At 41.7% G+C, this 51,364-nt stretch overlaps 1 protein-coding gene across 1 annotated transcript; it reads right to left on the bottom strand.

Moving 5' to 3' along the window:
* Positions 1–3,727: 3,727 nt before the first annotated feature.
* Tdrd5 (tudor domain containing 5) lies at positions 3,728–51,001 on the bottom strand. The gene is made up of 18 exons (XM_057770343.1): positions 50,939–51,001; positions 50,110–50,345; positions 49,140–49,532; positions 45,890–46,086; positions 41,794–41,877; positions 40,421–40,477; positions 38,301–38,454; positions 35,406–35,614; positions 34,198–34,418; positions 29,981–30,193; positions 29,230–29,296; positions 21,455–21,655; positions 20,871–20,984; positions 17,078–17,218; positions 11,780–11,947; positions 11,265–11,408; positions 7,847–8,015; positions 3,728–4,189 (listed from the first exon to the last, which is right to left on the bottom strand). The coding sequence occupies exons 2-18, from the start codon at positions 50,339–50,341 to the stop codon at positions 3,912–3,914; spliced, it is 3,042 nt and encodes a 1,013-aa protein (XP_057626326.1). The 5' UTR covers positions 50,342–50,345; positions 50,939–51,001; the 3' UTR covers positions 3,728–3,911.
* Between the last annotated feature and the right edge of the window lie 363 nt (positions 51,002–51,364).

Here is a 51,364-nt window from a genome sequence, read left to right as displayed (position 1 = left end):
CTTATGAGTTTAAAACCCAAATATGTTGTCTTCTGGGTCTGGGTTACCTTACTCAATATGATGTTTTCTAGCTCCATCCATTTGCCTGCAAATTTCAAGATGTCCATTTTTTCTGCTGTGTAGTACTCCATTGTGTAAAAATGTACCACATCTTCATTCTTCAGTCGAGGGGCATTTAGGTTGTTTCCAGGTCCTGGCTATGACAAACAATGCTGCTATGAACATAGTTGAGCACATGTCCTTGTGGTATGATTGAACATCCTTTGGGTATATACCCAAAAGTGATATTACTGGTCTTGAGGAGGGTTGTTTCCTAATTTTCTGAGAAATCGTCACACTGATATCCAAAGGGGCTGTACCAGCTTGCATTCACACCAGCAATGCAGAAGTGTTCCCTTTTCCCCACAACCTCTCCAGCATAACTTGTCATCAGTGTTTTTGATTTTGGACATTCTTACAGGTGTAAGATGAAATCTCAGAGTTGTTTTTGACTTGCATTTCTCTGATGATTAAGGATGTTGAACATTTTCTTGAGTGTCTTTCAGCCATTTAGATTCCTCTGTTGAGAGTTCTGTTTGTTTATACCTCATTTTTTATTTGTTCTTTTGATGGTCAATTTCTTGAGTTCTTTGTATATTTTGGAGATCAGCCCTCTGTCTGATGTGGGGTTGGTGAAGATATTTTCCCATTCTGTGGGCTGTAATTTTGTTTTGTTGACCATGTCCTTTGCTTTATAGAAGCTTCACAGTTTCAGGTGGTCCCATTTATTAATTGCTTCTCTCAGTGTCTATGCTACTGGGGTTATATTTAGAAAGTGGTCTCCTGTGCCAATGTATTCAAGTGTATTTCCACTTTCTCTTCTATGAGGTTCAGTGTGGCTGGCTTTATGTTGAGGTCTTCGATACATTTGGACTTGAGTTTTATGCATGGTGATAGATACGGGTCTATTTTCATTTTTCTACATGTTGATATCCAGTTATGCCAGCATCATTTGTTGAATATGCACATACTACAGAAGTCCTTAATGGAACAGTTAATGCTTTCTGTGTACTTGGTAAAAATGGCAGTGTTTTGAGAATTTCAGATAGGTAAATTGGTGCGTCAACGAGACAAATGCCACCTGCGAGAGACGGTCCTGAAGTCCAAGTACCCGGACAGATTTTCTGAGACAGCTATACATATCTGAGAAATGTAAGGGCCTGATGGAGACACAGGAAATGAACTATGTTCAGTGTGTTAGGGATGGTGCCTACTATGAGTAAGACAGCCAATACCACACATGGCACTAGATTTGAGGTTAATTCTAAAACAATACAAAATGTGAGAAAATACAAATGTATATAAATGCTAACAGACAGTTCTAGAACGATTTCTCTGTGAGAGGTTGGTTTCTCATTCATTGATCTATTTTTCAGATAGCTTGGCTATTGTTAGATTGGCTCATTGTTAGATTATCCATGCTCAAGAATGTGAGGCCTTTGTAAACTGGTTCCTGTTGCCTATCAATTTCAAATATTTTCTTCAGCTATCAAAAGCACACTCCATTGGACTCATCTACTGTATCTGTATTATCTGTATCTTCCGGCACAGATCACTTAGAGTACACAAAAGGGACCTGCAAGTTTTTTTTGCCACAGAAAGGCACTGAACTGGAAGCTACATGATACAGGTATTTAAGCTATGATTTTAGAAAAGACAAGCTCTAGATTTCCTCACCCAAGGTTCTTCCTGTACCAACATGTTCTAATTCTACATCTCTAGGCTAGACGAAGTGAAATACAAGCAGAAATCTCTACCACTGCCATGCCTTAGGGAGGGCAATGGACATCTCAGATGTGTGATGCTTAGAGAGAGGTGACTAAAGCTAGGGCTGACATAGCCCATCTTAGAACCCCGGGGTGCATCTTTACATGGCAGAAGGGAAGCACTAAAACCTCATGTTCTTACTGGGTTCCTTTTCATACATCTCAGTGTCTACTTCCTAGTCAACTGCTCTTTAAGATCACAAATGTTCACCATATACATGCCTGCCCATTTGTTGACGATCAGATGAAGTTTAATGTAAATCGTAGAGCACCCCTTACTCTCGCCTTTCTCCGCTCTACTTGTTCAGAGACAGGGTCTTGCTATGGATGGCGGCCACATCAAGCTTCTTTATATTTTCTTAGTTGTTCCTGGCCATACACAGAAACCTATTTGTTCTTTTTCAAATGATCTACCAAGTTTGCTTCTCTATTTAGCTACCTAAAGCCCATGTCTGGGGACAAGGTAGGAGAGAGACATGTGGCTGTTCTAGTCAACGCCGAGTAGTCCAGAGGCACAAGCCTGTTAAAGCTCCGTTCTTCACTCTAAGTCATATAATGACTAATTTCTCCATGGGATTCTTTCAAAGTGTGCGTCTATGTGTTGCTTTTATTGGTTAATGAATAAAGAAACTGCCTTGGCCTGTTGATAAGGCAGAACTTAGGTAGGCAGGGAAGACTGTACTGAATACTGGGAGAAGGAAAGCGTCAAGGAGAAGCCATAGATCCGCTGCCAGAGATAGATGTGCTGAGACTTTGCTTCAGTAGGCCACGACCTCATGGTGGTAAGCAAATTAATGGAGATGGGTTAAATTAATATGTAAGAGTTAGTCAATAAGAAGCTAGAGCTAATGGGCCAAGCAGCGATTTAATACAGTTTCTGTGTGATTACTTCAGGTCTAAGCAGGGTGGTCGGAACAAACAAGCAGCCCCTCTTTACAACTGGTGCCCGATGTGGGGCTAAATCCATGTAAAAACCTGAGAAATTTAAAAAAGGAATCCTAGACACAAAAGAACAGAGTTGAGCATGGTTTGGTAGCGGCATTTTCTTGGGTGGGCTGTTGGACAGAGACGGGCAGAGGCATGGCTCCTTTGGGAGAGGATTTCCTGGCTCTGTGCACAGGCCATGGCCAAGGCAGGACATATGCCAAGGAGCGCTTTGAGCCCGGTGGCATGCAGTCAGAGCAGGGGGTTCTAAAACCAAATAGTTGGGTGCCAGATGATGGTGGAAGTCACAAAAATTCAGAATTATGAATAATAATAAAGGGTTACTTATTTAGGGAAACCAGACAGCAGTCCTATTGCTTCCAGCTGCTAGACTCTGTTCCTGTTCCCCATCTGCGTAGAGGACTAACTGCCTGAGGCTGAATTGAAGAGTTTTGATTATTGTTGTTGGCAGAGATTTGAAGGCAGCCTAGTGTCGACTGTGTGCTGTGATTCTATTAGTGATCTCCCTTATGAAGATATATGGTGAAAAGGAGCAAGAGGGCCAAAGAAATAAATGTACACTTCAAGCAGAAAAAGCACCAGGAAATGCGATGCAGAAATCCAGTGTACAGGAGATAAAGTGTTTCAAGAAAAGCCTGATGCTACACGGAATAAAGGGAGTACTGATCTCTTGGGCAAGCCCCACCCAGCTACCCCTGCTACTTGTGATATGAGAAGGCTCTAGGGACTTCAAGCTTGTCCAGCAACTGAGAGTTCATGCAAGTGTAACAAGCAGGAGAAAGTAGCTTCAGCCACACTGGTCTGGATTTAGAGTCAGGATGTTGCTGCAGGTTTACGGCAGGAGAATCCCTGCCTGGACAGCTGGCTATTGTGTGATAGGGATGTGAAGATACTGTTGTCTAGTTAAATATAGGCCACAAAAGATTAGTTTTTCAATTTTCATTTATCAGTCATGATATATACAAGAAAAACTCAGAAACATCTACACAAACTCCTGTAAATTACTTCATTAAAACAAAGGTGAACCAAACCATTAGAAATGAAGTAAAACCATGAACAAAAATAAAATTAACACAAAGTATCAATATGACCAATTAGCAAAAAAAAAAAAAAAAGCCTATGGTCACACAGAAAGACCCAGCAATCCCTACCCAAATTCTACTACACTTCATCTTTCTCCGCCTCTTGTCCCTCCGGCTTCCATCCTTTCACACTGGGGTACCAGTGCAGGAGGCTCCGGGACGTGGCTAACCGCGCAGCAGCTCCCAAGACAGCCGTGGCTGTAGTTCGAGGGAGGTAGAGCTTCTGAGAAATCTGGTGCCGGGGGGACAAAATGAAAGGGAGCTGGTCCATGGCTCCTTGACTCTTGTCCTTGGCCGCCGTGTCAGCATGGCTACTAGAAGTATCTTCATTCTTTAGGCTCCCTGGAGAGCTTTCCACTAAAAGAGAAAAAACAAAAGAATCCTTTCAAGAAGTTCTCCAACTCACTGCCTGCATCTCCCAGCGCAGTTCTTCACCAACGGTGTTGCAGCCTTTCCCGACTGACAGCAGTCACCAGTCAGAAACAACCGAGGACAGGAAGGAAAGCCTGCATTAGATAAAATAAACACCAGGCTGAGGGCAAGAGAGGAAGGGACATGAGTAAGGAAAGGAAGACTTCCTTTCAGGAATGTCAGAAAATGAACTGGATGAAGCTCAAATCCCTGGGAGAAGCCCAGAGCTCCCTTATTTTTTTTCCCTGCACAAAACAGAACGATACTCTACAGGCATTCTCTGGGCCAAACAGAGATTCCAAGTCTATGCCAGAGTCGGAGCAAAGCTGCAAATGGCAACTTAGTAACAAGCACCTTTTGTCATTAGAATAACCTTTACCGCTCCACCCAGGGTGTCCGATAACCTAGGATGGAGATGCTACACATCTTAAATGGACCCGCTAGACCGTGCTAGCTCTTTTCCACTGGAGACCTCCTTTTGCCTGAGAGTTTTACAGGGCCCTACTACATAAAATAGGCATATAAATCAAATGTTTACTGATAATAAGTTGATTTGTAAAATATCTTTGGTATACACATAATTTTACTGATTATTAAAGACAAAATTAAATATGAATGTCAATATGATGGATGTACTTACCTTTTACACAAAGGGTTGAGTATTTGATACTCAAGGACATACATCTTCAATGTATTACAAAATGACAGGAATGTTTTAGACCATTTCAGAAATTGTTGGAAATCCCTACCCTTACCCTAATCCTAAAGGCAAAATTCATTTGACTTTTTAAAAATAAAACTTGTTAAACATTCTAATGCAATCCAATCCAAAGAACACACTAATTTTATACTTAGGAGTAACAATGGGAACAGAGTAAAATCCTTTATTTTCTATAATTAAACCATTATGTTGTATTTGCTTTTTTGTTTGGATACAGGTTATCACATCATACCTTCTAGCCTCCAGAACTCACTCTGGAGAACTGATCCTCCTGCCCTTGTCTCCCGTGTGCTGAGATTATGGGTTGGTGCAGTTTTCTGGAGTGCCTGAGCTTGAACCCAGGGCTTTGTGCACGCTAGGCAAGCGCACTATTAACTGAGCTACAACCAACTCCTAGCCCTCACTTTTTTTGGTAAACCATTATGTTTCTGTAAGAGCAGAAAACTCGACACAATAAAAACACTGCAATTCCTAACAACCTTATCTCAATTCTGCGTCAAGGTGTTTCAGTAAAGTTTGTTGGCCAGGTCCTATCGCACGGTGCGTTGGCGTGCAGTGTCATGCACAGGAATGAGGGCTGCAGTGAAGCGGTGTGCAGCAGCATGTGGGAGTGTACCGCACGCACCTGGATTCATTCAGGTGGATTGAGAGGCTGGAGGACTGGCTGCTCTTCCAGAGGACCTAAGGTCAGTTATTAACTCCCACATGGCAGCTCATACAACCATGGTCCCATGAGATCCAATCTCCTTTTAGGGTGTGCTTATATACATGCAGACAGTTCACCCACATACAGTAAATAAATCTTAATGTTTGAATTGAATTTTGATTGTTGCGTGTTCATAGCCTTTGGCTACTGTACATTTTTTACCCCCTCACAACCTTAAGAAGCTAAACCAGTGCTACCCACAGTGGCATCTGACTGTGAGAGAAGAACTGTTTGGGGCAGAGAACCAACCTGGCTTTAGTCCACAAACTTCTGCTTTTATGGGGGCATGCTGGGCACATACCTGTAATCTCCGCACTAGGGAGAATAAGGAGGTTAGTAAATTCCAGACCGGTCTGAATTACGTGGCAATCAGTTCAGCATGGGCCACAGAGCAAGGAAGACTGTCTTTAAAACCTTGCTTAAAAAATTCAGGAGTCTGTTCAGCAATGAAGTCAGTTTGACATCCTGCGCAAGCTGCTGTTATGCTTTCTGCAAGCACTTGAAAGACTAGCACTGCTCTCTCCAAACACAATTCAGTAGCCTCAGAGAAAGGCAAGCACAATCCAGCCCTCCATCACTATGTGCTGAGCACATAAACAATACATCATCCCTGGTACTTGTGTGTTTTGTCAATGCCCACTAGAGAGAAAAAGACAAACATATGAAAGGAAGGACACGTGATTCCAGAGAGCTGCAATGTTGAGTGGGAAGCAGGAAACTAGACAAACATGGAACAGCGGCTTCTGCTGTGGGACCAAGGTTGAGAAGCCACCACCACCCCAGTTCCTAACACAGACAAAAGGAAGGAATCCAGACAAGACCCAAAGAAGCAAATTCTGACTTGGAATCAGGAGAAAACAGATACTAACAGGACACAGGTGATAAGCTTCAGAAAGAATCACAAGATAAATGTATTAAAACAGATTCTGGGACACTCAATATAGTTAAGAAAGAAAAATGTAAGCATGATGGGAAATAACTGGAAAATAAAGACTCCAAACAAAAATGAGATGAAAAACAGTATCTGAGATCAAATTCACATTGGGACAGTTGGGGCACAGGACAGATGCTACCCACAGAGAGCAAAAGTGAGAATAACGAACCATCAACGAGCTACAGAACGAGTGACCTCGCCATGTGCGACCGAGTCTGTAAGGACTCCCGGGAAACTACCCTCAGCATTTGAACGCTGCCAGCTCTGGTTACAGGCCATTTAACTCTTGTCTACAACTGTTTTTGTACTATCCGCAGCAACGAAATGTGTATATTCGGGGTACCAGGGACAAGAGCCTTGTGAATGGCATAGAAACTACTACTCAGCCACTGTAGAACCCTCATTTAACCCTTGAAATACAGGGCACCAGAAAAGATGAATATGTCAGTAAATAAAGTGCTTTCTTATTTTTTTAAAAAAACTATATAAAAAGAAGAAAGAATTGATTATGGGTACATAATATGAAAGGCAAAATATATAACAGGATAGGATGAGAAATGCATACTATACTGAGATTTTATTAGTGTAAATATATCCATTTAAAGATATAACATATAAGCACAGAAAAGATGGCTAGTATGGGAAGCAGAATGATCCGAATTGGTTACAACAGCCTTATGCACTTCACTAGCTTGGCAAACTTAAAAATTCAATAGCATCTGGGGCTAGAATGTGCAATTGCGAATTCCATAGCTCGCTGGGAGGCATGTGAATGATACGTGCACTTTGGAACACATTTTGGTAGTTTAAAAAGCTATGCATGCAGTGAACAGAGGCCCTAGAAAAATCGCTTCCAAATAAATAGCCAACAGAAGCAAAACTCTGTAGTAAAGGGAAGAAGCCAGTTATGCAAACTACATACTGTCTAGTTCTAGAGATGGCATAGTGACGGGCATTGCTGAGGTAGGGACTGGCTAAAGGAAATAGGACTGAACATATTTGCCAAAACTCAAAGAACCATGTCCTTGAAACTTTACAATTATATAAAGTCCCTCCAAAAAGTGTAAGCAAGGAAGAAAGCGGCAAAGTGAAAGAGAACTGAGCTCCAAACTAAGATGAGAACTTGGAGTAAATGCTGGTACTAGTCATCTTTCAAGGTACGTTCTCAAAGAGACAGAGGTTTTAGCAGCACGGCAAAGTTTCTACTTGACAGTTGACCATGCGCAGGATATGCAAACCTACCAGAGCCAGAGTGGGTTCCTGGAGAGTCGAGCCCCGCAGGAGCTGAGCTGGGCACTGTGGAGGACAGCAGACTCCCTTCTACCGACTGCTGTGACTTGATAAGAGAGATGTAGAACTCTTCCAGTTTGGGCAGTGTGGAAGAGTCCAAAGGGCCCTGTGAATCTGCTTGCTGCAAAACAAGCAAATGCATGAAAAGTGACTGTCAGTACAAGAAGCAAACCCTTTGTTTTATTTAGATCACAGTTAAAAAGTAAAACTCTGGAAAAAGCAAGCTCTTCTATATTTTTAATGAATATCGAAACTAAATTTAAGAAACTTTTACTGATCTTTCTATGAACAAATTGGTACTGAGTGCCACCACACAGTGGAGTCAGGCCCTCCTTCCCACCCTGTGTCCAGTATTGAAGTGCATACAGTGTATGATAAGTCAAGACCATTATCTTCTGTGATGCTGAAGACATCAACATGGCTAATGTGAACACAGGCAAACTAAAGCACTCAAATTGCTGGTAAAAATGCAGAAAGGTGCAGCCACTATGGAAAACAGCCTGCGGTTTCTCAAACGTCAAACAGAGTTACTACATATTTATCAGATTATCCACCCAGGAGACATGAAAATGATGTCCAGCCTAGAAATTATGCTAGATTATCAGGAGGAAAAAGGAGGATATCACAAATTTCAAAGAATAATCATGACTCAAAGGAATAGGCCAATAATGATCAACTGTAGCTGAAACCAGGTAAAATAATGTGCACCAAATTCAGCAGCTAAGCCTATGAAAGGAATGTGGGCCTGTCTATTTGATAACAAGGAAGCACACCTGGATACTTTCTTGTGTACAGTTTGGACCTTTTTCCAGAACCTGCAACGTGCATGCCCCAGAGCAGGAAGTTGCAGGGTTCCAGGCAGGTGGACTTCCATGCCTCTGATTCAACCTGCACTGGCAGTTTTAGAAAAGAACATGTTTTGACTTCACCCTGAATTTACTGTTTTCTGAAACCCTGGGTCAACTGTGTATGAGCTGTGGTTCCTTCTATTAGAGTAGCTTTTCTATCAGTGTACCGAGTGTAGGACCTCCCTCCATTAACAAACTAGAGGACAATACACTAAATTGTAGTGTAATATATAATGTATAATATGTGTATATTTGTATATCATGTATATATTACACCTACAATGTGAGAGTAGTGTTCCCAGTGACCTAATTACACCATACTAAGCCCCAACATCTTAACACTGCCATACCAGGGACCACACCCTTGACGCGTACTTTGAAGGAAACCAACACATGCACCTCACAGAAGCAGAGCACTGCTCCTTCTCGTGCAAGCAGCCTTAAGTTTCTCACAAGAGTGACTGCACATTCTCCTAACACATTACTGACATTTATTCTCAGTGAATACCCTCCAATGTTAGAGACTACAGTCCTGATTTTCCTTGTCAAGTTTTGTAAATGGCCTCTCTAGGAAGTCTAAGTTACAGGTCTGAGTTATCTCCTACTTCAGAAACACTTCAGAGCTGCCTATCTTTAATGCAAATTTTTACAATTTCTTAAAAACAAATTAAAATTAAGACCTTTCCCAGATATAGTTCACAGCCCATATTAGGTTTATTAATAACATTGCCATTGCTACTGTAATCGTTACTATTTTATAAAATTAATGAATGTGTGCTTGCTATATGCCAAACACAACCTTGTAGAATATCTTCACTACTGTGGTGGCTCGAATAAGGCAGGCCCAGAGGCTTGCGCAGACAGACAGACAGACACACACACTTGGTCCCCAGCTGATGAGCTGTCAGGGAAGAATTAGTAGGTGTGGGCTTACTGGATGAGCTGTGTCACTGGGATTGAACTCTCAAGTTTCAAAAGCCCATGCCAGACCTAGTGTGTGTGTCTCTGCCTGCAAATGAGGATGTGACCCTCTCTGCCACTTTTCCTGTGCCTACTGTGTGCTGCTCTGCTCCCTGCTTTGATGATAGTGTACCAATCCTCTGAAACTGTAAGCAAGCCCCCAGTTAAATGCTTTCTTATAAGAGTTACCTTAGCCATGGTATTTCATGGACTAAGACAGCTACTTAGTATAAACCTTAGGCAACTTAATCTATGTCTCTATTTCCTCATTTAAAATGGTGATAACAGTACTTCTTAAGAAAAATTAAATGACCAGGGAGGTGCATAAAATGCTCATAACAGCAGCCATACATAGTAAGCTCTTAGACCCTGCGAGCAGTGTTATCTTTACTAGTGAGAAGGATCACAGAGTTAAGAGCCAAACCCAGACATTAGACTCTAGGACAGAACTCTGAATTACTATGAAGTTCACAACTCCTTACAGATGGGGAAATTAACTGTCATAATTGAAATGGCCCAGAGTATGGTTACTAAAAGTCCCAGGAGATTCAGATATAGCTGGTTTACAAATCCTGATTTCTTGGTGTGACGGTATAAACTACAAACATGTTAGTGAGACTTCCAGCTCTAATCATGGTGGCTTCAATCTCACTGCATTGTGAACACTGGACAAATTAGATTTTATAATATTTCAAAGTCCTAGGGAACAAGCAGTCAGGGGAACTGTCAGAAAATGAAGTGGATTCTGTAGGCACCACAACCTTTTTAACTAAGGAATGGGGTTGCAGTCCAAACAGAAGTTGCTGTCTTAAGAACAAGAGCCTGAGTCTGACAAGGCATCCAGACCTTGGTAGACACATCCCAGAGAAAGGGATGGGAGAACAATCGAACATTCTGCTCACAACTCTCAATCTGCCAAGCCCACAAAGTTGCAAATCATCGAGCAAGAGTCGATGTAAACCCGCAGAGATGCGCAGCTGGCAGGCTAGAAGACAGAATGGAGTCCGAGCCTCACCCAGGTGGACAGCAAACTGACCAGACTTTCAGCTGGCGTTGCCAAAGGTCTCAGGTGTAAAAGCCAAAGGGGAACGTGGAGCAAGAATGAATGTGAGCTCACACTGTCCCGGTCAGCTTTGTCAACTGACACAGCCTGGAGCAGTGGTTCTCAATCTGTGGGTCAAGACCCCTATGGGGGTCAAAAGACCCGTTCACAGGGGTTGCCTAAGACCATCGGAAAACAGATATTCACATTATGATTCATAGCTGGAGCAAAATTACATTTATAAAACAGCAATGAAATAATTTCATGGCTGGGGCCACCACACCATGAGAACTGTATTAAAGGGCTGCGAGCGTTGGGAGACTGAGAACCACTGCTCTATCACATCCAAGAGGAAAGCCTCGCCCGAAGACCTGTTTCACCAGACGGGCTATGGGTATGTCTGTGGGTGACCATCTTTATTAACTGATGCGGAAGGCACAAAGACATGCATTAGCCACAGTTCCATAAGAATGAACGTGATTAATTACGCACTGGTCACAGTAATGCTAGTCAGATTTACCTTTTGAAATCTGGTTGGGCCAGTACTTTTGTCTTGAGCAATGGGGCCTTCTGGTGTTTGCGTTCCTCCTTTCGTGTCATTTGCAAGACCTCCGGACTGCCACGAGTCACCCCATTTATCTTTAGATGCAGAAAAATGCCAGTCCTATAAAGAAGAAAATGCAACAATAAATCAAGATACAGTGGAACAAGACCTCAAGGTGACAGCAAGGAAGTGACATGTTTTAAATGACAAAAAATGTGCGGTTGAAATCTGTCAGTGTGACTTCTTCCCTTGATGTTAGTACTAAATCTTCAACATGGGTTTCATGAATTACATACAACCCTGTGGACATTAGCACCATTCTCACTAGGTTTCCTGAGCACCTACTGTTACCTACTTCAAAACAACCCACGTGTTCTTTTGAGCCAAATCCTTCTGAATCCCTGCATGTGAGACTTTCTAGAAGCCTGTGTACTGGATTTAAATTTCCTTTGTCAACAGTGATTTGCTGTTCCCCCCACCCCAAATCTAACCTTTTGTGACATTTCTCCATGTGACTGATACTGTTTCTTCCCAAGACTTGAAGTGAAGAGATGGGAGGCAGGACCCATCTTAGCCTGTAGAGGGAGCCAGTTCTCATCCCAAATGTCGTCACCTATGGTTACTGACTCCAGGCATGGCATTCCAGTAGGAATCTCATCCTGGAATTATCAGAAGACAAAGAAATACTATTTTTTATATCTCCCCACGTAAACACATTTTAACACTTAAGCGCATATTTTTTCCTGGCTCCCAGTTAAGACAGAAGTTTAAATACACAAGACATTTAAGAACATGCACATGGAAGCCGGGCGATGGTGGCGCACGCCTTTAATCCCAGCACTCGGGAGGCAGAGGCAGGCGGATCTCTGTGAGTTCGAGACCAGCCTGGTCTACAGAGCTAGTTCCAAGACAGGCTCCAAAGCCACAGAGAAACCCTGTCTCGAAAAAACAAATAAATAATAAAAAAAGAACATGTACATGGTAAAGAGGCAAGAAGAGAAGACCCACCTACATTCTGGGTGTAGGAAAGCAGACTTCACAACTGATTACGGGATTCTAAATGATCACAGACTTTTGAGTGTATAGTGGGAAAAACAGACACAACCAAATATTTAAACATAACGGTTCAGGAGTTTTAAAGACTAAAACTTCAGGGTGAGAGGAAAAGGGGATAAAAATGTGTGCTGGAGACCAGAGCATCTTCTGAAAGGATTTTTGAAAAGTGTAACTCAACATGGATTAAAATGGAGAAATGAAAGCTTTTATATGTGTCAGCTTTCCTTCACCCAGAGAAAACTGCCAAGAAAAACAATTCAAAAGAAAAGTTTATTCTGACCCATGGTTTCAGAGTTTTGGTCCATGGTCACCATGGTCACCATGGTCACCAGGTCATCTGCCTCTATAGATGTGGACCAAGGAAAGCAGATGCTCACAGCAGCGAGTGCATGTGACAGAGGGGGCTGTTCACTCATGGTGGAAGGAAACAGAAGAGAAGGAAAGCAAAGAGCTCACCTCCTGAGGTTTCTACTACCTCACCACACCACCATACATGAGCTACCAAACCTTTAGCTCATGGCCTTTGGGGGACATTTCAGATCCAAATTCCCTAAGTTTTATTTCTATACTGTGCAAAAACACATCTTGTCTACATTCAATGGCCTTCAAAGCCTTAACCGTTCTAGTGTTGCTCAAAAGTCTCCTCAAAAAAATCAAGGCAAGCTGGGCGGTGGTGGTGCACGCCTTTAATCCCAGCACTCAGGAGGCAGAGGCAGGCGGATCTCTGTGAGTTCGAGGCCAGCCTGGTCTACAAGAGCTAGTTCCAGGACAGGAACCAAAAGGTACGGAGAAACCCTGTCTCGAAAAAAAAAAAAAATCAAGGCAAACTCTTAGCTGTGAACCCTGTTAACTTTTTTAAGTTAGGGGATCAGAAGCAGCAGGTGGATTTCAGTGAGTCTCGGGCAAGCCAGAGGGATGCAGTGAGATCCTGTCTCAAAATCAAAAACCAAACAAAACAATTATACACTTTATAAAGAAGTACTACTCCAAATAAGGAATAGGAAAATACCAAGAAAGAACTATACCAAAACCCAGCGGGGAAAACAGTGACTTCGGTAGCTCCATGTCTAGTGTGCAGGGTACAAGGTGGTGGGAACAGGCTTTGATAACCAAATCCCACTCCCTGACTAGCTGCAACCCATGTGGTAGCTCGTTGGCACATTGATTGGTGCCTATAGTTTTTCTCTGCTGATATTCCATGTTCCTGCCACCTCTAACTTCCTAAGGGTTCCGCTGTGACCTTGGCCACACTCAGATTAATGCACTGCATTTTGGGGAGCTTCCCACAGGGACTCTGCCACACTGCCCACTTTCCTTTGACATCAGTGAAAGTCCCCATGACTCTGTGACTCTTACATTTTGTATACCATGTGAATGATGTTAGAATCTGATGTCCAAATCTCAACAGTGGAGCAGTGGCCAGAGCCATTGAATACCTGGATGGCTAAACACTGGGAACCCCAAACTCAGGAGTTGGGTCTTTTTTCAAAGTGAAGCCTTCCAGACGCCCTCAAAGCATCTCCTGATGCAAAGTACTCAACTACTTAAAAAGGTTATGCTTAGAAGTGTTTTTGCCTGCATGTACATATGTGTGTCCAGAGCCCAGAAGAGGGCATTGAACACCCTGGAACTGGTGTTGTGGCTGGTTGTGAGATACCATGTGGGTGCTGGGAAACAAGGAAATTTCAGCTCCTCTAAAAGAACAACCAGCATTCTTACCTACTGAGCATCTCCCCAGACCCAAACTATATTTTTTAATATCTAAATTTTTATTTACTCCACCATACACAATATTTATTCCACTACGCACACAATATGGTATCACAGCAAATATAAATGAGAACATTAAAACACCACCCGGGGTCTAACTGGCATCCACAGTGATCAATACACTGATAATAAGACACAGTGCTGCAGATGAGCTGACCAGCACCGCCAGCGGTCTAACTGGCATCCACAGAACTTTCCACCCCAAACAGGAAAATATACATTCTTTTCAAATTAGCCCCAGTAGAGACTCAACCTGTGTTGACAAAACGAATCTTAACAAACGTCAAGACCTGAAATTATACAAAGTACGCTCTCAGATCATGATACATTACACAGAAAATAACAAGAAAATCTCAAAATGCCTATAAACTAAACAATTCTAAATAATCCCATAGATCAAGTATTATATTTCAAAAAGAAATTTAAAAATATACTAACTGAAAATAACATTCAAATTTGTGTGGCATGGCTAAACTGTACACTGACAGCACACACTTATCTTAGGGCAAAGGTCTCAAATCAATAGCTAAACCTCCACCAGAACAACCAGAAAACCAAATGGAGAAGGCAAAATAATTACAAAATAAACTTGAACACAGAATGACAATAGACAAGATTAAGACACAGATAAACTGATTCTAAAGTTTAAAAGAATATTAATACTTAAAAAATGATAAAATATGAGGATTCATACTCCCCAATTCTCTTACCCAGCATGTGAGAGCAGCCTACATGCACATATGTGCACCACACTCATGCCTGTGAAGGTCAGGGAGGCTGTCAGATCCCTGGCACCAGAGTTCCCGAATGCTGTGCGCCACCAGATGCTGGGAATTGAGCCTGGGTCCTCTGCAAGAGCAAGTGCTCTTAACGGTTGAGCTACCGCCCAGGACCCACACTAGATTTAAAGAGGTTCTACAAACTCAAGCAAGGTAACCAAGAGAGTGTGATATTGAGAGGAACAGATCACTGGTGCAGAACACGGGGGCGTCACTGACTCACACAAACCAACGACTGACTATTAGTAAAAGGCAATTCAGTAGAAATAGGGTGGCTTTCTCAACATGATGCTCAAACAACTGTGCCCAGGGATAACAAAAGGTTTCTCATCCTCACACCTGTGCTAATTAACTCAAAATTAATAGAAAAAGTTGCCATATTGGACTTCTAAAAATTAAAACTTTTGTCATATGAAACACTGTTACAAGAATGAAAAAGACAAGCTACAAATGAGAGATCTATGTGAAAATCACACATCTGACAAAGGTCGAGCACCTAGAAGACATAAAAAATAAAGTCTCCCCAAACGGTAAGAAAGCAAACGATGGAGCAAAGAAATGGGCAAAAGATTAACAGACATGTTACCAAGCACACACATGACAATACTGTTCGTCAGTAGGGAAATAAAAATTAAAAGCATTCTGTGATATTACTATATGCTTATCAGAATAGCTAAAACAAAAATCACTGGCAAGGGCTTGGAACAACCAGAACGCATACACTGCTGCGGGGAAAGGAAATGATACGGCCTCTCTGGAGAGCAGTTTGCCGGACGCTGCCACAAAACCCACCAGTCCTGCTTCTGGACATGTTCTTTGTTAAATAAAACTTAGGTTCACAAAACTTGCTTTGAATGTTTGTAGTAGTTCTACTCAATTACTTGGAACTGAAACAATTCAGATGAACCTTGGTCGGGGTGGATATACAGAGTGGAGAACAGTCAATATAGGAGAGCAGCACCCGCCACTCACAGGCTCTCAACTGTCAACTTGGATGCACGTAAAGTACTCAAAGGTAGTACACTAAATGAAAGGTGTCACCTTTAAGAAACTATTAAATGCTAGTTCTCAAAGGACCAATTAAGAGTAACAAAACAAAGGCAGTTGCTACGGTCAGGACCGTGAGAAGACGGAGGAAGCAGAAGCGCAGGTGCTGGAGCTATTATGAATTCTGACAGACAGGAAAGCACACTGGAATAAAGTCTGTTACTGCAGGTAATTTAAAAAGAATGAAATATCAAAATACAAAACAGCATGCATAAGACTCACACACATTCAAACCAGACAAAAACCCATCACAAGGGAGGGAAAGTGGGCACAAAGTCCCACCCGTACCCAAGAAGCTAGCCTCAAGTGACAGCTGATGGCAAGGGAAAGTCAGATTTCTTCACTGAAACAGCAACACATCCCAGGCAACACAAACTGAACTCTGTTTTCTTTTAGGAGCAAAAAAGAGCATGAAGTTACCTGGGTAGGGAGGCGGGGGAGGATCTGGGAGGAGTTAGGGGAGAAGAAAGAATACACAAAAATATTATTTAAAAGTATATAGGCCATGTCCTAGCATACTCTTTGGCTCAGCAGAAATAGCATTTCCATTCATAAACACTGGGAGGTCAACACCAATTTGATATACTGGACTAAGACAGATGGTGGGGAAGGGAATGAAGACTAAGTGTGTACGTGGTGGGTGAAGGGATGAAAAACGATTCAACCCCCATCTTTCATGCCAAGAAATCTAAAGACACTTAAAGCTGGAAAATCAGGAAATAAGACTATTTAATAAAATTAAAGGTAAATCTCAAAACAGCTCAAAGAAATGAAAATTAATACTTTAAAAATAGAAAAATGTATGTGTCATGAAGGACTCCAGGCTATGTGCATATAAACACTTGGTTAAAAACTGTGTTCTCCCAAAACCAGACATATTCCATGAAGAGCTTTCCTAATATTACTTCTTAAGATTTCAAACTGCCATGCTTGACTAGATCGTGGGCAATAACCTATCGCCCAGCCCAGCCCGAGCTTTCCTCTGCCCTGACTGGGTCACGTCCCATACTGTGGTCTTGGTGACTAAGGGGATCACATGTAATCCAGTGTCATGGAGTGGTCCTTACAGGCGGACTCATTTCCAGCTGTCGTCATTTATGAATTAATTAGTGAGTTTAAAAGCCATCCTCATCTTACCTCATCTTCTTCCTTTGCGGTCGTGGGCTGCAGCATGGACCACTGTGGGTCTTCTTCACAGCTCTTACGTGTTTTCAATGAACTGAGTCTAGAATCCTCAGATTTAAGGTGACTTAGAGACTTTTCATCATTAATATCTTGCTAGTAGAATAAAAGAGATCACGTTCTACATTAATGCTGTTTCCAAAAGTCTGCATTTCTTTAAATTTTGGTGGAAATTTTACATTATAGTTCATAGATGCACATAAGTGTTCCTCTATTATTTTTTTAATTTTACCCATTTCCCTCAGCCTTCCCATTCTGTTCAACTACCAGGAAACTACACTGGAAGGCATAGGTGGTCAAGTGTCTATGCGACAGGCTGTATTACAAAAAACCCAAAGTCCCAGACCTAAAGAACTAAAACTGTGGGGAAACACACAATCATGTAATCACCATGCACTCCTCCTGTGCAGCCATCATAGAGATGTGTCACACACATTACAGGAGATTCCGAGAAGACGCGATGAAGATGAACTGTTGGGACACCTAAAACCACTAGGGATAAGCAAGAGTCTGAGTGTGCAGTGGGTGTGCATGTGTAGTGATACTTTGTGATCAGAGTGCAGAGCTAGCCACTAGCTAGCCATACAAGCCAGGCATTGCTGGCATACACCTTTAATTCCAGCACTCAGGAGACAGAGGCAGAGGATCTCTGTAAGCTCAAGGCCACCCTGGGCTACAATGAGATTGAAGATCTGTCTAAAAGAGAAACAGAGCTCACACAAAGGTGATCCAGCACTAGGGAGGTGGAGACAGGAGAGATATGGCTGGGTAGAGAGAGGAATATAAGGCGGGAGGATTCAGTCTGAGGTCTTGAAGAGACAGCAGCAGCCTGAGGCAGCATAGAGACAGGGTCATCCTTTTGGTCTGAGTTAAGAACTCTCTAGTGGATGGTTGCTTTCTCTGATATTTCAGCATTAATCCCTGTATCTGACTCCGGGATTTTATTATTAAGACCAATTAGAATTCGTGCTACATGGGTGTGCAGTGGGTCTGCAGTGAATGTGCATGCAGGTGTGCAGTGGGTGTGTATGTAGGTGTGATGTAGGTGTGCTGTGGGTGTGCAGTGTGCATGTGGGTGTGCATGTGGGTGTGCATGTGGGTGTGCAGTGGGTTGCAGTGTGCATGTGGGTATGCATGTAGGTGTGACATAGGTGTGCAGTGGGTGTGCAGTGTGCATGTAGGTGTGCAGTGGGTATGCATGTGGGTGTGACACAGGTGTGCAGTAGGTAGTCCACAGAAGCTTTGCTGCATCAAAACAAACTAAATCAGCAGAGTTTACATTTTCTCTTTTGTACAAAAGATGGTGTTTCATTTCTAGAACCAAACTATAAGTATCTGAAGATACCAACAGATACATATTCTAAAAAATGTTAAGCAATTAATTAAATTCATTATTCAAGAATAACAAACTATAATTCTTCCAATGCAATAATAATGATTAAGAAATATTCAGGGTTGTTATAGGCCAAACAAAGCAAATTTATTAAAAACAATTTCCAGGAGCTGGAGAGATGGATCAGTGGTTGGAAGCACTTGCTGTTCTTGCAGAGGACCCAAGTTTGATTCCCAACATCTACATGGTGGCTCCAGTTCCAGGGACTCCAATGCTCTCTTTTTGATCTCCATGGGCACTGCATGCACCACTTACATGTAGGCAAAACATTCATTAGGTAAGTGTGTCATTTTAAAAAATGTAACGATTTTTATTTTATGTGTATGAATGTTTTTTTAAATATTTATTTATTTATTATGTATACAATATTCTGTCTGTGTGTATGCCTGCATGCCAGAAGAGGGCACCAGACCTCATTACAGATGGTTGTGAGCCACCATGTGGTTGCTGGGAATTGAACTCAGGACCTTTGGAAGAGCAGGCAATGCTCTTAACCTCTGAGCCATCTCTCCAGCCCCTGTGTATGAATGTTTTGACTGTGCATGTAACACATTTGTGCTGTACCTTTCACCTGCGGAGCCAGAAGAGGGAATTGGCTCTCTGGACCTAAAGTCACAGGCAGTTCTGAGCTCTCATGTGGGAGCTGGAAACCAAACCCAGGTCCTCTGCAAGAACCATAGTAGTCTTAACCAGTGAGCCGTCTCTCCAGCCCCAGGACAAACAATTCTAACATTAACTAGAAAGCTAATTTTTTGCTACTTCTTTTGAAATGCAGCAGGAGAGAGTCACTTTTTTTTTCTTGGTTTTTCGAGACAGGGTTTCTCTGTAGCTTTGGAGCCTGTCCTGGAACTAGCTCTTGTAGACCAGGCTGGCCTCGGACTCATAGAGATCCACCTGCCTCTGCCTCCCAAGTGCTGGGATCAAAGGCGTGTGCCACCACTGCCCAGCTGGAGTGACATTTTTGTTGCTTGTTAAGACAAAGTCTTGTTATGTTGCCTAGGCAGTCTCAAAACTGTGGCCTCCTTGCTTCAGGCTCCTGAGTGTGGCATTATAGTTCTTATGTATTTTTTGTGACAAGCTAAAATCATAGTCATCAAGGTGGCCTTGCCTTTGAACCTTTTCAATAATCAATAAATACTTAAAAAGAGACTTTGCCATCTCTAAAATACATAAATATACCCATTAAAGAAGGATATTTTTTATTTAATTTCACACAAAGACCTTGTGAGAGCAAGGTGTGAGACCCTTAAAAACATCAAATATTCTTAGCCCAGTATCCACTGTCACAGAATGTCAGACTCAAGGGACATGTCTGTGACTTTGTTCAAGCATTAAATTCTTGCTACGGGCTTCAGCCCACTCCACCCTCAATGGATCACAGCACCAACTGAGACTGTTCTGGTGATTAAGCCACCTCCAGGGTCCTTACAATGGTGTCTGTGATACACTGCTACTTCAAGAACTGTTTCCATTCTTATTTGGGCTGGAGTAACATATTAATGGAAAAGATAAAATGTTGTCTTTACTGTGGTGGGGAGTGCTGGTGGTTTTTATAGAGTATGAAATAAGAAGACTCAGAATACCCTGAGTAGTGCAGGAGCAGTAAGACAGGCATTAGTGTCTGCAAGATGCACAGGGGGTAAAAGCACTTGTTACCAAGCCTGGGCTGTGAACCACATGGTAGAAAGAAAGAACCAACTCCCACAAGTTTTCTTCTGACTTCCAGTGTGCATCGAGGCACAGATGGCCTACACACATACACACAATAAATAAATGCAATAAAAATATTTTTAGGAGCTGGGAAGTGGTGGTGCTCGACTTTAATCCCAGCACTCAGGAGGCAGAGGCAGGCAGATCTGTGAGTTCAAGGCCAGTCTGGTCTACAGAGTGAGTTCCAGGACAGACACTGCTGTTAAGGCCAGTCTGGTCTACACAGTGAGTTCCAGGACAGACACAGCTGTTATACAGAGAAACCCTGTCTCGAAAAACCAATTTATATATATATATATATATATATATATATATATATATATATATATATAATTAGAGAATATATTATATGTAAGAATATGTAAGAAATATATAATAGTTTTGGCATCAGTGTAGGGGAACCACAGCTACACAAAGGGAGCAAGAGAATTTGGTGCATAAGAGGAACTGTTGAAGAGGAAACAGAACTAATGCAAATTGTTAAACTGGGAAAGAGACAAGGTCAGTCACTATCATTGTGCAAGATTCCCAGATCTTCTGTCTGGGAAACATCATCGCATTCATGTACAAAATGAGAACATGACTATAGTTTCTGGGAATCATATTTGCAAAAGTTTTTATGTGGTGGCTGGGCAGCACACTCACCTTGGATTGCTCCCTGTCTTCATGAGAAGGACACCCCAGCTCTGCTGGGACCACGTCACCAGCCACTCCACTGGAGTTAGTGTAGAGTGCTAACGGGTTTAAGTCTCGGAAGCCCTAGGACAAAGCATTAATTGTATAGTGAGCTACACACAGGGAACAGGCCGCGTGCCCCATGGCAGGGAAGCACACTTTCTAACACACGGTGACAATCTCCGACGGCCACTCCTCTAGTCACAAAAGCAGCAGAATAAGAGATTCTGTGACAGAACTGCAGCTAATTTCAAAATAAGAATGTTGTTCTTCTCCGGGAAAACATTAAATACTCCAGATTGGGGGAGTAAATAGTTTATTCTAAATAAAAATAGTTTTCACTGGGGGATTAAAGAACAATTAGAAAAATACAAGTTATTTCTTGGTGGTGACAGCCTGGTGTCAACAGTCACCTGAAAATGAGGAGGGCGTCCTATATTAAGAAGTCAGGAATCTAAAGGACATCTCTAAGACTGAAGAGTTAATCAGTAACCTGCCCATAATACACTGTCTTATATCCTAAAGTGTGGCATTTAAACAAACATGTACTCTACCTTGGATGGGGCATTTTCTCGGCATACAATAGCATAGCCCTCTGTTCTCAAGACATGATGAAAGTAGATATCTTCATTTGAGGATGTATCACAAAGAAAAATGTTAAGGATTCCGTCTATATATTCATCTACCACCCCTACTAATGGCTTCAAACCACACAGCTTCTGGAAGTGCAAAATAGCTCTGGATGTCCAGTGTTCCTAAAATACAACAGAGATATATTTATGTGGTAGATTTACATGAGTTACAGCAGTCATAAACAAAAATGAATTGCTAATGAACTAGAGTTTTAAGTGAAAAAAACAAAATCTTACAAAAATAGAACACATAAAATAGGTATAATTTTAGGGTAAGAGAAATTAAAAGGAAAAATAGTTAAATAAACATAACTACAAAAAATCATCTGGTGAAGAACTCTCATTTTCAGAACTATTTATCACAAATAAAAAGACCAACCATCAAGGAAATGCAAATCAAAACCGCACAGAGATTCCACCTCACCTCAATCAACACAGCTACCACCAGAAAACCGCAGTAAATGCTGGAGAAGGCACAGAAAAAAGGGGGCCCTTGTAACTGCTGCTGGGGGTGTTGCTAGTCCAGTCACCATGGAAACCAGTACGGAGACTCCTCAGAAGGTAAAAAGAACAATTCCGTATGACCCAACCTCACTGCTCCTAGGTGCACACCCAGAATCCGTGTCTGTTTACTGCACACTCGTGTGCACCGTGGGCCGCTACAGCAGGGCCTGCTGATGGAGGAAGGTGAAGGGGTAAAGCAACGCGCTGTATGTGCGCAATAGTTTTATTCAGAATCAAGAGGGATTCAATTATTTAGTTTGCAGGGAAATGGGTGGACGCAGAAGTCATCATACTAAGTGAATTAGGATAACCTCACAAAACATTCCATGTTTCTCTAGGGTATGGAATTCAGGAATGGGTGTAGGAATAAAAGGGATTTTAGAGCTACAGAAGATAAAATGGAGAAGGACATAAATACATTAGATAAATACAAGAAAATCTCAATAGAAACAAAGTAATGGACAAATATGATCAAAATACATTATATGTGTCCATTAGAATGTCATAATGAAAAACATTTTATATACCACATGCTAATTTAAAAAGAAAATAGTGAAAAGGTTTGGAAAAATTTAAATAATTATCCACTGAGCATCTCTCATTTTTTTAAAAAAAAGTCAGTTAAAGATTATTGGGCTAACCCTCCCAGAGGAAAAAAATTTACATTCCAGGTAAAATATTATTTTAGTAATCACAAAAGACCAAAGATCTTATAAGATAGCAACAAATTATCATGCCAAAATGGAAGGGAAAGTGAGATCTACTTCTGCCTTCAGAGCACCTGCTCATCTGAGCAAACCTGAACTACAGTTTTGATGGTCGAAGGGGACAGGGATCAAAGCCAGGGTCTACAATGGCTGTGAGTCTAGAGAACTTCCCTCCTTAAGCTAACATCTGTGGGATACACTCCCCGGCACGGGGAAACAAAGCAAATACTAAGCTTCCCGTGGTTTTGTGACTCCATTTTCACACCCCCAGCATAGTCTAGCAATCTTCAAGTTGTTAATATTTCCGTCAGCACAGCACAGAGTAGCAGGCATTCTGGGCACTTGGAGGATGCAAATAATAAACCTCTCTGGAGAGAGGCACCACCCAACCCTCCTCAGACACAATTCCCAAGACAACAGCGGTACACAGGCAAAGATACAAACACAGTGACAATGTCTGCGATGGCGCCACAAGCCTGACGACCCCGAGGTTGATTCCCCAGGACACACAGCTGTCCTCTAACATCAGTGTATGGCAGGCATACACACAGACACCTACACACACTCAAATGAAAATGTAAAAATGTTATCTAAAATAAAGCCTAAACAAACAAACTATATATGCAAACAAGTAGAAACCACACAAAAGCTAGCAAAACCTTAAAACATTTTTATTCCTAAAATAAAACTAACCTTATGCTTAAAGCAGTATTAACAAAATTACTCAACTTAGTTTGACACTTTTGTAGAGATCAGCAAACCACAAAGACTGGTACAGGTCAGCCAGCAAGCTGTCTCCACGGGTAGAGGCACATGCATGGACCTGACCACCTTAGGTGACTGGGGAACTGTCTTGCCCTCACCCCTGCTTCTACACACAAACATCTACATACAAACACACAGACACACACTTTTTAAAAACTCTATACAATTGAACCAATTTCAAAAAGTAAAAATTAACAAAACCTAAAACCTTCGTGGTTTAACTCAGCAGCAGATGAGACAGGGGTAAGAAAGAGTAAATAGTGCAGTGAAGATAACAGAAACAAACGCCTACTGCGGAAAGACATGGACATAAAAACAGAGAAGACAGCTAAAAGGTCTGGAAGAAAGACTTACCTTTAACACTTTCAATTTTTGTTCCAGAAAGAGAGAGAGACAGAGAATAAAATTATGAATATGGGGCACAGGCAATAATCAAAGAACAACTTCAGATTCACAGGGTCTAATGAAAACCAATAAGCCATAGACTTGTAAAGTGTCAGTGAGCAAAGCAGCATAAATAAATTCACACACAAGAGTAAATGTATTGCTCTCTATCCAAACATACCCTGAAGCTAGAGTAAGGGCAAATGGAAAATCTTTAAAACAGCTAAAGACAAAGAGGACAAAACAATGATTAAGGATTTCCACAGGAAAAGCCACCAGACCGACAAGGGACTTCTCCAAAGCTAAGAAGACAGAAGCTAGCGACAGCCTCTTCAGTGACGCCAACCTGGAGCAGAGCCGGGTGGAGGTGGGGATGGGACAGGCGGTACAGCCTGTGCTTAGCAAACGTGAGGCCCGCATTCCATCTCCAGAGCCTGCACCAAAAGCAGGACAAAATAATGATGGGTTCTGTTGACATTACTGAATCTGCCACTACATGACCCTCAGCAGAGAAAATCCAAGCAGTGCAGCTCAGGTGGAAGAAAGTCGTTCTCAGGCAGATTGGGACTAGATGAGTTAAACACGTAACAGAGCCAAACAGACATTGTTAGAATCTTTTAACCAATTTTTAAATTATTTTTTAAATAAAAACAATTTTTCTGAAAACAATAAAAATTCTAACAAGACAAACATCTTTGAATTAATTAATTTCAGTGTTTAATTTTTCTTGCATTCCTTCAAGAAAACTATGTATTGTAACTGCATATCATACATCAGACAATTTACAGAGTCTGGATTCCGAGTATCCCTTTTATCACTGTGCTAATTTCCATTAAACTATATAGCACAAAAATATATTTTTGTGTAAGAGATCATATTGGAACAAGGCACTTACACAAAATACTTTAACATATACTATGAATGTTAGACATTATAAAGTTACTATATTCATAAAATTGTTAATAAAAGCTTGATATATGAGGGCATGTTAAAAATAGAAGATTTACAGATACTACAATGGTGGAATGTGTTCTTTATGCTGTGTTCCATTAAATATAAAGGTCATTTGAGGTAATGTCAGAGAAATGAGTATCTTAGCAGCTCCCAAATGTAATTCTTCACTATGTACATTTTAGTCAGTTTGGAGAGATCTAACAAAATACCAGGAAAAAAATGTGAAAATTAGTTTGTCATTAATCTACAGGCTAAGATTCTAAACTCAAGGTTTGAAAAGGTATTTCCTGGCTAGTAGACAGCCTCCTTGCTATGGCTCCCACATGGAGTGAGAGAAAGGAGGGGGAGGGAGGGAGAAAGGAGGAGGGCATGTAAATGGTTTGACTCTTTATCAAGGAAAGGAAGCAAGGATCTACAAGATAAGGGCACAGGCACAGAATTGGGGCTCCATCCCAACGATGCTCATTTTTATTTACTTCTTTATTATTTTTTATTTCAAAAATATAATAATTCAAGAGTTTGTATATATTTTGATTAATACAATAAATACATTAATGCGCAATGCCTTGCCAGGGCACACAGACATACATAGGCACACACAGATGAAGCTGTCAGTCATGAACTATGCGGTAACCTAAGCTAGCCCAATGAGGACAAAGATGAATTGATTTCTGGCTTTGTTTTAAAAAGTTCTAGTAGTTTATCACAGTGAAAATTAATTTTCTAAGCAATAACTTTAGCATAATAATACAGGCTCACACTATTATCAAGACGTAATATCACAAGAACAAACTACTTCATCTATAGTAAGATACTAATGCAGGGGCTAGAGAGATGGTTCAGTGGTTGACAGCATTTGCTGCTCCTGCAGAGGACCCTGGTTCATGTCCCAGCACCCACGTGGAGGTTCAAACCATCTGGAACTCCAGTTCTGGGGATTCTGTCGCCTCCTTCTGGTCTCTGTGTGAACTGTATGTATTTATTGTGCATATATACATACAAGCAAAACATCCATAAGCATGGAATTTAAAAAGAAAGATTATAATTCATAGCGTCTATGACAACGTTAACACTATCAATGGTAATAGAACTCTAAGGTTGTTCCATCAGCCAGGAAAGTGAACTCCAAGAGGAAGCACACCTTATGCCTGTCTTAAAAGTTTATTCTAATTAGCATATAGTACATTAGAAAGTTAATTTTAAATTCTTATTTATGGCAATTTATTCCCACTTTGAATTTCCTCTAATAACACCCTTTAGAGTCATCTTTTATCACAGATACTTCATTTTTCTTATAAGATCCATCCAACATGGGAAGTGAAACTATCATGTCTAGTATAAAGGTCAAGTTTCACATAACTACGTCCAAATATGATTATTAACTAAACAAGAAAAAAGAAAGCCACTTCAATTATCGCTTATTCCCATGGTGTTCAGTTCCACCACAATGAGGTATCCATACTGTAAAAACATCTGAGGGATGGTCATAGAGACACATTCCCTACTCCCACTCCAGGACTCTGTCATACGTGAGACACGTCCCCTACTCCCACTCCAGGACTTTTTTCATGTACTCATGTTGGATTTTGTCAAAGGCCTTGTCTGTATCTATTGAGATGATCATGTGATTTTTGTCTTTAAGTTTATTTATAGGATTGATTATATTTATAAACATAACATTTTTAAATGTTATAGTGATTTTTTAAAGTAATACAAAGTAAAATTACTTTTTAATCTTCACAACTGGTAATGCTAAATTAAAAAAAGAACAGGCAAGCTATAAAGTAAACACAATAATGAAGTTTGAACTTAGATACTGTCATAATAAATATAATTAGCCAGGCAGTGGTGGTGCACGCCTTTTATCCCAGCACTCAGGAGGCAGTGGCAGGTGGATCTCTGTAAGTTCGAGGCCAGCCTAGTTTACAAGAGCTAGTTTCAGGACAGGCTCCAAAGCTACAGAGAAACCCTGTCTCAAAAGACCAAAAAAATAAAATAAAAATAAATAAATATAATTAATATCGATTAATTATATTATTAAATTAATTAAAGGTCCAGCTAAAAAGGTGAACACATTACCCTGGATTTAAAAAAAAAACGCAACTATATGTAATTCATGAAAAACATACCTAAAATAGAATGCTCAGAAGAAAAATAATGGCTACATCAGAAAAAAAACTAAGTAAAAAATACTAAGTAATGGAAAGTCACAGAGCTACAAGAATATCGCACAAAAAGGACTTGAAGTGAAAGTGTGTTCACAGAAGAGGTTAATTTCATAATCATATTCGATTCCCAGGCATTTAACACTCTAATGTGGACTTAGCAGTGAGTAAATGACAGAACAAAGCAAGCGCATCAGTGCTAGAGACAGGCTTCCTTTCCATGGCAGTTTTCAAAAGCACAACCAAGGGACTAAAGCGCAACTATGGACCTATTCCAAGCTACAGTCTACACATTCAAGGACGCATCTAACCCTGCTCTGGCTCATAAAGACTATTCCACAGCTACAGTCTACACATTCAAGGATGCATCTGACCCTGCTCTGGCTCATAAAGACTATTCCACAGCTACAGTCTACACATTCAAGGATGCATCTGACCCTGCTCTGGCTCATAAAGAAAACTACTCATTTTTCAAAGGGCTGGTGTTACCACATGATCATATCTGATCAGCTGTTTAGACTGGAAATTAGTAACAAGAAAAATCAGATAAACAGTATTTATAAACAAATCTCTAAATAATCCATGACTCAAACATAGAAGCAAAATATAAGTTATAAAATACTTTAATGAGCAATAAAACCAATGCCTCAAAACTTACAGATTTATCTAAAGAAAGGCTAGATATTAACTTAAGGTCCTATACCAAAAGAATAACTCAAAGTTGAGAAAACAATGAAGATAAGACAAAAATAAACAAAATAGAAACATGTTCTTAACAGAGAATCAAAAAGGCAAAAGTTGGTTCTTTGAAACAAACTAAGCACAGTGGACACTACCTTATCATTTAGATGATGACAGAATGAGAAAATATACAATAAATAACATTCATAATTTAACATTTACACCACTACAAATGTTGACATAAAAAAGACAAGAGGAATCCAAGAATGGTGGTATATCCCTGCCCTCAGGAAACAACGGGGACTGGGACTCATTAAACAGAAGAAAAGCAAACAAAACACCAAGAGGCTATTATGAACTATTCACACCAATAAAATCAAAATTTTAAATGAACACATTCCAAATTGGGGAGGTGGGACAGTACAAAAGAAGGGGGAAGAGGGGTAAGTAACACTGAGGATGTTTGAAATAATGACAGGGAATCATTTTATACTTACCTGAAACTATATATAATACACACACACCTCTAGATAGTTTAAATGAACTCATGCCACTTGGGATGATACAGTCTTCTGTAAGAGCCATAGACTACCTAATAAAAATGCCAGTATGAGGCATGAGAAACCTCTTTTGAGTTGCTGGTCAGGGAGTCCAAGAGATTCCAAGAAATATAGACTTTGCTGCTGTCCTTGACTGCTTCTGAAGCTGAAAACACCACACACTTTGATCAGGACTCGGAGGGTCACAGCTGGATCTGACCCGAAAGTCTCCTCCCTGGCTGAGGACACTTTTCATCTACACCTCAAGGTGCTATGCAAGCTGCCAATGGAGGAAGGCCATCAATAACTCTACCCAGCTGTGACGTTGATGGACCACAGTGACCAGCACAGGAAGACCCTAAAACAGTTACCCACAGATAAACGCAGCTCTCACCACTCATCAAAAAAAGCTTCTTTTTGTAGCAGATCAAAAATTCCTACTGCTCAGTAAACACTGTTGTGTGATGGCACCATAGCACAACACAGTACTCACTTGTGGGGCGCTGGTGTAAATAAACCTGCGCTGCAGGTCAGATTAAAGTGCACCAAGTGCATTGTGCACAGTGCACAGCATCTGGTAGTTAACGACTGCTCCTTGTTCACAGATAACTCAGGCACCCAGCAAGAGCTCCAGAGTTGGGGATAATGCTTGCGCTACTCTCCCTCTGCCTGCAATGTCTCCTCTTTTCACTCATTGACTAGTTGGAACAAAATGGGTTCACTTCCGTTTGCTCTCTTCCACCACAGCAAATGACAGCAAATATAACATGGCTGCTGCCCACACGTCTATCGCTCATACAACACACAATCATCCCTCATACAGCACACAATCATCCCTCATACAGCACACAATCATCCCTCATACAACACACAATCATCCCTCATACAACACACAATCACTTCACATGCTATTTTTGTGTCCTGAGAACTCAGAATTGTTACTGGCACAGAGTAAGAACTTAAATCTTTGCTGATCAATGAGAAACAAGTGAACGTACCTCTGCAGGTCTCACCCAAGCCAAAGAGCAAGGAATTGCCTGAGCAGGCAGCTTCGTGTAGCAGCATCTGCAGAAAGTCAAACGTACGACTATCACGTATGTATCATGTAATCGTGTATGTACAAAGCTTTTAATGAGTCTCTGATCCACTTGTCTTGTTATTCATACCATTCCAATTAATTCACGACACTTTAATGCCTCATACTTTAGAAGTTAATTTTGAAACAAATCACAAAACAGTGCTTTTTAAGAGAACCATGTAAATAAAAGCACCCAGTAGGACTGCCCAATCCCTTGGCATGTAAGTATGCCTCTTAGCATGACCCTAAATTACTGTCTTACTACGAGACCAAAATTTATTCTCACGGTTCAAATTCATAATCAAGTGAAAGAAGAGTATATTTCATCCATAAAATAAGTAATCAGTGGCTCAGTGATTAACAATGTGTGCTCCTTCTGCAGAGGATCCCAGCTCCCATATCAGGCAGCTCACAACTAACTACCTGTTACTCCAGCACCACAGAATCCTATTGCTTTGGCCCCTGTGGGCACACGATCATACATATACACACAGTTAAAAATAATAAAGATAAATCTTTTAAAAATGTATTAATTGATCATTTGCCAAGTATGTTCTACAATAAGATGTAAAGAATGGATGGAAGATGGCAAGAGAAAGAAAAAATCCCAGCTTCAAAGTTCCATGATTCATAATTTCATTTTTCCAGCATTCTTTCTGAACTCAACTCACTTGAGGAACCGCAGAGCGGACTTCTGAACAGTTCCAATATTTCCAAAGTCTGGGTAGAACACTTCAACTTCCTTTTTCCCAATGATTCGGTGGATAATAACCCGGTACCACCACTTGTCCTCAGAAATCCTTACACAACAGAGATGTCCCGGTTGGATAAAATATTCCGGCATGATGTACCGATCAGAAACCAGCTGATTAGAGTAACAGCGCCTGGGGAATTCATAATACAGAAAAACTATGGAGTGAAAGAAAAAATTTTTACTGGTGTATGAAGAACAAGAAAGTCTTAGCAAAAAGCAAAGCAAAAAAATTAATTTTCTGATTCGTTAATGCCTATTAATATCAATTCCTTTATCAAAATCCTTTCAACAAACTCAATTAAGTATGAAAATTACACACTTATCTTGTTACCTTACATTCTCTAAATAGAATGTAATCCAACTTCCTGAAATGGATACTTTCCTGTATTTATGGTTCCTTTCGAGAAGATGTCAGAAAGGGTTACAAAAAGACTGTTAAGAACCAGAAAACCGGGAACTGCGCTGTGAAACAGTCTCATCTAGAAATGGCTGCACAAAGAAGACCAGAGCAATGACAGAATCAATGGACATATTCATGTGGAAGGGGGGAAAGTCCTTGGGGTCTCGGCACTAAACAAAGATACAGGCAACCAATGACTGCAGGGAGAATTGGTTTCTCCTAGGAAATGAGCCCAGTGTTGGTTATCGAATACAGAGTGGTCAGCCCTGAAACAATATACATATAAACAAGTTGTGTTTGCATATATTTGTGTTACACATGCACACATACGTACACATGCATGTTACAACAGTAATCCGAGAAGAAGAGGCTATCAACTTGAAGGTGGAGAGTAGGTGGATGGGAAGGGTTCTAGGGAGAGGCTGGAGGGAGAAAAGGGAGGGAAAGAGATGTAATTCTATTTCAATTAGAAATATCCTTTAAAAAAGCATTGATGGAACAGGTGGTGGTGTATACCTTTAATTCCAGCGTTGGAAGGCAGAGACAGGATCTCTAAATTTGAAGCCAGCCTAGTCTACAGAACAAGTTCTAGGACATCCATGGAGAAACCCTGTCTTGAAGAACCAAAATCAATGACTTTTCCGCAAATGTAAGAGCCTCTCTCTGCAGCTTATCTTCTTTTATGCTTCCGGATGCTCCTCTCCACGATTCTCTCCCATTCTCTCCTTGTCAGTATCTTTAATAGGCTTTTTGTCACCTTAAAATTTTGGGTCCTTTGGAGTGTTTAAACAGAAACCTAGGTTGAAATCTTGACTCTCTTGCTTACAAGATCATTTCAATTTCCTTGCTGGAGATGGAGACAGTGCTGTCCCAGCATCACTAGTGCTAGCTCCACCTCCTTATTTCTACCCAAAGCACATCATTTAATCCTTCATTGTTGACTTAGTGCCAGGACACATCCGTGCCCATCTCTGTTGGACAGTCAGAAGAATGACATACAAGGCCTTGGGGAACTGAGAGACACTCCAGGAAAAAAGGCAGAGGGCCTTCGCCTCAGGTGTATTTGTTCCCTGGAATGTTCTTATGATTTCATGCCTCCTGTGTTAAACATTTACACTCCATTTATAAGACATGCTTATTCTTGTTGGGTATCAGACCACAGCCACAGAACCCAATCTGGTAAGAACATGCCGAGTGCTGTCCTCGGTGTACCTGACTGGATATGGCCTCTGCCTCGCGTTTGTGCTTTCCCAGACATAATCTATGGTACGTGCCAGGCACTGTTTAAACTGGTCTGTCCTGAAAGTTCTAGGAATAGGCTGCTATGTTAATAGCATGTGCTTACTGGCATTTATTTACATGTTTTCTGAACACAAATACCCTTCCTTAGACCATTGCTTTCTTTGTTACATTAGTGTATAAAGCACACTGAAACTGAAGTAAGGTTGTTTACAGCATTAGACTGTTGTTTACTCATTCTTTAAGGTCCTAAACCCCAGGTCTCACAGACACATCTGCAAAGGTTGTCGAAAGCTGACAATCTCAACTGGCAAAACCTTGCTTTTGAGGCCTTGCTGAAATATCAACTATGAAGCTTTCCCAGACAGAACTGCTGCTTTCTAGGCAGTACCAGGGCCTCCGTAAGTAACCAGACACTCAACAGTTACAATGTAACAGCAGCAGCCAGGCTAGACTGGTAACCTGGGCATTAGTATTGTATTCGTTAATCCCAGCACTTGGGAGGGAGAGGCAGGCAGATCTGTGAGTTCGAGGCCAGCCTGGTCTACAGAGTGTTCCTGGACAGATGCAATGTGGAGGCCCGAAAGGCAACCTTAGGGGCAATTGTCAGGAATGCAGCCACCTCCTCTGCGACAATGTCTCTGATTGGCCTACTCTGAGACCAGGTCTCTGATTGGCCTAGAGCTCACCAACACTGGTAGACTAGCTAAACAGAGAGGCCCAGGGATTCTTTTGTCTCTGCTTTCCCCATGCTCGGATTACAGGTCTTTGCCACCATGCCTGGCATTTTCACATGTGTTCTGAAGATAAAATCCCGGTCTTTGTGTTCACAAAGCAAGTGCTTTACTAAACTATCATTCGAGCCATGATAATATTTCTAGGGGATTATTATTGGACTTATGTCAGGTAACTTAGGTATCATATAAACATATAATAAGGTTAAAAAAGAAAGAAAGAAAAACATGGAATGCTTCTGTAAATTCAAACTGTAACTTGTTTAACAAGAGGCTGTCGTGCTGACCTGGAGCCTTGAGTATCTGGCATCAGCATCCGAATAAAGCCTCTTTTGTTACAAGTTTTCATGGTCAGACTGGTGACTCTCTTAGTGACCCCACACCCATATCACCATCACTACAATTCAGAGGTGAGTATTTGAAATGCATCTTCCCAAAACTTCTCTCCAAGGAAAACAACTAAGACTGTATATTGTCAGTGGGAAAGCCTTCAAGCAAGAGTCAGGACGTCTAAGTGCTGCTTCCCCACCACAGGCAGCAGACTGAAAGCCAATGCTGTTCTGATCGCATTGGTGGTAGTGGTAGAAAATAAAGTAGTAAAATCTGTTTCACAAATGTGTTCAACTCCCACAACTCCCTTGCCAATAGGAAGATCTCATTAATACTATTTTATATGATAAGTATGATTTTCTTTCTTTCCAGTATTGTGGAATGACACATCTACATTTGGATGAGCTGCATAAATCAGTAAAGTAGCATTTCACAAAGAGCCAAAACATGACATTATAAAATTATACATAGGTACAATTCATCCAGGGCTACTTTCATGTTTGTTTAAAGGCTCCTCAATTACTATCTTGAAATTCTTAATGATTTCTAAAGGGCCCTGTATTTTAATCTGGTACTGGGGCCTGGATCTTTCAGAGAGCTAAAGCAGACCAATTCTAAAATAAGAAACATATGAAAGACAGGAAAACTTCAAATTCTAAATTGCAACTAATTTTATGAAGTATTTGTAAAATTTAGACATTATCAAAACACAACTTTCCAAAGGGGCTGTTAAGACATTTATTAGTTATGTATTTATAAGGGCGGAGGACTTCAAGTTCCTCCACCCTTCATACTTTCCACGTGCCATAGTTTCAGTTACCTAAGATCAACTACAGTCCAAAACTATTAAATGGAAAGTTCAAGAAATCAGTAATTCATAAACTCAAAGCTGTGTGCTATACTGAGTTGCGTAGCACAATGCGATCCTCTTACCATCTTCCCTCTGCAGCCCAGGGTCTGAACCACCTCTTCAGGAGTGCCCTTGAGCCACATGCCAGTTCAGTCCAGCTGCTACCACAGGAGATGGTCATAACTGTTGTATTTTACTGTTAGTTTTGTGACTCTCTTACTGTATCTAATTTATAATTTTAGCAAAGATAAGTGTGTATATGAAAAAACAGTATACACATACAGTATGAAGAGAGTTTGGTATAATCAGTTTTAGCATTCGCAGAGGGATTTGGAATATACACTGTATATGGATATGAAGGGCTACTGTACATGCTTAGATTGGAAAATAGTTATTTTTCATAAAAATGATATTTATAGTACTACACATGGGTTTTTCTTAAACTCATGTTTTAATTTTCTCAGTTTAAGTATCTGTATGATAAAAGCATCAGAAAGCAAAAGCTTTTTGTTACTTTAGGAGTCTTGAGAGCAAAATGCCCAACCATTACTGTTAACGAGATGGAAAGCGAGGCTCCCTACCGCATTTCGATCATCATGTCCTCAAGGAGCTCCGACGAGTCCCTGCTGTAGATGCGGATGTAGAACTGGCTTGGAGAGATTATGTACTCCACAAAGACCCCCACCAGGGTGCTGGTGTCCAGTGGCGGAAGTCTGCAGAGTTTCTTTGCACGCACGGCATCTGGTGGGATGTCATGGTTTGCGATTGGCAAGCTGAACTGGGATTTGTTTGTTTCTACTTGCTACAGGGGAGGCAGGGAGAGAAAGAAGTTATAGAAAACCTGTAAGGGGCATTTCAAATCTTATGACAGTGTCTCTCAAACTATTTAGTAAGAGACATTTCCAATCTCATGACAGTGTCTCTCAAACTATTCCATGAGTCACTTTTTATCACAATCATCTTGAAGTTATAAAAATCCAGATCCTTGGGTCGAGCCAGGACTATGATCCAGGATGCTTTAGATGGAGCTCACAGCCACACACTACAGCACTACAAGGTCAGAGTGTTAAGCAAATGTCTTCAACAAAATGGGCAATGTGACATCTCAAATATTCAGGCTGGGGTAAGGTGGGTTCCCAACCTTTAATTACTGGTAGGCTTAGGTAGGCTGTCTTTAAGGGATGGGTCAGATTCAGACTAGCTCTCCTATCAGAAGCTCTGCAATCACGTTCATTCTAAAACATGCTATCTCCTCTAGGCCTTCCTATCGTCCTGAAGAAAACACAGCAAGCTCTAGAACTGCTCGTTCCCCTGAAGAGCCATCTACAGTGAGGAACAAAGAATTCATTCCTTCGTAACATCAGATCCGAAACAGGAGATAAAATACAAACAGAAGTGTGTGAGGTTGTAACAGAGGAGAAATTAAATGAATCAAGGAAGTGAGAACGGGCATAAAGGCATCTGTGGCCACAACTGAGGCAGGCTCCCACACTCTATAAAGCCCTGAGGACTACAAGCCTCCAGCCTGAGGCTCAGCAATAGAGAAACCAACAGAGCCATCAAAAGAGAACTTGATAACAACCATCTGAAAATCTTAAAATCAGCTGTGTGGGAAACGAAAGACTGAAAACCAGAGGAAACACTTCATTAGGAGGCGCTGGACTGAAGAACTGGCCTCTTCCAAGGAACAAGATTCTTAGGGATATGTTCCCCTAAAGAGCATTCTGATTTAAACAAACATTCATTCAGTTATTCTGACTACTATATGAAGTCCTTGAACCCCACTCACCAGCTGTAAAGGCTTTACCACAAGGTTAGGCTTCTTGTAAAGTTTCTGTTCTGGTTCTTTGTGGTTCTTCAAGGGGCAGTCCCACGTAGTCTTCCTAACTGCTGCAGTCGACAGAGGGTTTCTAGAGGGGCTGGAGAGCCACGCGTTGCCTTCCGTTTTCTTGTCCGGTTGAACTATACACGAATGTCTGACTGATGAAGGCACTCCACCTGAAACAGCCAGGGTGCCACAGACCTGTCACTGTGAGCCACTGCCGCTAAGCGCCCCCCATGTGCCAGGCACTGGGGAATCACTGACCTCTCAGATGGAGACACAAGGGAAGCTGTTGTAGAACAAAAACAAACCCTGACGTTCTCACACTGGGAAAGCAGGAGCTGGTACAGCTTCTTAAACCTTGGTGAGAGACTTTCTCAACATTCTGGTTTCCAATTTTTCCTAACTAAGCAGTGAGCAGTTGACATACAATATACATACTTTTTTTTTTTTCTTGAGACAGGGTTTCTCTGTACAGTCCTTGCTGTCCTGGAACTCACTCTATAGACCAGCTGGCCTTGAACTCAACAGATCTGCCTGCCTCTGCCCCCTCCCCCCCTCCCCCCCCCCCGCCGCGACTGTGCACACACGGGTACCTGGTACCTGGGCTGGCACATTACAGGACTCCTTAGAGCTATGACTACAGTGGCTCCTAAAGAAAAACTCACAAGCACATTAAAATGTAGGCACAAAAAGATTAATCACAGGGCTGAGGATGTCAGCCAGTGGTGAGATGCTTTCCTGGAATGAAAGAGGGCCTAGTTTCATACCTGAACAGCAAAATAATAAAAATACTAGTCCTAATGCCTTTAAATGGTAAAAATGGAAACAATCTAAATGTCCACCAATAGGACACAGGTTAAATGAAATAAATGTAAGAATTGTGCAAAGGTAAAAATGAAAAAATATTAATATGGAAAGCAATATATTAAACATAAAAAGCAAAGACACAATATTTATATAATAATGTATTATATACAAAAATTGTCATAATTAAATATAATTAAATATAGAAATACACTCACTGAAGCTACAAGCACTAACTATCTCTGTTATTTGGTTTAAAGAGCTTTTGTGGTTAAAAAAAAAAATTCTATGACTTCAGATCAGCTCTCGCTTAGTTCTTCCAAGTCCTGGATTCAGAGCGTGCAGCTTCCCCAACAAGGACTTCTCTCCAAGCTCTGCGAGGCAACCAAAGGCAGCAGCCTGTATTGTTTTGGGTCATCCTCTGGCTTCCCTGACCCAGCACTGGGGTTTTAAGATGCCAAGGGAGACAAACATTCATTAATCCTACCCAGCTGCGACATCTGTGAGCACAACGACCAGAACATTGGTCATTAAAGGTGCGAGACTGGTGCTCTTATCTTGACAGTAAGTCAATGACAGAATATGGAAAGGTAGTTGTACATCATAACCACTAATAAAAACTTATTATAAAATAGACCGGGAAAAGATTTAAAAAAACTGTCAGTGAAGTCTTGCCAACACAAGGATATCAGTTGACCCCCCCAAATCCACATTAAAAAAAAAGTCAGACATGGGATATGCATGCCTGTAATCCCAGTGCTGGAGAACAGGGTCAGGGGGATACCTGGGTCTTCCTGGCCAACTAGTAACCCTATTTCAAAAGTAAATAAACAAATAAAATGTGGGCGGCACCTGAGGGACAGCACCTGAGGCTGTACTCCAGCTTCCTAGGCACTCACACATGCACCTCCCCACATATATTTTATAAAAGGACCATATTGTCACCAATGCAGATGTCACCACTGAGGGAACTGAGGAAGGAGACCCATGGGCTCTATCCACATGACCACATAAAAGACAATGCCCTAGGTCCAATGTGGGTTCCTATAGTAAATACAGAAATAGAAAATAGGACATTTTTGGAAAAATTGGAGTTTATTTACTGTAAAAATATACATGTAGGGTTTCTCACACATTTCCTAGATTCTGACTGTCTTTGTGTAAGAAGTGTACCAAAAATTCTAACTAGCCTTAATAAATAAAACCCAGAGTCAGATATTAGGCAGTGAAAGCTGAAGGATCAGAGAAGCAGTGCAGCCAGTCACTAGAGAGACCTTTCACCTCTACGGATGCTCAGATCGCAGGGATGATCCTGTCCTCCTACTGCCTCCTCAGACTGCAACGAGCTCCTGTCTCCTCCCGCCTTATATTCCTCTCTACACCCAGCCCTGTCACTCCTGACTCCACTTCCCTACTGCTGGGATTAAAGGCGTGGGACCCCAAGTGCTGGGATCGCCACTGTGTGAGCTCTGTTTCTTTTACAACTGGATCAATTTTGTGTAGCCCAGGGTGGCTTTGAACTAACAGAGATCTGTCTGCCTCTGTCTCCTGAGTCCTGGGATTAAAAGGTGTGTGCCACCACTCCCTGGCCTCTAGTGGCTCAGCTCTGCACTCTGATCTTCAGGTAAGCTTTATTTGTTAAAATACAAAACATCCATGCACATAAAATAAAAATAATTTTTTTAAAAAGAAAAGAAATTGCTGGTCATGGTGGCTCATGCTTGTAATCTCAGCACTCAGGAGACTGGGACAGAGATTTCCATGTGTTTAAGGCCAGTAGAGGTTACACAGTGAGCTCCAGGCCAGCCTGGGCTACATAGTAAAAACCTATCTCAAAACATTCAAAAATTAATAAGTTAAATTGTAAAAATTTGATTTTTTAAAACTAACAATACAGGTTAACTTGACTATCATATTACTAAGAAGGTCCCTAGTCAAACCAGCATGAGGTGTTTTGGGTCATGTGATTCTAATGATGACTCTTAATGCTTTATTCTTCCTTGTCTTCAAAAGCACAGTTAAAAAGGAGGTTTGTATTATACCAGTTTAACTCACCAGGAGGGACGGGCTTCAGGTCAGCATCAAACACCAGCAAGTCTTGCTTTTCTTCACTGAACTCGACGTGGAGAATATCACTCAGAGCGCCAACAAGTTCCGTCACGTTTAAGAACCCTAACTGCTTCGGTGAAAGCTGCTCTTTAAAAATTAGCTGTCATAAAACAAACAGAAAAGCATGAGGACTCTGGACCTCAATATTTGGGGTTCAGTGAACTCATGCATACGAGCCTGTTTCACGGGCAGCCAATCTAACCTAACCACTGAACTCCAGGTCCCAGAGACAGATCCCTCCCCAAAATACAAAGCAGACAGCTCCTGAGAACACTCAAGGCACTCTAGGTACCACAGGCATGGGCATATACATGAGAACATAACACACGTTTCCTTCTCCTGAGCCAACATAAAGCTATCAGCAAACCAAAGGACAAATGGGTGGGCCAGGGTGGGGTGGGCCAGGTGGTGGCAAATTAGAATTAGTATCTATTTCTTCAGGTTACATATTAAAACTTCTTTACCTTTTATGTTTATCGGTCTCTAATGGTTTCTCAAATAATTGTGTGCATTACTGTGAAAACATAACATAAAACTAGGGTGGGGGGGTTAAAAATATAAATAAGGAACTGCCTTTTTAGACTTCAGTTTTTAAATCGTGTCTGCATGTGGGTACAAGCGCCAGCGCCCTGAGAAGCCAGAGGAGTTATAGACAGTTATGAGCCACCTGACATGGGTGCTGGAAACTGAACTCAGGTCCTCTGGGCTATCTCTCCAGCCCCCAAATTAGTAACTGTTCATAGTATATTCAAAAGGTCCAAGCAAATTTTCATCAAAAATAAGTTTCAGGAGGGGGAAGAGGATAAGACAAATGATGTGGGTGATCAAAGTTTTATATGCACACATGAAACTGTGAAAGAATAAACCATTTTAAAGAAGAAATTTATGGTGAAAATCCTCACAAATAAAAAATTCATTCATTAAAATGAGCGGCAAACAAGTCTCTGCTCACCCCCAAATGCTTCAGTCACCTAGCAACCATTTCCCTACAAATAACTATTCTTACCTTTTTTTGTCTAACTTTCCAGAAATTGTCAAAACTTAATGCGCTTTGATATAAGATTATATAAGTTATGCATCTTGCTTTTTCAGTTACTATAAAGGTAATTTCATATTGTTATTATATTAAACACAGCTTAGGTGCACCTTATAATTAGTTGAGTCAATTCATTGATACGTCATGTGTATTTTATTCTAATGCTTTTGGTATTGCTCCCAATGATGAGTGATAAAGTTGTTGACATAGTTCTACTCCCACACCTTCTTTTCCAGAACCCTGGCCCACTGATGTAAGCTACAGTTTTCACATGTATTACATCATCTTCATGTTTTAAGCCCAGCTAGAGGCCACCTTTGCTTTAAATAGCAGTATGTTCTAATTGGTAGAAGAGAGCAGCCTTTTAGGTGCACTTACATGTTTACTTTATCCTTTGTTCCTCAGTTCTAATCTGGCATCATTTTATTTAGCCTTAAGTATTATATTTACCTTTTCTTACAATACAGGTCTATTCACATTTCTCTATTTCTTGATTATCAGAAATGTCTTTATAGTGCCTTCATTCTTGATATTATTGCTGAGTATAAAATCAAGACTGTATATGGAGTGTTCTGCTTTTACACATCTCCTCTTGGTGCTGTCACACTTTTAAAAATATGTTATCAAGCTGTGCGGTGGTGGCACTTGTCTTTAATCCCAGCACTTAGAAGGCAGAAACAGGCGGATCTCTGTGAGTTTGAGGCCAGCGTGGTCTACAGAGTGAGCTCCAGACAGGCTCCAAAGCTACAGAGAAACCTTGTCTCAAAAAAACGAAAAAAAAAATTGCTAATCATTATATTTCAATGATGTTATAACAGTAAGTAGTAAAAATAGTCTTCCTATTCATAACTAAATATTTGTTACTGGCCACATCTTATCTATCATAATGATTTAAAAAGCAACTAAGACACAAAACAAGATATAAGTGTTAAAAGCACAGATTTAGAGGATCCAGGAGCAACAGCAAATTAGTCTATCATAAGAAAATTAAGCAATACAGAGAGTAGGCTAGTAAGAAGAAAACAGTTACCTCAAATTCTCCAAGCAGTTTAGAAATAAACAAACCTTGTGGAAACTTAGATACAACCTAATCAACAGAAAAACACAGATAAAATTGAAATATTAGGACAAAATACTAAGATTGGTTTTAATTTCAAAAAACATACTATCATAAATATTTCATTTTGCACATTTGCATAATTTTAGGACAAGTCCCCAGAAATGGACTTGCTTCAATTCCAATACAGTATAAAGAACATTGTGCCTTCTTAAACCTTCTAGATGTATTTTATATAAAATTCTAATTCACACATCAAAGATAAAGTAAATACCCCTTTAAAATCTTGTGACGAAGAGAATTTCTGCTGTATTTCAGGAAACATTCTTTCAAAAGGGCACACATATGTGCCCCATTACCCATCATTTCACACGAAAGGACATAGCAACCATGGCAGAAGCACGGCAGCCTGTACAGGGCACACTGCCTTGGGAACCAATGGCAGCAGGCATTAACTCTTAGGAGCCACATCATGATCCTTAGTTTAAATGAATCCTTAATCAACAAATACTTTTCTTCTAATTTTCTTTTTTGGTGCTGTATTAATCATGAACATCCTTGAACAAACAATTGTTAGACACTTGTCCAAGTTTCAAAAACAATGAGAAGGTGTCTGAGCATACTGGATTGACCTATGTTCCACCAAAGTCACAGTAAGTGAAGTGAGGTCATGTAAGGCAGTGGGAGCTATAAAGACATTTTGCTTACACAGACCAGGACCAAAATCCTCAAAACAGACTACACCCTCTGTCTCAATCCCTAACAACAAATGAGTTTCCAAAAAAATAATAATGCAAAACTATGAAACAGGCCCCTCGTATGGAAGTGCACATCACTATAAGAACATAAAAGGTAGCTAATGCAAATTTATAATTTATATTAAATGTGGCTGAAAGTAAAGCTATCTTCCAAAGGGTCTACTAATTCAAATCTTAATAGTAGTGCAGTAACTTTTATCTTCAACAAATCAAATGTCTGCTGTCTTTGATGGCAGCCTATACGCTACATACTGTTCAAGGGACTTCAACTGCGGAAACCTTAAATAGCCAAGGTCCAAAGCAACTCAGACTTTAATCCCTCACAGGTCTTCCTGTGAAACATGGAACATAAACATATTGAGAGATTGTAATAATATTCGTAATAATGCTACATATGCAGGAAAGGACATTGGATTAGAAAGATCTGGAACTGTTTGTCAACAATGATTTGTTGGGCAATTGATGAAAAGAAGGGAGAAGAACAGAAGGACCATTTCTAAACAATTTCACATTAAAATTTTCAGTCCAATTTTATTGTTTTTTCTGATTTAAAATTATTTTTGTTTCCCAGAAATGGAAAATACTTACAAATTTTATCTTATGTTTTAAGTCTGGATCAATAGTCCCCCCAGGTCCAACTTGGGCAATAACTGATTTGAATGTGTTCTCCAACTATGAATAAAAGAAAAAGTCAAATCACTAAAAAGTCAAAGACAAATGTAAGCAATCATAAAAGGAAATGTTTTAATCAAATGAGTCCAATCGTGTTCTTAAAAAGTGGCACTGATGGCCACAGAGATGGCTCAGTGTTTAAGAGCACTTACTCTCTTGTAGAGGGCCTGAGGTCGGTTCCCAGACTTTGACCTCCGTGGGCACCTGCATTCACATGAACATACTCATATACAGACAACGCATACACACAGTTAAATTTTTAAGTATCATTGAGATATTTTATATAAATATACAAATGGGATTTGTGTGAAACTAAGCACTGAGGAATATTCCAAGATAAACAGCATTATCTGTAACAGATTCTACAGTCTGCAGTTAACCTGATACAAGGATACTTGCCATTCATTTTCTAAAGTTACTTAGTATTTATTACATACTTAGTGACTGCCTAATGACTGGAAGGCATGGGCTGTTAGAAAGGTCCTGAAAGGTGGAAAGAGTGTTGAGTCAGGGCACAAGTGGAATTAATGGCCCTGTCTAGAGAACAGCAGGGGGAGCTCCTTTATGTAATATAAGCAAAGGAAGAAAGAAATGGTAGGACGGAAGGGCTATGCATGTGGGCAGTGGCTAAGAATTGCTACCTAACAGCAATTTAGTGCTCTGGGAATTTGGAGGCATAGACCTGGCCTCTCATCAACATGTAGGTGAAGAGGAGGGTGGGCAAATATTTGAGAAGTAGACAGTGATTGAGAAAGATGCCCACCAACATGCACGTGAACACACACACACAAGTCAGGAACAGGGGAAGCATCTCCACTCCCACCATTTCTCTTCATATTTGAGAGCCCAGGCTAAGGGTGATGAGAAAGAAGGCAGATATACTGAAGCAAAACTGGGGCAGGAGAGACGGCTTCAGTGGTTACACTCACTGGCAGTGGTGGTGCACACCTTTATTCCCAGCACTTGGGAAGCAGAGGCAGATGGATCTCTTGAGTTCAAGGCCAACCTGGTCTTCACAGTAAGTTCCAGTACAGCCAGGGCTACACATAGAAACTGTCTCAAAAAAGAAAAATGGCACTGGCTTCTTTCCCAGCACCCACATGGCACATGACCTCTTACAACTGTCTGTGACTCCAGTTTCAGATGATGTGACACCCTCTTCTGGGCTCTGAAAGCACAAGGTGTACACACTGTGTTCTGGCATATGCCACAGGTAAAAATACCCATTCTCATAAAATATATAAGCAATAATTAACTTGAAAATATCATCTTTAACACAATAAAAATATGAAAAGCATAAGAAGTAAGCTTAATAAAATGTATACAAGCCATATATACTGAAAGCTATTAGACAGAGAATTTAAAGATAAAAATGACGAGGAGCGCTATTTTCTTGAATTCTGAGATTTAACATTATTTTTCCTCAAACTCACCTATAATATCCAATGCAATTCTAATCAAAATCATAAGACTTTTGACAAAAATTAATCAGATTTCTATACAACTAAATATACATGGAAATATAAAATGTAGAATAACCAAACAATTGTAAACAAGAAAATTGTAGGACTCAATTTTATAATTTTAAGCTACTACAAAACGATAGTGATCAAGTGTGGGGAGCACGCAGGTCAAACAAACCGCACTACCACAACTGGCGAGCCTTTTTAAACACTCTTATTTAAAAGGGTTTTTTTTTTTCATTCTATATACCAACCACAGTTCCCCCTCCCTCCCCTCCTCCTAACCCCCTTACCCAACCTCCTGTCCATTCCTCAGAAAGGGTAAGCCCTCCCATGGGGAGTCTACAAAGTCTGGCACATCAAGTTGAGGCAGGACCAAGCCCCTCCCCCCATATCGCGACTGAGCAAGGAAAGTATCCCTCCATAGAGAATGGGCTCCAAAGAGCCAGTTCATGCACCAGGGATAGATCCTGGTCCCACTGATAACTGGCAATCCTTATTCAGGAAACTTCAGAACTGGCATATTATAAAAAATATATAAAAGATTAATTTGAAATTGGTAATAGACTGAAATATATAATCTAAATCTCAAAAATTTGAGAAAAAAACTTAGAATTTTTTGTCATTTTATATCCAGCAAAGATTAGTAAACAAGAACCACATGAAACTCAAAAAATTAGATTGCCAAGAATCAAAGACTTCCGTCTACAAAAGGCAAGATTAAGAGAAGGAAGAGTGGAGCTGGAGAGATGGTCTAGTGGCTAAGATACCAGCCTTGCAGAAGACCCAGGTTCAATTCCCAGCATCCACCTGCTGGCTCACAACCATCTGTAACTCTAGTTCCAGGGAACCTGACACCCTCTTCTGGCCTTCCTGGCCACCAGGCATGCACATGGTATACATACATACAGGTATATAGGCAAAACACTCATATACACAGAATAAAATAAATAAACCTATAACCTTTTGGAACATCTTTAAGAGACTATCTTGACTGCATTAATATAAATTAGAAGATAAACCTTAACTATGAGTGGAGCTGTTCCCCAGGCAGAACAGCCTAGACAGTATAAAACAGAGCTGGCAAACTGGGCACCAACGGTAATTATTAACCCATTGCTCTCTGGTCTTGACTGTGGTTGTGAGGGACCAGTTCACTCGAGTCCCTGTTTCTGGGGTGCCCTGCCATGATGAACTGGAGCTGTGAGACAAATCCTGGAATCACTGGAACAAGACCTTCAGCCTCTCTACATCTCAAGCTCCTGGTGGGAGTGAGCGGCCTGAGAGGACCCTTAGCTGGCGATAGCCCAGCCCACAGCCACATCAATTCCATGGAAACAGACACAGGCACTCTCCCCGTTACGGTGCTGGAAGCAGACGGTTTTTATAGAAGCCTTGGCTTGTGGCATTGTCTGCAGGGTCTTCGGTGTGCTGAGGAAGGGCCCCACATGTGAACATGGAAGGCTTCATCTGAGCTAAGAAGACAAAGTGTTGGCTTCCATCAGCTTAGGTTACAGCAAATCCATGCAGGCCAGTTCAACAGGCAAAATACTGCTGCATGGAAGACTGGAACATTAATTTCAACCATGTAGAGAAATACCGTACTACTTTAAGCTGTATCCCTTAAAAACTGGTAATGAGGCTGAAAAACCTGACTGTAACAGTTAAGATAATCTCTCAATTAGCTCTATTATGCAAATACTTTATACAAATGAAAACCAGTGCTTTCTTCTACTTATGAAATACACCACACCCTTTGATGCCCAAAAAATAAATAAATAAAATCTAAAAATTTAACAAGTTAAATCATAAACCAGGAGAAAGTACATGTAAATTCTTCTATCCATTTCACTGGGCTATGGTGGTGCACACCTTTCATCCTAGCACTTGGGAGACAGAGGCCGGTGGATCTCTGTGAGTTCAAGGCTAGCCTGGTCTACAGAGTTCTAGGACAGTCAGAGCTACACAGAGAAAGCCTGTTTTCCATTTTAATAAAATAACAACTCAATCTTGTAAAACAAGTGACCCTAACACTTCAAAGATAATGTACAAAAGGCAACTATGTGCATAAGACACCTAAATGATTATTAGATATATTCTTCAGCATAAAATCAAATGACATAATACTAAACAGAAGTGCAGACATGAAGGTGTCTGCCCAAACCTCCCAGAAACAATGTAGGGAAAACAGGAGAGATAAATGGGAGAGGTTAGTGACACCTACAATCAACGAATGGCTGGCGTCAACCTTCTGTCTTTATTATTTTATGTGTATAGGTATAAATGTTTGCATGTACATCTGTGGCCTGGTGTCTGCAGAGGCCAGGAGGGGACGTCAGGTCCCCTGCAGCTGGAGTTACAGATGTCGTGAGCCGCCATGTGCTGGGACTGAACCCGGGTCCCTCCACAAGAGCAGCCTGTGCTGTCAATGACAGCGCCACTTCTCCAGCTCCAGGTAAGTCAACTTTCCCGTCAAGTCTAAGTGATAACACACTGAGCTCAAAAGCATATTTTTGGCATAATTCTATCCCTGACTTCCAGCACCTTACCTGGTTTAATTTTTCAGTGTGGTTCAGCCTCGAAGTCTCCACTGTATTTAATGTGGGCATCTTCTCCATGCTCAGTACTGGCTTTAGTGATTCCATATTTGAAGTGCGTTGGGAAAAGCGGGTCTTCGTTACTGGGAATCCAGTAGAATAATATGACCCCTGTTGCTTCATTCTAAATGGCTGAGTAAAAATTTTACCTTTTATGAAGAAAAGAAAAAACAGTGACTAGCAATTTCCCAGAGATTTTTATAGAAAAAGACTACTGTGAGCTAACAGCCTCAACTTAGAAGAAAAATTAAGGAAAAATGTATACAGCCAATAAAACTTACTATATAAGTGATTCATTAAAAAAAATACTAAGAAACTATGTTCCTGAAAAGATTGCTGCTCTCTAAAACTCCATGTTAGGTCTCCTGAATATGACTGAGAAGTAGCATTTTATAGGAAAAAAAAAAAAACTTTAAAACTGTATTTCGGGCTGGAGAGATGGCTCAGAGGTTAAGAGCATTGGCTGCTCTTCCAGAGATCCTGAGTTCAATTCCCAGCAACCACATGGTGGCTCAAAACCATCCATAATGAGACCTGGTGTCCTCTTCTGGCCTGCAGACATACGTGCAGGCAGAACACTGTACACAATAAAATATTTTTAAAAATAAATAAACAAACTGTATTTCATTTCAAAGAGCTAACAGTGTCCAACTAAGAAGTTTGCATAGAACTATGCTTCTCATGGTGGGTGACCACCTTTTAAAGAAAGGGAGGAGAAAACACTGTAAGGTTATGGGATGGTCCTACCATATACGTTCTCATAAATATCAGGGAGTGTATTCTGTAGCACAGCATGTATCCCTGAAAAGCATCATAGCTTAGTTCATTCTTTACCCCAATATCAAGTTTGCCAAATACACAAGTTACTCCTGAGATATCTGAAGATCTGGGAGATGAGCCATGGATGGAAAACGTGAACAAGCCAGTCACCAGGGAGGAATATCTACTTCTGCTGTTCAGGAAATGTGTGCAAACTGCTTTACATATTTTTTTTTGTCTGTTTTCTTCCAGTGCTGAAGAACAAACCCAGGGCCTTGTACATGCTAGGTAAGTGCTCTACCGAGTTACACACCCAACCCTTGTTAAGTTTAATGGCACAGTTGAGTTTTCCTAAATCTGAGCCCCTGAATTACACTGATAAGGTTGACATGCACACCCCCAACAGTTCCAGGACTGGCAGAGCTAGCACACACCCCCAACACAGTTCCAGGACAGGCAGAGCTAGCACACACCCCCAACACAGTTCCAGGACAGGTAGAGCAGGCTAGCACACACCCCCAACAGTTCCAGGACTGGCAGAGCTAGCACACACCCCCAACACAGTTCCAGGACAGGCAGAGCTAGCACACACCCCCAACACAGTTCCAGGACAGGCAGAGCAGGCTAGCACATACCCCCAACACAGTTCCAGGACAGGCAGAGCAGGCTAGCACACACCCCCAACACAGTTCCAGGACAGGCAGGGCTAGCACACACCCCCAACACAGTTCCAGGACAGGCAGAGCAGGCTAGCACACACCCCCAACACAGTTCCAGGACAGGCAGGGCTAGCACACACCCCCAACACAGTTCCAGGACAGGCAGAGCAGGCTAGCACACACCCCCAACACAGTTCCAGGACAGGCAGGGCTAGCACACACTCCCAACACAGTTCCAGGACAGGCAGAGTAGGCTAGCACACACCCCCAACACAGTTCCAGGACAGGTAGAGCAGGCTAGCACACACCCCCAACACAGTTCCAGGACAGGCAGAGCAGGCTAGCACACACCCCCAACACAGTTCCAGGACAGGCAGAGCAGGCTAGCACACACCCCCAACACAGTTCCAGGACAGGCAGAGCAGGCTAGCACACACCCCCAACACAGTTCCAGGACAGGCAGAGCAGGCTAGCACACACCCCCAACACAGTTCCAGGACAGGCAGAGCAGGCTAGCACATACCCCCAACACAGTTCAGGACAGTCCATCACCCACCAGTTTAAACACTGCTTTGTAAATTCATGAGTCTCATGACTCACTTACTTTGATCTAAATGCAGACTTTGGGGAAAGGGTCAGTGAAACAGACATGAAATTCTCTGCACTAGGCTCCCTTCCCTGAGCAGTGTATGTTCTAAGGTCTAGAGTGATCACATCACCCTTGAGCCTCGTCTACCACGTCGTATAAACTTATTAAACAGCAGGCTCTCTACAGACCTTGTCTCATGTAAGGTCCTCAGTACAACTCTGAATCCCATGTATTACATGTACTTTGGGGATCTGGAGATCAAGGCTTATGCAGATGAGCTAATCTGCCAATCATTATTCAACTTGTAAGCGAAACACAGATTTTAACTTTAACTCATGAAGTTTAACCCTTCAATTCCTTTTCTATACATGTCAGGATTGCTCTAACATGTACTCATCCACAGATCAATCATTTCTAGAAAACATTTCATGTGTATGGGTATTTGGCCTGCAAGTATGTCTGTGTAACACATGCATGGCTGGTGCGCACAGAGGCCAGAAAGGGGGATGAGATGGTCTGTACTCCGAGTTAGACAATTGTAAGTGCACAGTGCTCAATGTTGGACCTCTGGAAGAACAGCCAGCACTCTTACCTGCTGAGCCATCTCTCAGCCCCACAATTATTTTTTTCTAATTTCATTTTATAATTTTATAGATGAATAAATACTGTATATCATTTCCATTTCACTCTCTCCCCTCTAATCTACCCACCTCGCCCCACACACGTATGTATATGAATACAGCCTGCTGAGTTCACTTGGTATTGCTCACATATAGATATATTTAGGACTGACTGCTGACTGCTTGGGATTAGAAAATCCATCATAAGCTGGGCAGTGGTAGCACACATCTCTAATCCCAGCACTCAGGAGGCAGAGGCTGTGGGTCTCTGTGAGTCAGAAGCCAGCCTGGTCTGCAGAGCTAGTTCCAGGTCAGACAGCTGGTATAGAGAAACCCTGTCTCCAAAAAAGAAAAAAGGGAACCCATCATATGGCTTGTTTCTGGATAAGACTGATTCTCTCTCTGCAGCTGTTAACTGCCAGTAGCTCTTTATCCTGGGGTGGAACCTTCTGAGGTGTTCCCCATCACACTGAGGTGTCAACTGCTGCTGACTTTGTGCGGGTCTTTCTCAAGTGACCATATTTTTGAAAGTGCATGGGCATGACCCAAGGTTAACGCCACCCCGCCGAGCTTACCTGCTGGCCAGCCTCTCTGCTTTTCCCCTGGTGCACTCTTCTTTAGTGTCAGCAAGGAGCCAGCTCTGGTCTGCTCTACAGAAATGACATCCGAAGCGGCACTGAGCACTTCAAACATGGAGAGGAATCCATACTGCATATACTGAAACGATCGTCCAAAACGCTTGGCAAACGCCTTCTCAAAGTCAGAAAGGAGAACAGGAGAAAACGCCAGAAGGTCTTTCAACTCACTCTTCACAAAGGCTGGGAGTATAGGGGGTACCCTTCCCCGGTAAGGCACCCGGCCAGAGCAAACGCTGGTTCTTCCCTTCTGTATGGAGTTTTGGACCTTATGGCTTCTCCTCTGTTTTGCAACTAAACTTGCTATTCCTTTGGTGGATTCATCTGGAATGGCTAAGGAGACACGGGGGAAAAGTCACTTTCAGGTAAAAGCCACACTCCACTTCTCCTTTGTAACTGCAATTGCACAGGTAGCTCTCTCTCTCCAAGGAGCTATGTAGGCAGCATAACACCAGGCTCCGGGCTCCACCATTTTTACATTCTGACCGACAGTTTCCTAACTCCTAACTCCTCTACCAGAAGGCACAAAGAGCCCGCTGTGTTATTACTGTTAATTGACACCTGGAAGTTTTGAGACTATTAATGAAGACCAAACTTGCCTACAATGACATTTTTGTGCTTCATAAAATTTAAACTAAGTTTTAGGAATTTCAAAACCAGTAATCTGAAATTGTTCAAATATAGTTTTGTGACTGTCCATTTTTCTGGAGCATGGAAATTTGGGGCTGGGGTGGTGTTTTGCTTTTCCTTTGTTCTCTCTTTGCCCATAACCTCAAACATGCTAAAGACCACCATCCTATGACATCCGCCACCCTGAAATATAGGATTAACTGTACAGTTAGAACAACTCTATACTGAATAATATCTTTTAATTGTAAAGCTTATAGACCTTCCAAAATCTTAAACGTACCTTTCAGTATTACGGTACCATCCCCACAGGGGCAGACACTAACCACATCAGGCATATCCAACACCAGTTCCATAGTGGACCGATATCCAAGGATTCGGAGCGGTAGATGGTTCCCAACCATCAAAAGGTACTCCTTCTCCAACTGTTGTGGGGTCAGACCATCTTTAGTGGAAATAAGGAGTGACCTTATCTCTTTCCTCAGACAGTCCTGTATACGCTCTTGTTCAGACATTGTGCTAGAGCATTTAAGGAGGAAAAATAAAAGCTTTTGAGAGAAAGTGGTCAAACCCATGGCAGAAAAACAAACAAAAAGGCCCTTTAACAACCAGCCAGAAAATATATTTTTAAAAAAATCAGTTGTAAAATCATAAGACTGAGGCAATATCGTAAGAGTTTTCATGAGCCCTTCTGCCACACTCCCTACAAACCCCAAAGCCCAGCTTTTATGGAGGAAGGCGCCTTCCCAATCATTTGATTGCCAATGGCTGGCGTGAAGTCGCAGCTGGGCCAGGTTGATTACAGTGCTTGCTGAAGGACGTCTCAAGCTCGCTAAGGAGTGTCATTTCCCACTGCAACTCAGTATGGCCTGGAATCTCTCGCCACTCTTTGGGAACCAAGAGTATTAGGCCGCGATGCAGGAGCGAGCGGAAGATGCGGGAACCGGCCGCAGGCCATCGCATTTCACGTGGCTCTACTCGAGTGGCCGCCGTCCCGCACCTCCCCAGCTGGTCCTCCTGCCTGCTCCCTCGGCCTTCCCGTGAACCGAGACGGAAAGGCGTGCGGAGGGCGGCGGTAGCGCATCCCTCATCCCTCTGCGGCCCGCCACTACCTGTCTGCCGCTCGCCCGCACCCGCGCTGCCCTTGCGCGCCGCCCAAGTCCGGGCTGCTCCGGGAGGGCCGCGGTGGAGCAGAGCCGGCCAGGGTGTCGCGCCTGCGCACTACGGGCCGTCGGACCCCCGAGCTCCGCGTTCCACACGAGAGGGCGCGGCCGGTGTGACGGTTAGCGCAGACCGGCGTGCGTGTGTGGCCGTGGCCGCTCTCACCCTGCGGGGTGTTGCTGCCCGCCCACCTCCTATGAAGCCGTGGGAAGACGCAGGTGTGGCCGCTGCACCGCCCCCGCCCCGTGCACGGCGGGGTCGTCCTGCCTGCGGGCACCTGCGGGAGGCAGGAACCGCTGCAGTGGTGGATTTGGCTAAGCCGAGACAGGTGGCCCCCTATCCCGCCTCATCAATGGGCTTAGTCCGTAGGTCTGCGA

This window comes from Chionomys nivalis, chromosome 5 (genome assembly GCF_950005125.1).
Source record: "Chionomys nivalis chromosome 5, mChiNiv1.1, whole genome shotgun sequence".
NCBI lineage: Eukaryota > Metazoa > Chordata > Mammalia > Rodentia > Cricetidae > Chionomys > Chionomys nivalis.
The sequence above is the reverse complement of the archived record's forward strand: the minus strand, read 5'-3'. Positions and strand labels throughout refer to the sequence as shown.

Bases quoted from the DNA above. Each gene is read 5' to 3' on its own strand.
- Tdrd5 (XM_057770343.1), bottom strand. From the start codon at position 50,341: ATGTCTGAACAAGAGCGTATACAGGACTGTCTGAGGAAAGAGATAAGG. The intron at 46,087-49,139 runs GTAAGCTCGGCG...TCTTCATAAAAG, and splicing joins GCAGAGAGGCTGGCCAGCAG to GTAAAATTTTTACTCAGCCA. The intron at 17,219-20,870 runs GTGAGTGTGCTG...TTATTCTACTAG, and splicing joins AAGACAGGGAGCAATCCAAG to CAAGATATTAATGATGAAAA.